This window comes from Megascapheus bottae, chromosome 28, assembly GCF_031878675.1.
Source record: "Megascapheus bottae isolate mThoBot1 chromosome 28, mThoBot2.hap1, whole genome shotgun sequence".
Lineage (NCBI taxonomy): Eukaryota > Metazoa > Chordata > Mammalia > Rodentia > Geomyidae > Megascapheus > Megascapheus bottae.
The window spans coordinates 17591632-17661191 of record NC_143536.1 but is presented as its reverse complement, the minus strand read 5'-3'; the positions used below and the strand labels follow the sequence as shown (position 1 = coordinate 17661191).

At 45.4% G+C, this 69560-nt stretch overlaps 4 protein-coding genes across 5 annotated transcripts; all 4 read left to right on the top strand.

Annotated features, from left to right (window-relative positions):
* The first annotated feature begins 24376 nt into the window (after positions 1-24376).
* LOC150045358 (glutathione S-transferase theta-4-like) lies at positions 24377-33836 on the top strand. Of its 2 annotated transcripts, none has more exons than XM_090320701.1 (5): positions 24377-24583; positions 26229-26316; positions 28565-28715; positions 31589-31765; positions 33629-33836. In XM_090320701.1, exons 1-5 carry the CDS (start codon positions 24478-24480, stop codon positions 33728-33730), a joined length of 624 nt encoding a protein of 207 aa, XP_090176827.1. In that variant the 5' UTR covers positions 24377-24477; the 3' UTR covers positions 33731-33836. The 2 variants fall into 2 exon arrangements, with proteins under 2 accessions (XP_090176827.1, XP_090176825.1); XM_090320699.1 differs by having other exon boundaries at positions 33533-33836.
* Positions 33837-34839: 1003 nt separating this feature from the next.
* On the top strand, positions 34840-47635 carry LOC150045357 (glutathione S-transferase theta-1-like). The gene is made up of 6 exons (XM_090320077.1): positions 34840-34863; positions 35110-35308; positions 36881-36968; positions 37905-38055; positions 46752-46928; positions 47333-47635. Exons 1-6 carry the CDS (start codon positions 34840-34842, stop codon positions 47525-47527), a joined length of 834 nt encoding a protein of 277 aa, XP_090176203.1. The 3' UTR covers positions 47528-47635.
* A 3509-nt stretch (positions 47636-51144) lies between these two features.
* On the top strand, positions 51145-57849 carry LOC150045356 (glutathione S-transferase theta-3). Its single transcript, XM_090320698.1, has 5 exons — positions 51145-51358; positions 53662-53749; positions 55993-56143; positions 56599-56775; positions 57582-57849. Exons 1-5 carry the CDS (start codon positions 51247-51249, stop codon positions 57774-57776), a joined length of 723 nt encoding a protein of 240 aa, XP_090176824.1. The 5' UTR covers positions 51145-51246; the 3' UTR covers positions 57777-57849.
* A 4037-nt stretch (positions 57850-61886) lies between these two features.
* Positions 61887-64795, top strand: Ddt (D-dopachrome tautomerase). The gene is made up of 3 exons (XM_090320217.1): positions 61887-62086; positions 62384-62559; positions 64593-64795. The coding sequence occupies exons 1-3, from the start codon at positions 61979-61981 to the stop codon at positions 64663-64665; spliced, it is 357 nt and encodes a 118-aa protein (XP_090176343.1). The 5' UTR covers positions 61887-61978; the 3' UTR covers positions 64666-64795.
* Positions 64796-69560: the final 4765 nt, after the last annotated feature.

The window sequence follows — 69560 nt, the reverse complement described above, 5'->3', positions numbered from 1 at the left end:
ATGGGGGCATGATGGGAACATTATACAGACTCAGAGGCATAACTATTCTGTGGGACCCTGGGGAGACAGCAGGGGGCCTGTGCCTGTACTCAGGTCTTGATAAATTGTGAAATCTCTCACTCCTTCTTTGGCGAGCTCTGCTTTTTCCTGCTTTGCCAGCCTTGATGTGCCAGCCCAGAGTTGAGGAGCTATGGCATGGCATCTTCTTAGATGGCTCTACAAGGAGCAGGAAGGAACTGGGTGGGAGGCTGGGGAGAGAGGAGGCTGGAGGAGGCATATGTTCCCTGTGGGAATGTGATTCACATGTATTCATTGTGGTCTGCCACCCCCACGCATGCTGAAGTGTCCATCACTCAGGAACTGGCAGTTCAGGTAACCCACTGCCTTTAAAGAAGTAAACATAGAGTAGGGCTGACCCTCTTGATCTAAACAGTGTTCCAGTAGTCTGGGAGAGGTTAATTGATCCCAATAGCTTGTGTGTTTTCCAGTTCCTACATCACTGGTATCTTCTTGAACTCCTCACCCCAGTGAGGAGCTAAGTATCAGCCTCTTTACATGGTGTAAAGCTGCTAACACATAAAATTCTGCCCTCTGTTCCCATTGCTTCCCCAGAAAGCAGAGGCAAAAGCCAGGTCCCAAGCCTACAAACTGTTAGGCATGAATTCTAGAATGAGAATGGGGCACAACACAAACCTCATCTACCATTTGCATAGGTTGCTTTCACGTTTAAAGACAAGTCCACTTTGCCTCTGTCCCTTCAGTCCTAGAGTTGGAGTCTCCATCATTTGATGACCATGGAGTCTGAACTCCTAGCCCTTACAACGGCTCAGACAGGATTCCAAATGGGAAAGCTACCAAGGAAGTCTTATCCCTGTATCTCCCAGTGACCTACTCTTGCATACTTAATTCTCCTATATTAATAGGTGATATATTTATCTGGCTTAAATTCAAAGCAGGGCAAGGGACCTCAGAGAAAAAACTCCCTGGTACCACCTCCCTCCACAGGGTGACCCCCTCCCAATCCCTTCCAAGGTATTTCATGCAAACACAAGCAATATTTATGCTTTCTCGGTCTCAGATCACACCTTCCACCATCCAATAGCAGTATATTCTACATATGTCTTGCCCTTTGTTCTTTTTACTTAAAAAGTCTCCCTTGGTAGCTAAAGATTTTCTAATCTTCTCACTTAGGAGAGGCCATGATTTCATTTAACCAACTCCAGGCCATGGATATATTTCAGCTGTTTTCTGCCTTCTGTTCTGTACTCTTTTGAGTTCCACTGCAGAAAATTTCCAAAGGTAGGACTATTTGCTCAAAATAGAGCTAGATCCTTCTCTTAAGAGGTAGGGGTCTATGGCATGACCCCACTAGACAAGACATAGGAAACCCTCGACGCCCCCATTTTAGTCATTTAGCTGTCTGATGGGGAAATGCTTTTTCTCTCAGGCAAAAAGGCTTTCCATTTGCCTTCCTCCTGTGAAGTGCAGGACTTTTTCATATGATCCTGACATGACACTCAAAGCAGTCTTCATGATTTGTGCCATGTAGCCCTTTCCCACATTACAATAACCAGAGTCTCCTCTACCATTTGTTCTAGGACTTAGGTAATGTTGCTTTTGCCGTCTACATTTTTCTTCTACCTGGTATTCTTGTCAGATAGAAAATATAGTTCTGTTATTTAGTGTAGGCAGATGCTACCCACATCCCTTGGCATCTGTTAAATCATACACAGAAAAAAAAATACCACTTTTATCTCAAATTCATCTTCCTTTTGTACTTGGGTCTACTTTGAGCTCTTGACTCTTATTTCCTTGATAAGTCTCCTGTGGTATCACTTGTAATAGGGGGAGGACTGTTCTTTCCTCTTGGTGCCACAGTGGACATGAGAAACTGGGTGAGTTTTCCCAGTGCCCTTGTTGAAAGCCTTCCTTCTCAGACTTCACCCTCATCACAATTCTCACTCTCCCCCCCCACCCCCGCCCCCCATTGCTTTCTGCTGCCCTCAGTTTCACCTTTGGCCTACTTCCCTGCCTGCCATATGTGCACAGTCTGGTTCCATTTTCCTAGGAGGACTTGGTCAACTGTGTTCGCCAGTCAACCTGTGAGGGCACAGGGGTATCACATGATTTTCCTCAACACATTGATGCCAATGGCAAGGAAAAAGAAAAAGGAGCTGTGACACATTCCAACCATTTTAGCTACCAGAGAAGCTGCCATCTGCAGTTGCTCTTTCATGGTCCCAGATTATCTTCAAGCCCGCTTTAAACTTCAAGAGCTCTTAAGACTTCTGGATGGTAAGCCAGGCCATCCAAAAATAATCATAATAAAAAATTTTAAAGCCAATGTGAAGTCAGCCATCACCTTGAAGAGACATGCATTGAATTCTGTTGGAGCGTTCTAGTATTTCTCCATGAGAATCCAACAATGGCTTTTTAAAAAAATTTCCTTCTTGTTCAGAGAAGCTAAAGACTTGGAGTTTTATTCCTTTCAACTACTCTCCCACTTTTACTGCAAATACAGATTAACTCCAACATTAGATATGGAGGAAAAGGGGCAGAAAGTGTTAGCAGAGGAGCCTGAAAGGCAAGATGCAGATGGACTCTCCCATTCAGTACCTTGAGGCCCATGATAAGGCTAGTGTTCTAACAAATCTCACAAGTTATTTTCCAGAATGATGCCTTACAAGTTACAGGGAGGAACATGCATCAAAGACTGAGAGGTGAACTGTGCTTTCAAATCTCCACCCAGAAAAGAGCTAAAGCCTCATTTCCATAACGTGGGAAGTATGAAGAAACATGTCATATTAGGCCTGGGCAAAAGCATCTCTACCTGATTATGATTTTTTCCCCCTGCTAAATATGTATTCTCTGCCCCGACTTCAGGAGTTGTAGCTTTGGAAGTGACTCTCGGTAGACTATTTCACTCTTTGTGACAACTATTATTGGCGTTCTATTATGATTGATTTCTACTAAGAGGCAGACCCACTGAATAGTGACTCAAGCAGACTTCTAGCGGGCACACAGCTTTGGAGAAGAATGTGAATGAATCTGCTAGTGTATAGTGTGGGGTTGATGGGGCTCAGGTTATGCCCAGGAGATACTGTTCTCAAGCATAGGGTTATGAGTTCCAGACTGAAGAGAAAAAGCAAATGGAAACAGCCAGTCAAAAGGTAGAAGCAGTTCCCTCTACCCTCTCCTTTTAGACTGTTTACAGATAGAGATCCCCCCCCTCCCCTAACCTGCTCTCCTGCCTTTGTTTTCTCAAGAAGAAACTAAGCACTGATGCTTTGTGGAGTTTCTGAGCCTTTGTCCTCACCCAGCCATAGGGCTCTCCTTTAAACAGAAAAACATGAATGAGAATTATATGCTAAGATAGTCTTAGGGTTAGGCTGGAGGAGTGGCTCAAGAGATAGAGCAGCTGCCTAGCAAGTGTGAAGTTTCCAAGAAAGGAAGAATCCATCATAGTATGATGGAGGTGATTCTTTAGTGAATTTCTGCCAATCAGAACACAAACCACAACCAAGGAAGGGAGAAGAACAGGTACCTTTCAGAATCCATTCATTGCCAATACCAGCACGTTGAATACCATCATCTCTGTGTTGACAAAGAACGCTAGTGAACATGAGTGTGAGCTTATAACAGTGGTACATGGTCAAACACGTGTAGAAGAACCAGAAGCAAGACAAAGTACATGTAAATACTTGCATCGAGTATCAATGCAGAAGTAGACATTTCTCAGAGTAAAATATGTACTGAAACTATACAAACTATAACTTCATGCATATAAAGTGAATATATGGGTAAGTAAAGGAACTCAATGTAGAACCTAGATTTCCCTGTACCTAGAAATAAATCCAAGATGTATAAAACTCTACAGAGGTCATTGAAGAACTACATAATGAAGAAAGCAGTTATACCATGTGTCAGAGGCAACATTGTGATAATGATAGTTCCCTTCAGTCTGGTTTAGGATTCAACACAGCCCCAATCAAAATCCCAAAACATTTTTTCATGGAACTTGAATAACCCAGTTCTTATAGTTATATGAGGCTCCAATGACCGAGATGTATTATAAAGCCATACAACTGAAGCAAAGTAGAATTGGCACAAGGGTGGAAACAGACCAATAGAAAGAAAGGCCCAGAAACAGCTCTTGCCTTATACATATAGACACAATAAATGATTTGGGACAATGTTGAAATCTATGTGAAAAGAAACATCACTCAAGTAAGGAGACTGGACAGCTGGCTGCCATAGGGAAGAGAAATTGAACTGGACTTCTATGCCATGCCCACACAAAATTACTTCCACGTGGATTTAAGCCATATAGAAAAAAAAGCTGCTAGAAAGATCATACAGGGGAATACGATCCTGATGATTTCTTAGATATCAAGGAAAGTTGACGCATTTGCCCTTTTCTAAGACTCCATAGGAAAGAAAAGACCTGCTACAGATTTTACAACTCATATTATTGACAAACAGTCCACATCCAGAACATGTAAACTCCAACAATAGGTAACTGTGATGGTTTGGATTTTAAATGTCCCCCAAAAGTTGTGTGCTGAAGTCTTGATTACCAGCCTGTGAAAGGTGAGCAGTGGTAGACCAAAAATTCAGGAAGTCATGCCCTTGCTGAGTATATTGGAAACACTTTTCTTTCCTCCTTTTTTTCCTTCTCTTTCACAATGATGTCCTGCCTTGCCACAGCTCAAAACAATAGAACCGAGTGACCATGGGCTGAAACCTCTGAAACTGTGAGTCAAAATAAACCTTTCCTCATAATAAGTTGATTATCTTAGGTATTTTGTCACAGCAACAGAAAGCTGACTAGCAGATACTCTAATTAAAAATATCCAAAAAGCTTTAGAAGTCACTTTACAAAACAACATACACATGGAAAATTTTTCAGTCTCAGTAGAAATCCGGACCCTATAATGAAAACCACCACAAAATATATCATAACCACCTATTATATTGGCTATGATGAATGCCCACTCCCTTAATTCTAGAAGAACTTGCTTCAGGAAGCAATCCAAATATTTGCCAAGAACCGGATGGACAAATAAGTTGTAGTATATCCACCCATTCATGGTCCGCAACACAGTAATGAAAAGAATAAACTATTGGAACAAATATCACCATAGTAAATGTCACAAGCATAATACTTAAGCCCCAAGGCATAGGGAGATAATATGAGCTCAGGGGCTGGTATTGTGGCTTAGTTATAAAGTGCTTGCCTACCACACAGGAAGCCCTGGATTCAATTCCTCAGTAACACATACACAGAAAAATCCAGAAGTGACGCTGTAGTTCAAGTGGTAGAGGGCTAGCCTTGAGAAAGCTCAAGGACAGTGCCCAGGCCCTGACTTCAAGCCCCAAGACTGGCAAAAATAAAAACATTAAATAAATTGAAAGAAAAATGATCCTAGTTATTTAAACTTCAGAAACAGGCAACTCCAAACTACAATGGTGAGATCTATGCATAGGTGATAAAGCTGCCAAAAGCCAGGAAATGATCTCCCTTCATGGTCGGCACACTTTGCCATTGCCAAAGGGAAAGGCTATGATGGAGACTGGCACCTGGGAGCTCACAGGAAACTGTACCATTGTTCTCTTCTTCTTCTTCTTCTTCTTCTTCTTCTTCTTCTTCTTCTTCTTCTTCTTCTTCTTCTTCTTCCTCCTCCTCCTCCTCCTCCTCCTCTTCCCTCCTCCTCCTCCTTCTCCTCTTCCTCCCCACTCCTCTTCCTCCTCCTTTTCCATCTCTTCTCTTCCTCCTCCTCCTCCTCTTCCTCCCTCCCTCCCTCCCTCCCTCCTCCTCCTCCTCCTTCTTCTTCTTCTTCCTTCTCCTCCTCCTCCTCTTCCTCCTTCTTCACTTCCTCCTCCATTCTTTCAAGTGTTTGTTTTGTATTTGTTAAATTGTATGCATTTTTGTGTGCCTTCTGTTTCACAATACAGAAGGCATGCACCAACAAAGCAAAAGGGGAACTGCCATCATTAGGCAACCCATTTCAAGTTACAACCATCTCCCTCATGCCTCTAAGACTTTGCCTGACTTGAAAATGGCTGTTCTTGCTTCCCTGCCCTTTCCCAAGGCTACCCTCAGATCCCTGAGGTTTCTGACACAGTGTTGCTATGGAGTCTTTCTAGAGAAGCCCTTAAAAGATCTCTTTGTAGCCAGACCTGGTTCAGCCTTGCTGACATCTTTGTGGTTTGCCTCCTCCTACTGACATGTGCTATGAACCTACAACTTTGGAAAGAGACCCAAAATTGAAATCGAAAAAGGGGAACACCAGTGAATAAGATATTGAAGTAGCTCAATATCTTATTCACTGGTGTTGAACACTGAGCCCAGATGAGTAGTCCAGGGGAAGTCTGAAGCTTGGGGGATGTCATGTAAGTACATGGGAGTCTCATGAAGACCATGCTGGCCTGGCCAGAGCAGTTCTTCACAGAATCTACATGGGAGGCTGAGCTCAAGGTACAAGCTCAGAGGCAGTTCTTTAACAGTTAAGGCTTTTAAGTAATTCCAGAATGCTAAGATTTGACGAGAAGCAAGAGCCTTGATCCCAAAGGGACAGCACAGAGGACAAAAGAGAAGACTACAGGCTGGGAGAAGATGGACAGGCTAGGCTTGCTGCTTTCTTGTTCTCAACCAAGTCTGACATCAGCACTTTCTAGGCCAAAGACAGGAGGCTAGAACACACGATGGGGCTGCTGAATCTTGTGCTACCAAAGGGAGGTGGTGATGGAGGAACTGTCCCCAAAGCCTCCTGCCAGTCGAGGGGCTGTGGAGATCTCTCCAGATCCCTCAAAGAACATTCTCAGTTTGACCCTCAGAGTTGATCTCCTGCCTGTGAAGCAGATCTACTGTAGGTGTGTGAGTTTCCTAAACTCTGACTGTGGAGCCCGGAGATTAAAAGCCATGGTATTGCCAGCAGAAGGGCAATTGCTTGTCAATGGACAGCAGCATTAAAAGGAATCGGGGCTCTTCAGAGAATGTGCTATTTTCTTGAATTGAGATAAAGAAACAACTCAATGATATCAATGCACACCATCATGCTAGCAGGGCCTTCAAGGGCTTGTCCCGGGAACCATATGAGCCAGGAAATCCAAAAGGAACTGGAATAGTTTGGGAAACTATTCTGAGAGTCTACTTTCAGGAGAGAAGTAGTGGGAAATGAGGAAAAGAGGCTAGTCATGGAAGAGATATCCTTAAGGAAAAAAATATGAGGTTGCAGGTGGCAAGCTGGGCCTCTGAATAGGTCAGAGGGGCCCCATGCCAATTCAGGAGACTGGAAAGCTCCCTGATGTGAGGAGAGGCAAAGGTTTGAGGGGAGAAGCAAGTCATCTCCTAGTGAGCCAGGTGACCCAGAACACTCTTGAACTGGTGGCCACTCGACAGTCAGCGAAAAATCAGAAACCATCCCGTGAGCCTGAGGGCTCTTAAGACTATGGAGAAATCTGAGCAAATCCGAAGACGGAAGAGAACACCAAATGCCAGGAACACTTGCAGTGTGTTTTTAGAACAGCAGTTACAGGGACCCTACTGGCACATTTTTTTAAAAAATGTATTTATTGTGTCTCTCAGAAAAAGGGGCCAGAGGAATCTTCCTTCAGGACAACTGAATGTGTCAGGAAACAGGAGCTAGCAACTGGGAGTAGCTTATGACTATAACCAGAACTGGATGGTTTTACTTTTGGTTACCTTCAGACAACCCCAAGACCAAAATGTAGAGGAATCTGTCAGAAAAAGCCAACGTTTGGGCCAACAAACAACGAGAAGGTGAAAAAAGACACTGGAAGCAAAAACATGGCTATAGCTGGCCCTCCTTGAGGTAAAGAAAAGGGATTTGATCCATGACCAGAGCCAGAAGGCAAGCTAGAGTCAGACCAATCATTCTGGATTCTGGAGACACTGCTGGAGTCAAAGCAATATGAGGAAGTCCCAGTGGAGACATTTCCTCAACTACTGAGAATTATGTTGCAGAAACAATGCTACCAAAAGCTGAGAACATCCCGAGATGAGACCATCCAGAGCCCGGAGAACCACCCACGTTAGAGTTCCTGCTCCCTGGCCCATGCCTTGGGAATCTAGACTGGAGGCTCAAGCAAGCCAATGAACATCATGGGCTGAAGAATTTCTCAAGACTGAAGAAAATCTGGGGCACTGGGTGTGCAGAGGGAAATGGAAAGTATGAGATTCCAAACGTACTAGAAGGAGGTGGCACAAATGGGTCCCATCTCCGAGATGGCAGGAGTGGCAGAGAGTCCTCAGAGAGGACAAGGAATACAGTGGGAGTTGTCCTGGCCTCTCTTCACCCTACATGGCTGAAGGACTAATACTAAGCCTCCACTGAGCCAACATGATGTGTGGGGAGGTCTGAGTGATGATTCTCTCCATCATCAGCTGAGCTGTCACACATTCCTGCGGGGGTTTTGAGGTAGCAGATAAAGGTATAGCATGGGGCTGAGAACTGGATATAGGAGCATCCAGCAGCTGTGGGCTATCTGGGGGATTTCCCTGTGGTCCATGTCTGGGATACGAGTATTTCATCTAGCTCATCCAGGTGATTCTGGATCTTTTAAAGGGGAGCGTGAGACTTGGCTCATTAAAATGCTGCCGTGTTAGACAGGGAGCATTTTTGGACATACAGGGAAACACAAAGCCTCGGTGAAGAAGTTAACACTGTCCTTTGCCAGATCTCCTGGATCCTTTTGAATATTTGGGGTTTTAATTCTTCAATCTTAAAAACTTTCATTTTCATATGTAGAATCTAGATTTCTTTGTAAGACATGAAATTGAGAAGGGAAACATCCGGGAAGAGGATGGGGACTAGTGGGAGAGAGGGGAGGGGATGAACATGAGCAAAGTATATGTACGAAAATGCCACAGTGAAACCCACTATTTTGTACAATTAATATACGCTAATAAAGAAGGAGACATATCATAGTAGGGTTCCTTTTTGTACTGGAACCTAAAAGGGCAATGGAATTTAATTTTCTGAATTCAGTTTTATACTAGAAAATTCATTACGAGGGAAGACATTTTTCTAAGTTGACTATTTTGGGTTATTTTTGTCAATTTATATCCTTGTGCAGGTATAAGCCAAATTTGGACCTTGAAGTTGGATGGAATACAAAGTGGGAAGAGAATTCTTAGCTGGGAAATTTTTGCAATCCTGTGATAAGGAGAAATCTAAACGGCTCACAGGGTTCTCAAATGAGGGGTACTGTAGACAGAAATAGTAGGAATAGGATGGATACCTTAGTTAGTATGGGTGTCTGAGAAATGGTTAATCCTGCCCCAGGAACCTTTTCACTTCCCTTCCTCGCCAAAACCCTTTAATACTGCTCAACAAATCAGTACAATATGGCTGACTCGAGTTCGAGAGAAGTGTGCAGGTTCAACTCAACCACTTTGTGTCTTGTCTTGGGGATCTGGCCTTGTGATGTGTCTAGTGGTGTGCTTTCTCCAGTTAGAGAAAAACAGAAAAGGAGGCCAGCTTGCAAAGGTCTCTTTCCATCACCCTAGGTCCCTGTTGAATTCCTAGCAAGCTGCTATTCAGCAGCTGTCAGGAGCCATGAGGTCATGTGACTTGCCTGGTTTTCTCCTTGGCCCATGTGGCTCCATTCCCCTTGTCATCCTTTGGGCTGCAATCAGCTGGAGTTTTACTCCCCACCCCTGACTTCTGTAGGCCTGTCCCTAGAATCTACCCTGACACCCATTTTTCCTTCTGGATACAAGCCCTAAACTATCATCCAGACACCACTAACGAGCTCACTCTACACTGAGACAGAATGTGTTCTGATAGTGAAGGCAATGGGGGGCAGAGGAGAACAGAAGAGTGAGCGCCATCCATAGGGTTTTCTCCTAGCAGGCTGTCTGTGGGCCTAGAGATTCAACTTTGGCTTTGTAGTCCCCTGCCCAATCAGACTCTTTGTTGACTCCAGCTTGGTCCAAGCCCCGTCACTTTCTCTGCTGACTGTTTGCCTTGGGACCAAAAGGGTCAACTAAGGTCACTAAAGTGACCTTTCCCAATTTCCCAAGCAATGTCCCTAGACATTTACCTTGTGTTATCTTCACAACAATTCTGTGAGGTAGGAATTAGCAGCCTTGCTTTAAAGCAGAAACTGAGGTTAGAGAGATAAAGTATAAAGGCCATGTGTATAAGAAGTGAAGGACAGACCCAGTGTCCAGCACAGCAGCAGGCAGAGGGTAAAAATGGAAGAGTGAGGGGCTACCCCTGAGCCAGGGAGCTTAAGCCCTTTCCCCCTACTTCTTTTTCTTCTAGTTCTTTTACATTTTTCATCTTCCATTTTTCCTTTTCTGTTGATAGATCCTTTTTTTTTTCACTCTTAGAGGTCTTAAGCACAAGTTTCAACAGGTCCCTGAAGTAATCCTTTGTAGCAGACAGCACAGGGATGAGCAGACAAAGGGTGCTTGAGAGCTCATCTGGGTTACCAAGGCATGGCTAGGATTCAAATTTCTCTTTCTGGTTCCCATCCCTTTTGCCCCTTAAAAACTGCACTTGTGGTTTAAAGTTCAGCTTAACCAATACCACATCTACATGAAGGCTGGTCATGCTTGGGCAGGAGAGAATGCTGCCAAGATGTTCATCTTGTTTACAGGAGGGGTTTTTTTTGGACACAAATCCTAGAACCTTCCTGCTTCATGTTGGGAGTTAAGGTAGAGTGGGTCTGGAGAGAGTTTATGAGTCAATAGTAAGTAAACCAAAATTTAAGAGTAAATTAGCTCACTGGAGTTGTTCAAAAGCTTTTACCACCTTCCCTTGAACTCTACTGTGGCTACTCCTATGTCCTGTACAGCCCCAACAATCCAAAGCATTAGTGGATTTACAGCAAAGATAAAATTAGGGTCCATTTTTGCTTCAGGGTCTATGTTTGTCTTGGGAAGAGTTTTAGCAATGCTTTCACCATGTGCTTCTGGGAAAATTGCAGATGTTAAGGTTTACAAGTTGGTTGAGGCCTCTTGTCTCTTTCCATTGCAAAGTCCCTGTGTCACTTATTTCCTGTCCCGTTATGGGTACTCTGTCTAAAGGAGAAGGGAAAACTAGGGGATGATTTTTGTGCAGATTTAGTGGATCATTTATGGGCTTTGATGTTACTTGCTTTTAAATTATTTTAGCTTTCTTGTTGTATAAAAAGGCTTCAGGGACTTGCCTACTGCCAAGGAAAAGACCAAATTATCTTTCTATTCTCTACAGGAAATAATGAAAAAAAACAAACTGGCACAACAAAAAGTAATCAGAGGGTCTACAGCTCAAAAACACAAGACTATTTTAAAGGTGAATGCATGTTTGGCAGTTTATTTAAATGTCACAATTTGTTCCTTAGAGTTTGTTGTCTCTCAGCTTTTTAATACTTAAGATTTGTAGATCTAAATAAAAATTCCTTATTATTGACAATGCTCTGATTTTCTGCTCAGCTTTGTTTTTCAACCAACTTATCACTCAAGATTCAAAGTCAATCAAGGGGTTATTAGCCTCATTATTAGCTCCTGGTAGAGTTTCCAGTTATCTCTATGGCTCTGTTCTTGCACCGTGCCATTTGTTGTTTTCCACAACTGAATACTCCTTTTATTGCACTTAAACTGTTAACATGGCGTAATTAATAACTTTTGTTTCCTGTACTTACTAATGCCAATAGAAATCATTCATCCTCAAGTCATATATGAGGAAACTGAGGGCAAGGCCAATACTAAAGCTGAAGGATGATGGCAGTGTTGAAGATGACATAAGGGATGAGATCCAAACAACTGCCTGCTTTGTTCCAAGGCCATTCCAGTTTGTGACAAAATAACTGCCTTGGATTCCTGGCTTCCTTCCCTGTCCCCCGCAGCAGGTCCTTTTCCCTGGAAAATGCCTTGGTTTTTATGTTTTCGTTCAGACATTATCAACTCTCCTTATGCTAAATGACTTGCCCAAGATCACTCAGCTAGTAAGTGACAGACCCAGCTTCCAAATCCACATCTTGGACATAAGGTAAGAGCAGAGAGAATAAGGGAAAACAGACTGGTAAGTCCATCAAGCCAACAATGTTCTCCTATCCCACAGTGAGGAGAATGGGGCAGCAGCAAGCTGTGGCCACAAGCTACCTCCAGCCCCTTCTCTTTTCACTCCCCCACCTTTGGTTCCCAAAGCCACATGGACTGGCCTTTTCTTTGAATGTAGGAAGCAAGACACTTTCAGTATCTCAATAGATCTTCGAACCTAACCACCCAGGAAGGGAAAGAACAGCAACTTTACAGATAAATGAAGAAGACTTAGGAAACATTGGTGTGTTCCTGACAGGAGGGATTCACCTAATGTCATGGCTGGTTCTGTAGAGAGAAAAACCTCTCTACAGGCTTAAACCCTGAAGTCCTCTGGTGAAGGAAGAATAAAGCATGAACATAAAGATGTCAGGGGTGTGTGTCTCAAATCCAAGAAGTAGATTCCTGTTAGCAAGGATTAAGGGTGAGATCCTACAGAGCCCTTAATTCTTGCATTTAGTGTATCAAACGCAGAATTCCTAACGTGGGATTGTGGTGTTTCTTAGTCAAGGACACAGACTTCTCTTAAAATCGCTCTCTAGTTTTAGTCTGGGTTCCCACCTTCCACGGGCCATCTGTTTCCTTTCCTTCCTCAACTCAAGGCTAAGTTTCTCCCAAAGGTAAGGGGTAATTTTTGGCGGGTACCAGAAAAGCTCTGCTCTGCTCAAACTTAACAAGCACCAGAGAAAACAAACCTCTCCAGATCCTCCCTGCTGCAGGGCCAAGGCCTCGGATTCGGGTCTAAGCAGCTTTTGTTTCTTTTCCTACTCTCTGTCCTGCCTTCATTTTTCTGTTCTTTCCCCGCCCCGTTTTGTACATGAAAGAAAACGTACATGAACTTTTCAACTCTAAGAGAGATCATTATGGTTGGTTTGCACAGGGCTGCAGAACGGGGCTGCAGACCCAGGTTGGCGGGGAGGCCTTTGCCCCTCCGGTGCTTTCTCTTCCCTTTGCCCTTCCTCCACTTTTCTTGAGTCCATCCTTCCCATTAGGCGGGGTCCGCTGTGCCCTCCACCAGGCACGGGTCATCCAGACTCTGGCTCCCCACTTCACACGCGGGAGTCTCCTTCTCCAGCTTTCGTCTACCTTCCATCCTCTCCCCTTCCCGGTCGTTTTCTCAAACCACCCTTCAAGCCCCCAGAAGCAGCCTGGCAATGATGGCGCAATGTGCGCAAGGGCAGCTGCTCACCACCCGCGTAACCGACCGGCGCGCGCCGATTCGCACGCCACCGGTTGCCAGGGCAACGGGCCCACGAATCGCCCCCAGCATGCTTTGCGCGCGCGGCCGGAGGGCAGCCCAGAGGCCCCGGGGTCAGCGGATCCCCAGCGGATCCCCAGCGGATCCCCAGCGGATCCCCAGCAGATCTGTGCTCCAGACCAAACTCCAGCCACAGATAAAGAGGGCGGAGGGCTGGGAATACGGCTTAGTGGCGGTGCTTGCTTAGAATCGGGGTGGGGGAGGGGGAAGAAGGGGGGAGGGGGGCCTGCAGGGCGGGGCCTGTGGGAGCTGGGAAAGGGGCCCTGCAGGACTGCTAAAATGCTATGCAGCCTAGGGCCTGGGCAAGAGGCAAACGTTAAGGGGTGCATTTGACCAAAGCAAATTATATGTATATGTGAAACATTACAGTGGAACTCGTTTGTATATTTCTTTCTTTTTTGGCCAGTCCTGGGGCTTGAGCTCAGGGCCTGCGCATTGTCCTTGGGCTTTCTCAAGGCTAGAGCTCCACCACTTGAGCCACAGCTCCGGCTTTTTTTCTATGTATGTGGTATTGAGGAATCGAACCTGGATCTTTGTGCATGCTAGGCAAGCACTCTACCCCTAGGCCAAACTCCCAGTCCCCTTTGTACCTTTCATATGTACGCTATGACCTTTGTTAGCATAATGTAATCAGTGTATAATTATATATGGTAAAAGTACAATACACTGTACAGTGTGTTACACACTGAAGAATACACACTGGTGTATCTCCCATTTGGGCTGAAAGAAATGAGATCTTCAGGAACCTGTACCTCAGGGTCTGCTGAGAAAAAAAAAAGCACCTAGGACTCTTGAGTGTGTAGGGCTAGGGGAATGGCTCAAGTGTCGGAATGTCTGCCCAGCAAGTTTGAGGCACTAAATTCAACCCCCCAAATTAATAAATACTAAAAGTGCATTTACATTTCTTCATGGTTTGTGCTCCCACAGCTCTCTGAGATACTTCTATGCAAATACTTAATTCACTTGAACTCACCCTACATTAGGTAATAGCTTATTGAACAGGCTTTTGATAGACAAGATATTGATGTGTTTGAAATGTAATTTGGGCCATCCCCAAACCCCTAAGAACCAATACCAATTGAGGTCTCCACTTTTCATTAGAGATTTAGAAAATGGCCTTTTATCCTTTTCGCTCAAGGATGGTGCTGTGCTGCCACTTGAGCCACAGCTCCATATCTGGCTCCTCCTCCTCCTCTTCCTCCTCCTCCTTCTTCCCAGCCTAGAGCTCTACCACTTGAACCATAGCACCACTTCCGGCTTTTTCTATGTATGTGGTAGGGAGGAATCAAACCCAGGTCTTTGTGCATGCTAGACCAGCACTCTACCACCAGGCCACACTCCCAGCCCCCCTTCATCTCCTTTCATAGATAAACTTCCTGAACTAAATACCAGCCTCCCCCTATACCAACCAAATTCTCAGTTCACCAGAGTTTGCAGGGATTTTCCTGGGAACTGTGTTGTCAGAATTCTTTTCTACAGCTGGGTGCCAGGTAGCTTATACCTGTAATTCTAGCTACTTAGGAGACTGAGATCTGCCAATCATGGTTCAAAGGTAGCCTGGGAAGGAAAGTCCATGAGACACTTAGCTCCAGTTAATGGCCAAAGAGCCACAAATAACTGTGGATCTATTGGTAAAGTGCCAGCTTTGAGCAAAAGAGCTAAGGATAGCACCTAAGCTCTGAGTTCAAGCCCCAGTACACACACACCACACACACAAATTTTTTTCCACAGAAACTCAGTGGCAACTAGTGTAGCCAAAAGGAGGATTCCCCTTGGGATTCCATTATAGGAGGGAAGAGGTAAGGTGCTGCTGGAGATAAACTACAGACAGAACAAACCTGCTGCATCTTTTCTTTGTCTCAGGTTCTCCTAGCAGACCAGATTGCTCTATGATCTCTGGAGATGTATGCCATTACAGGTTATCCTCAGCTTTCAAGAAGTGCTCTATGTTCCAACTCAAAACTCCCAGGGACTCAGAGTAAGGCATACTAGGAGTCCCAGCTACTCAGGAGGCAACATAAACCTCCAGTCTCAACAATAAAACATTCTTAAGGATTCATTCTAATGCCTGTCATGTCCCTATGGTGCCACAAGAAGAGAGCACCCAGTTCTGGACCACTGTGACTCCTAGTAGAAGGCTAGAGGGGAAGAAAGGCAATCCTTCCTGCTGGTCCCGGCTGCAGTCTCCCTGACCCTGTTCTCATGGATGGAGTGCATCCTCTCCACCACTGGGAGGAGCTCCAGATTTCCCAGGGCAGCTGCAGGACTGCGCAAAGCTCTTTAGGCCAGACACACCTGCAAAAGTGATGTCCCATCCCCCCAATGAAAACTGAGTGCTTGGAGCAGAACATCCCATTCACCTTCCACTTCTCTGCTGCAGAGTCCACAAACAAAACTCTGAAGGTACACTGGGTGGTCTGAACTCTGGGAAATTGCCAGGATGTCAGAGTTGACCATTTGACAAAGGCCATTTTCCAGATAGGGGAAAGGCCTGCACTAGATCTCTGGCAGCAAGGGACTGGACTGGTGAGGGACTGGATGGGGGACCGGAAAAGCAGACCCTCTAGGCTTTGCCCAAAGTCTTGTCTTCCTTCGGAGCTCCTGTCTGGCCCCAGAGGGGAGTGGCTTATCCCACCATTTGTAGGACCTTCTGGGAAATCATCAATATGTCATGGGCCTCATGCTCTATCTGGACCTGTTGTCCCAGCCCTCTCGAGCTGTCTACATCTTCGCCAAGAACAGTTTCCCTGTCCAGAATAGTATGGTAGAGATACTCAAAGGTGAGACTGGCTGAACCCCCATATGTTCACAGACCCAGTACACCCAGCTACTCCTATGCCAGTTTCTCCCCAGTGTCCCCAACACCTGGGCCAGCATTTTCTGAGTGACTTTGGACATGTCAATAGTTATCTGTTTAATCCCTACCCCCTACTCTTCCCTCATTGGTCATGGGGACTGAACTGGGGACATGCGCACTGTCCCTAAGCTTTTGTGTTCAAAGCTATCGTTCTAACACTTGAGCTACAGATCCACTTCTGGCTTTTTTATAGTTAATTGGAGAGGCTCACTGTCTTTTCTGCTGGCACTGCCTTTGAACCAATATCCTTAGTAGCTCAGGCTACAGGCTGAGAGGCTGAGTGCCCCCTCTGCTCCCACCAGGTGATAACACCAGTCATTGGAATCCAGAAACCTGAGGCAAAAGAGGATCTCAACAGAGCCAGTGTGGACCAAGCTTTCCAGCAACTGAATGACAAGTTCTTGGGGGCAAGGCCTTCCTTATTGGCCAGCAGGTGACACTGGCAGATCTCATGTTGCTGGAGTAGCTGACATAGGTGTGAGGTCAGCTGGTGGAGAAGTAGGGTTGGGCAACATCCTTCCTCTGGTCAAACTGGGAGACCAGAGCCTGAATTTCTTGCTTCCCTTTTGGGTTTGGGAATGTATTCCAACTGCTATCAAACCCTGAGGCTGATCACACTGCTCAGGGGTTGCATATGGACTGTGGAAAGGACCCTGTCTCTGGTACCTCTGCTGAACTTTCTGCATTGGGACCTTAGTATCTCCATCCTTGTCTCTATAGCCTGTGGCTCTTGACTGTACCTGTTTGGGAGACAGCCATGACTAGCAATGTGGTGTGGAGAGTGGAGGTTTTCTTGGGAGCAGAGCTGTGCCAAGAGGCCTGTGGCCTTATCTTGAGCGTCCTGGGAGAGCCTAAAAGGCCATCCCAGTCTTCCCCACCAGAGGTCCATGTGTACCAGAGGTACACTTCTTCCTATTGCTAAGATTCCCTCAAGTGGTGTGCTTATCAATAAAAATGCATTTTGTTTCTACCTTCTTATCTTTCCCATTTTGTCGTTAAGCTTTTGTCAATAAGCACAGCTGGGTGCAACTGGCTACTCAGAAGTCTTAAGATCTGAGGATCATAGTTCAAAGCCCACCCAGCATGAAAGTCTGTGAGACTCTTATCTCCAATTAAGTGCCAGAAAACCAGAAGTAGTGCTGTGGCTCAAGTTGTAGAGCACTAACCTTGAACTGAAGAGCTCAGGGACAGCACCCAGGCCCAGAGTTCAAGCCCCACAACTGACCAAAAAGAAATAACTGAAATAAGCGCAGCACAGGTGGACACATCAGGCAATCTTGACAGTGCTCAGGAGAAGCTTACATAACTCAAAGGATATGAAAGTTTACAATAAAGGAGCTCCTAAAAATTAGTAACATAGAAAACAAACCAATTAAAAGTTGTTTTGGAGGGAGGGAAAGTGAGAGAAAAATATGAGAAGGGGTAACAGTGTTCAAGAAATAATGTACTTACTACCTTATGAAATATTTAACATCACCTTGACAATAAAATTCAAAAAAATTAAAATTAAAAAAGTTGTGTTTTAACTATAATGAAGATCTGAAACGCTCAATAAGGAACTGAGATCCATTAGTTTTATTGCATTTATTAGTTTTATTGCATTTTCTGTTATATGATGGAATAAAACTATATCACAGTAAACCTTATAACCCAAAAAGTCTCAAAGGTACATGTAGCATTGTTACCAAGGCAACAAAATATTAGGTAAACAATCAATTAGAATCGCAAGTTATTAAGGGAAGTAAATGTTTTCAGGCACTGGCGAATCACACCTGTAATCCTAGCTATTCAGGAGGCTGACATGCAGCCTTTTGGGGCAAAAAAGTCCTGAAGATTCCTAAAAAAACAAAAACAAAAAAAACAACCTAGCAAAAAAATGTGGCTCAAATCATGGAGTGCCTTGAGTTTAAACCCAGTGGGGTGAGGGGGAAGAAGGGAGGATGGAGGGAAATAGTAACAGTCTTTGAAGTCTAAGAAACTTATAGGATTTCTTTTCTTTATCTTTACCTTCTCTAGTGATTTTTGTCTGAGTCTCACACTTTGTTGAATGAATGAGTGAATGAACAAATGCTTCTCAGCCTTCCTCCTTTATTTGTTTTTCCATCTTCCTTTCCTGTTTCTGTCTTCCCTCTTCTCTTTATTCCTCTTCGCTACAGGGGTTATGGTAAATACAAAATAGCAAGAGGTTATCTGGATGGGATAGGGCTATGAACCAAAGGAAGCAGGCCAAGGATTTTGGTACCTCTAGGCATGCCAGATACAGGCCCAGTCTCCTACTAAAAGCAGGGTTAAGTGAATACTTGCTCTGCTTGGCTCCAGTCCCTGACCTGGGCTTTAAGGAGAGCCAGCTCTGGGACAACTCTGGCGTCTGGGGTTCCCTAGTGTGTGAACAGGAAGGAACTGTGCGAGAAGTGTGACTGTGGGGTTATGTGTTTCTGTGTGAGACCATGGGTGGTGATGGTGATGGTAGTGTGTGTGTGTGTGTGTGTGTGTGTGTGTGTGTGTGTGTGTACATGCGTATGTATCATCAGCTAAGTGAAAGAAAACTTTGAAGACCTGCACTGTGTCCAGAAAAGGGCCTCCCTGCCTGTCATCACTTCCACTCCAAAGATTGTGGGCTGAGATGTGGCCTCTGGGAAGAGTGTTTGTCTCTGGGAAAGGGAAGAGATTAGGTGCCTAGGGACTGTCAATTCCCTGTGGAGGGAGAAGAGGAGCAGATTGAATGGTTCTGCAGTTGGCATAAACAGTGACTACCCCCTAGAGGGTCACAGCTGCTTCCACCTTCACTCCAGAGGACAAGGTGGCAGTGACAGCTTGGAGGTCTTCTCAGCCAATTATGGGGGAAATGGACTTCAGGAAAGGATACAGAACTCTGGCCTCATTTTTAGGGAGCAGACACTGATCCAAAGGGACTGATAAGAGCCCTTCAGAGGCTCATCTGAATGGGAGTCAAGCTAAGGGCAGGTAGAAGATGCAGAGATGGAGGTTGAACAGCTCTTGAACTTGAACTTGTCATGCCCTCTGCATTTTGCCTAGAAAGTGTCCATCCCCTATTGGGATGCATAGGCAGCTGACTGGTAAGCTGGGCTAGCCCTGGCCCTAGGGAGAACTTGTGGCCAGGCCCTGCTCTGAGTCTCCCTTCTTGTCCACTTACCCAGGCTACCCCTGATTGCTGAGTTCCTGAAGTTTCCCTGGGAATGGTGCTTTTCCTCAGAGATAGCAACTTCCTGCTATACTGGTGAGTTAGTCCTGACCCCTGATTAGGGCTGAAGGTTGTAGGATATTAGCAGAGACACTAAAGGAAAAAGCTGACTCCTAGATTGGTAATCTGAGCCTGCTCAGCTCAGAGGCAGAGGCTGAATCTAGGAATCCCTTAGGACTAAGACTGGGGAGGCCAGCACCTAGCTAGCCTGTGTTGGCTGGAGCTGCAGGCCAAGGCTGGATATACAGCACTCAGCTAATCCTGGACAACAATGTCAGCCACTCCCAAAATATCCTTTCAGAATTTTACAGCTGTGCTGACCCAGGGTCAAGCTCCACTTCAAATTCCAGCCATTGTTAGGAAATAGGAACATTCTGTGCTCATGGCAAGATTCACAAGACCTTGTACCTGGATTTTTCCTCTAAACTATTGTGACATTTTCTGGCACTAGTATATGTGTGCTGTGTTAACTTATGTCAGGGTTTGTAGATAACCTTATAAAAATCTAAAAACTTGTAAAACTATTTGTAAAAGTTTTTCCCTTTCAATTATTTATAGTCCCCAAATTTCCAAATTCTTAAAAGGCATTTACATTAAAAAATAAAATGTGGATAATATCACCACTTCCCAGGGACTGCCTAAGGGTGGAAAATAAGAATTAATGCTAGGGGAGCCTGGAGTGTGACTTGGTAGAGTGCTTGCCTAGCATGCATGAAGCCCTGAGTTTGACTCCTTGGTACTGCATGCACAGAAAAAGCTGGAAGTGGTGCTGTGACTCAAGTGGTAGAGTGTTAGCCTTGAGAAAACTCAAGGACCATTTCCCTCAATTCAAGACTGGCAAAAAAGAGATAATGCTAGGAATTCAAGGTCAATCCATTAAGAAGGATCCTTATCTGGGCACCAGTGGCTCATGTCTATAATCCTAGCTACTCAGGAGGCTGAGATTTGAGGATCATGGTTAGAAGCAGTCCAGGTAAGAATTCTGTAAGACTCTTCTCTCCAATTATACAGCAAAAAGCTGGAAGTGGAGCTGTCGCTCAAGTGTTAGAGTGCCAGCATTGAGTGGAAAAAGCTAAGAGGCAGTGCCCTAATTAAAGTCCTAGCATGAGCCCAAAAAGAGAAAAGAAAAAGAAGATTCATATAATGGATATAAGGAAGAAGAAAAAAGAGAGGAAGGAGGAGGAGGAGGAAGAAAAGGAGGACCCTCTCCCAGGTTCCTGGAGACTTTATAGCTAGCCCCACATGCAGTAAAGCAACCTCTATCATGTTCAGTGAAGACCTAGAGAGAAAGGCCTGGATACAGAGTAGGGCTCTAAGTGAAGCATCAGGGAGGAATTAGTGTTCCAGCAGTAAGGACAACATTCCATGGGAGTAGAGTTGGGGGAAACCTAAATTGTCTGAACCTGAGCAAATCAGCTGTCCAGCCCTGGCAGGGTATGTGGAAGATCCCAGGCACCCTCTGTCCTTTTGTATCCAAGCTGTAAATCCTACTGGTACCTTCCCGAGGTGCAGAGCTGCACCAACAGCAGTGGACGCTTAAAGTGGTAGCACATTACTAACAAGCTGCCAGCCACCCATGTCTGCTTGGGCAAGGTAAGCCATTTTGGCTTTGTCATGCAGGTTTGGGTAGGAGCCAGAACTCCTCCCCTCCAAGTGATAGGTATTGGTTGGTACATATACAGTCTATCTTCCATTGCTCTGACCAGATATGGCTAATCTATAACTGTATTCCTTCAGCTTGAGTGAATCTGGAGAGTCCTTCTGAAAAAAAAAAAAAAGGACCCCAGGGAGTATTACTGATTGGTAATGGCAAGGAGGGGAGGCCAATGAAGCTTGGAAGGGCTACAGATGAGCTGCTTTTTTTCTATCATCCTAGTCTCTCCTGTCCTTCTTTTCTGGGCAATCTGAGTGCTAAAGAGCTAGAGCAGTTATTTAGGAGGCTGACACCAGCTCTTCAGCACCTTGAGGTGGTCCTAGCTTCTGAGTCCTTACTAGGTTAGCCAATAAGAACTGCTGTGAGCTATGAGCTGTGACATCTTCTAAGAGAGACTATGGCAAGCGATATGGTGGATCCATGTGGAGGTTACTCCAGGTGCTGAGCTTGTCCAGGGAGGGCTGTAAGCTCACCATCCAGCCTCAGGACCACTGTAAGGCGGGGCAGGATTTCCACCTGATCTGGGGTGGCTGTGTAACGGGGCTGCAACTTGCTTGCAACCATGAATTCTGCTTGCTATAATAAACAAAACCTGTCATCTTGGCTCATCCCCAGCCTCACTCTGTCCCTGGGAAGTGGAATCTGTCTCACTTTTGAGCCAAGGCCTAGAAAGACAGGCAAGATCCCAAAGTGTGGAGCAAGCACTTGGGCCCTTCCCACAGATCTCTAGTTATCTTCTACAGCTGCCTTCACAAGCTGGTCACTGAGATCCTAATCCTGGCCAGAAAGTTTCTAGACTCTTTTGCATGGCAGTCTGGCCAGTCATACCCTAAGTTCCCAATGCGCTCTTCCTAAACAGTGTAACAAAGTACCTAAGATAATTCATCTCTAAAGAAAAAAGGTTTAGCTTGACTCAGTTTTAAAAGTTTCAGTCCATGACTGGATAGACTCATTGATTTGGTTGGGGTGCAGCATAGCAATAGTACAGCACAGCACAGCAAACTGCTCACTTTATGATAAGGGAAGAAAGGAGGAAAAATTAGAAGAGACTAGTAAATCACAATCACCTTCAAAAAAGGGAACTACAGCCACAAAATTAAACCTTAATCTCCTAGAGAATGTCACCCAGCGACCTAACTTCTTTCCACTAAGCCCTACCTCTTAAAGGTCCTGCCATTTCCCAGTAGTGTCATTTCCTATACCTTTAACACATAGGCTTTTGAGAGAGGTTCAAGATGCAAATTATAGCACCCAAATTTATGTCAATCCCTTTCTAGTTACACTTTAGATTAGCTCTACCAGTGGATACCTCTTGTTTCTATTTCTGATCCTGCAGAGTTCGTTCTTGTAGTGGGGTTCAAGGGTGGACAAACTATGAGACCACTCAGAACACGACTGAGATGTTAAAAGTTTATGGAGCAGGGAAGGAGCTGATGCCCCAGGACTACACCCCAAGGTCAGATCTCGGAGTGCCCCCTTGGTCTGCAAAAGCAGGAGGTTTTTTTTTTTCCCCCAGAGCCGGGGCCCAAACCCAGGGCCTTGCGCTTGCCAGGCAAGGGTGCTTCTACTGAGCCAAGCCGTGACCCCCAAAGCAGGAGGTTTTTAAAGAAGGAAACATGCTGGAGTTTCACACCATAAATCTCACAGGGGATTCATCCTATAAATCTCATATTTCTTTATCTATAGTCAAGTTGTGTCTGGCTGTAGGCGCCAGGAGGTCTCAAGATGCAGCCCTGGTTAACAAATGGCAGGAGATAGGGTGTTAATGTCTGGGTAAACAGTGACTGGGAGAAAGGAGGCTAGGCAAAAGGTGTTAGGTCTGGGTAACAATGGCAGAGGGAAGCCAGGGGTTGGGGTGAGTAAACAAGGCAGAGGGGAGCAGGGGAGCAGGTGAGAGGGAAGGGCTCTAAACTGCAGTCCCTAACTTCCACAATTCCATTATAATAATATATCCTCCACATTACAACAAGAATACATTTTTCATTCCCCACATTACATATTACAGTTCTCATTAGTGTAAAATAGGAATAAGGACACCAACTTGAAAGGAACTTGGCAATGAAAGGGACGTCCCCAATTCCTCCCCATCTTACCCCCCTTGGCCTGCCAGGAAACTCCCTCCCTTTCCTTGTCAGAGCAGTGTGCCAGAAGCCCACCGAGATGATAGGCCCCTTCAAACAGCAAAGGTGTCAGTGGTTGCCCCAGCCATCAATCAACTATGTTGAATTCCATTGGCCACCTGTGTGTGGCCAGCCCAGCCACATGGCTGGCGGTCTATAAAGGTAGCCTGTAAGATTAGGCGGGGTCTCTCTCTCACTCACATCTTAGAGACAGTCCTGACCGGTCAGTATGATTCTCGATGCTAGGCGTGGAATAAAACTCTGTTTAACTTAACTTCCAACTTCCGCTTTTGTGTCAGACTCATTCCTTTGATCACAGACCCTAACAGGCAAGGCAAAGTTTACTTCTGTAAAATAATGCATCATTAGCCAAAATTCTGGCAAGCACCCAAGACAGGCAGTCTCTCTCCCTTGGTATCCCTAACCCAGCAGGCCCTGCCCTTTTGCTTCCATTGGCCTAGCTTAGGTTCACAAGCTGTAGAAGGATGTGGCTTAATAAATGGCATATAATTAAAATTCAAGGAACTTGTAACAGGCTGTCCTAATTAAAATGCAGCAGGAAAAGGACATTAACTAAAATATAATTAACAAGGGCCTAGCCACCTGGCCAAAGGCGGTCCTTTTCAGAAAAACAATTCTCCAGGCAGGGAGCATGGCCTAGGGGTAGTGTGCTCGCTTAGCATGAAGTCCTAGGTTCGATTACCCGGAACCACATACACAGAAAAAGTCAGAAATGGCACTGTGGCTCAAGTGGCAGAGTGCTAGCCTTGAGCAAAAAGTGTCCAAGAAAGCCTGGCACGGTGGCTCACGCCTGTAATCCTAGCCACTCAAGAGGCTGAGATCTGCCTGTCAGGTGCTGTTTAAAGTCAGCCTGGACTCTTATCTCCAATTAACCCCTAGAATACAGGAAGTGGGGCTGTGGCTCAAGGGTAGGATGGTAGACTTGAGCTGAAGAGCTCAGGAACAACGCCCAGGCCCAGGGGTAGGGTGGTAGCTCTGCATTGAAGGACTAGCGCTGCAGATGCTCGGGCATGAATCTTCAGACAAATAGTGTCTGGGAGACAACTATGAGCACACACGGGAGCCCCCAATCTACCCCGCCAGCACTTACTCAAAGCCCTTTCCCCTTTCTAGATCTCCTCAGAATCCTTGCTGCTACTGTGAGGATTCCAGGCTTCCTGCCTTCGTGGCAACACCAAGGTAAATAAGAAGTTCTAGAATGTGGGGCTCAGATCAGAAAGGGCAGCTGGGCCAAGGGGGTCCGGCTGGGCACAGGCTCAGGTTTATGACTGGCCGGCTGTGGCAGTGGGGCTGTCGCGAGGGTTGGAATAGGTATGGAGCTGTTCATGGATCTGCTGTCAGCACCCTGCCGCGCCGTCTACATCTTCGCCAAGAAGAACAACATTCCCTTTGACTTCCAGTTTGTAGATCTGCTCAAAGGTCAGTCCGTATTGCTGCCTAGGCAGGAGTGGTCCTGAGAGACAGCCCACAGACCCAGTATGAGCATTTTAGAGAAGCAGAGGTACTAAGGCAAGGGGGAAGAAAGGTACCAAAGGTGTGAAGATTACCTGGCATCACTGTCTCGTCCAACTAACAGCAATCCCTCCACTAGGAAGAAAGCCTCTGTGGGAGTAAAGGGGAAGGTTGCTAGGGGAACCCCAGCCTGGGTCCTTGTGTGTTTTGGGGAATGGTGGTGGTCTTGCATCTCATTATCTGTAGCACCTGACAACCAGGCTGCTAATGGTTGCACTAATATTTGAGTCTAGATACTGTTCAGCCTACAGCCACCTCCTTGACAGAATCAAACCTGCTCCAGTGGTTGGATATGTCCCCTAGCCTGGGGATAGACAGTTTGCCTAGAATATTCGAGACCCTGAGCTCCATCCTCAGTACTGAAAATGAAGTTATATAGAATGCAAACCTGTTATGGATCATACAGACCCTATGTGAGATTGTGGGTTAGGTGCTAGCCCTCTATCTCAAGCACAAAGAAGGCTCTAAAAGCTCAGCATCTAGAGACAGAAGTTTCAAGACTGTAGAAAGGGAGATGTAGAATGTGCAGAAATGAAGTATAAATGGTAGTCACAAAAATGCTTCCATTTAGAAGCAGCTAGTCAGGACTGGAGATGTATCTTAGTGGTAGAGTGCTTGCCTGATATGCATGAAGCCCTGAGTTTGAGTCCTCAGAACCATATAAACAGGAAAGGCCAGAAGTGGTGCTGTGGCTCAAGTGGTAGAGTGCTAGCCTTGAACAAAAATAAGCTCAGGGACAGTGCCCTGGCCCTGAGTTCAAGACCCAAGACTGGGACAGGAGAAGGAGGCGGGGAGAGGAAGAGGAGGAAGAGGAGCTAGGAAGAGTGAGAATTCCTACCCCTTGTAAAGTTCCATATTCCTTCTAGGTGCCTGATTTCATGTGAGGAGCTCCCCCTTTGGATTCCAACTTTATTCTGGACTTACATTTCCTATGTGGCCAGCTTCAGCTATCTTGCTTCCCTTAGAAGGGGATACAGAAGCTTGGCACTTGGTGCCCACACCTATAACTCTAGCGATTTAAGAAGCTGAGATTTAGGAATTGAGGTTCAAGGCCAACCAAGGCAAGGAATTCAATGAAATTCTTACCTCTGATTAACCACCAAAAAGTTGAAGGTGGATTTGTGGCTCAAGGGCCAGCTTTGAGTGAAAAAGCTAAGGGACAGTACTCAGGCCCTGAGTTTAAGCCCCAGTACCAGCACAAAAGAAAGAAAGAAAGAAAGAAAGAAAGAAAGAAAGAAAGAAAGAAAGAAAGAAAGAAAGAAAGAAAGAGGCAGGCAGGGATAGAGTTAGAGTGATGGAGTTGAGAATGGAGACAAAAAGTGCTGGAGAAGGGAGATCAGCAAGTCTGAGGTAGAAGCAGCGTGGGAGGCAGAAATCCTTATTTTGGTCCCTGTTTTGCCACTGGCCTAGGGTATGCCATAGTGTCCTTTGAGGCTTCAGTTTCTTCCCTTCTAGGGTGAAATAGAGAAGAAGCTATTTCTGTCCCTGAGAGTCCCAGGTCTCTCTCTCCCGGAGTTCCCAGCAGCCTCAGAACTTCCTTGATCCTTCTCAGGTCACCACCACAGCAAGGAATATGTCGAGATCAACCCCTTGAGGAAACTGCCCAGCCTCAGAGATGGGAAATTCATTTTATCTGAAAGGTAGGGGTCCTCTCCATCTGCTTCTGCTGCTCCTGAGAAACCCAGTGGGAATTCACCTGCTAGCACTTTTTTGTTTGTTCATTTGATGGTACTTGCATATTCAAAATTGCTAGGCAGACACCTAACCACTTGAACCATGCTTATAGCTCTTTTTATTTATTTATTGTCACTATTAAGGTAATGGGTTACCATGTCATAAGTCAGGTAATGAGTACATTTCGTTTTGATCAATGTCACCATTCTTATTTATTTTCCTTGTAACACTGGAAAATTCCGTACATGCACTAAAAAACAATGAATACTAACCAATAGCATAATTAACTCACATACTCATATCCCAGCTCCAGTAGTTGTCTATTTGGGGTCTATTTATTTATTATTTTTATTTTACTTTTTTTTTTGGTCAGTTGTGGGGCTTAAACTCAGGGCCTGGGCAATGTCCCTGAGCCTCTTTGTATTCAACATTAACCCTATACCACTTTAGCCACAGTGTCACTTCTTGTTTAGCACTTCACAGAGATTGCCTGGGCTGGTTTGGAACTGTGATCCTCAGATTTCAGCCTCCTGAATAGGTAGGATTACAGTCATAAGCCACCAGTGCTAAACTGGGATCTATTTTGTATCACCCTGTTTCATCTCCTTCTGGATACTCCATCCTTTTACTCTGAAGTGTATCTCTAAGAGATATGGACTCTCTAAAAACATATCACTTCAATATCATTATGACATAAACTAAAATTAGCACTTTGTCCTAGATTTCACCAAATATCCATTTTCTATTCAAAATTAACAGACTCATAAGTATTTTGTTGGCAGTTATTTGCTTAAATCGGGGATCCCAGAAGTTCTGAGTATTACAGTTGTTTGATCTGGCTCTTAGGCCTCTCTTTATTTACAGTCTTGTGTTAGCCCCCATACACACACACTTTTTAAATCTCTATAAATAAATACTGTAGCGTGGATAATTTATAAAGAACCAACACTGAACTTAGCTGAAAGTCAAAGAGCTGCTCTGTTTAATATTTAATCTTTCTCTCTGGGTCATGGCATGGCACAGAATATCTTGTGGCAAGACAGATCCAACAATTTAGAAAACTTGTTTTTATAACAAAGCAACTCTAGTGACAAACCATTAATTAATCCAGCAGTCCTCTTATTCATGGATAGATTGATCCATACAGAAGGGGAGAGCCCGGAGGATCCCATCGTTTTTTCCCGTGCCAGTATTTGGTCTTGAATGCAGGGCCTCACCCTTTCAGTACTTGTTTTTTTTTTTTTTTTTTTTGCTTAAGGCTGGTGTTCTACCATTTGAGCCATTCACTCCACCTCCAACTTTTTGCTAGTTAATTAGAGATAAGAGTCCCTTGGATTTGTCTGCTTGGCAGTTTTGCTCATAATTGGTGTTCCAGAGCTGGAGCCATATCTCTAGCTCTAGCTTTATGCTGGTTAGAGGTGTGTGCCACAGACTTGTTTGCCTCTGCTGTCTTTGAACTATTATTCTCAGATCTCAGCCTCCTCAGTAGCTAGAATTACACGTATGAGCCCTCAGCACCCGTCAACCCAGCTACTTTTAATGGTCTCACCTTTTAAAAGTTCACAATGGGGATTAAATTTCAACCTAAGTTTTGGTGTGGACAACCAAACAGCAACACCCTCTTTTCCCCTAGATATTTATTGATACTGATGAAGAGATGGAATCTGTTGTCTTTTGAAGTTTTCTACTTTAGCCATCAATCCGCAAGCCTGGGAGATTCCCTTAAAGCCTGTCTCCAATCTGTCCCTCCCTGCCCTATTCCTGAGACCCCTGTCTTCCCCTATTCCTTCCTATGAGTTGGATTGGCTATCTTGCCCTCACTGTGGTCCATCTACTTTTTCCATCCAGCATTCAGTCTCTTTATCATCACAAGAAGTCTCTCTTCCCTCTTCACCTGCCTTATCCTTTTCCTGGTGATACCTGCTCTCCCATTCTCCAACTTCATCTCTCTGTTACTCTAATATCTTGCTCTGTGTTCCCTGTCTAGACTGCCATTTCTTACACTATTTATTGACTCCTGTTCCCCTCCTGCCTTTTTGTTGACTGTTAGTTTGAGAGAGGTCTTTCCTGGGGTACTCTGGACAACTTCTGGAGGATTGTGGTGTTTACAGCCTGCCTATAGCTGGAGGCCTTAGGGCCCAGGCTGTGATGGGGTGGTTTGTGTCAGGGGCTTTGGAAGGCAAGAGTGGTGGGCCTGACCTGTTCTTTCTGCAGTGTGGCCATCCTCTTCTACCTCTGCCGCAAGTACAGTGCACCCTCCCACTGGTACCCACCGGACCTACACAATCGTGCCCGTGTGGATGAGTTCATGGCCTGGCACCACACAGCCATTCAGCTGCCTATGAGCAAGATACTCTGGTTCAAGGTAAAAAAAGGGCCATGTCTGGAGTTTAGGGACAAAGTAACAAGGGAGTCAGGAACCTGGAGTCTAATCCTGGCCTTCCTGTCCAGTTGTAAGCTCAAGCCAGTCCCTCTCCCACTCAGAGCTTCATTTCTGCTTCCTCTCCTGCCTGCTTTATGGCATTGATGGGAGTGTGAAACAAACCATTGGGTATGAAAGAATTTTATGGCAACAAGAGGAAGGGTACCCCCAAAAGGGCTGATGTGACTCATGACAGAGTTTGGCCTAGTGGTAGAGTGCTTGTCTAGCATGCACGAAGACCTGGGTTCGATTCCTCAGTACCACATACATAGAAAAAAGCTGGAAGTGGTACTGTGGCTCTAGTGGTAGAGCATTGGCCTTGAGAAAGCTGAAGGACAGTGTTCAAGCCCCAGGATTGGAAAAAGTAAAGAAAGAAAGAAAGAAAGAAAGAAAGAAAGAAAGAAAGAAAGAAAGAAAGAAAGAAAGAATTAACTTGATGTCCCATAAGAATTACTTTAAGGCTGTGAGTTTGGTCTAGTAGTAGAGTGCTTGTGTAGCATGCATGAAGACCTGGATTCAATTCCTCAGTATCGTATACATAGAAAAAGCCAGGAGTGCGGTTCCTCAAAAGACTAAACATAGAGCTCCCCTATGACCCAGCAATTCCACTACTTGGCATTTACCCCATCATCCAGAAATAAGGACATACTAAAGCCACTAGTACAATGATGTTCATTGCAGCACTATTTACCATAGCGAAGATATGGAACCAACCCAGACATCCCTCATTAGATGACTGGATCAACAAGATATGGTATTTATGCACAATGGAATTCTATGCTGTCATCAGAAAGAACGACATTGGCCCATTTGTAAGGAAATGGAAAGACTTGGAAAAAATCATATTAAGTGAAGTAAGCCAGACACAAAGGAACATAGGTTCAATGGTTTCCCTCATTTGTAGTAACTAGTACAAACCTTGGACTCTCCTAGCAGAGGATTACAATAGGGCAAAACCTAGATACATAAGGTCATATAGGATGAGGCTAAATGAAAGGACCTCCAGAATATGGAAACAAGAGCCATATAATGGTGATTGTTGTTCTTTATGTACTGTTATTTCTCCTCTCTTTTGTTGTCCCTTGGTTATTCTCATATAGTTACAGTATCTTACCTTGTTATCTGGTATATTGTATATATGTTTATTTGTTTATTTGAAATAGGATGGGGAAGGGGAGAAAACAAGATGAGGAGCGGGGGTGGGGGAGGGAAATGGGGACAAAAGCATGAGAAGGGCTATCAATGTATGAGAAGTAATGCACTTTCTATCTGGAGAATATAACTGTAACCCTTCTATTAATTACAATAAAAATCATTATCAAAAAAATGTACACAACAACAAAAAAGAAGACAAAGACAGAAGTGGTGCTGAGGCTCAAGTGGTAGAGCTCTAGCCTTGAGAAAGTCCAAGGACAGTGCACAGGCTCTGAGCTCAAGTCCGGGACTAGGAAAAAAAATTCTTCTGAAGATAGTGTGCCCAATTGTTGTAAGACGGGGATTTACAGACTTTACAGAACCACTTTTTGCCAGTTCGAATCTTGAAGTCTTTTTTGTTGTTGTTGTTGTTGTTGGTTATGGGACTTGAACTCTGGCCGGGATGCTGTCCTTGAGCTCTTCAGCTCAAGGCTACCACCCTACCACTTGAGCAACAGCACCACTTCTGGTTTTCTAGTGGTTAATTGGAGGTAAGTGTTTCAAGGTCTTTATTGCCCAGCTGGCTTTGAACCGAGATCCTCAGATCTCAGCCTCCTGAGTAGTTAGTATTACAGGCGTGAGCCACAATGCCAGCTTTAAAGTCTATTAAAAGGCAAGTGACTACATGGTGGACTCCTGTCTCAAAGGCCAACAGCCAGAAAACACACTTAACAGTAAGGAAACAGGTCAGAGATGACAGAAACAACAAGTACAATACCAACAAGGCAATTCAGCTCCAATAGAGAACTGAACTGGGGCTCCATGATGATGAAAGAACAGCCAGGAGACCAGACACAGAACTGGAACATGGAGACATGTGGCAATTGCACCCTGGCCCCTAAGCTGGTTCAGACTTAGACTCAGGGCAGGGGGCAGGGTCACAGGAAGTTGGAGTCCCAGGTACTGGACAGATAGGCCTAGTAACCTACCAGCCAAGTGCCCACTCCTGTTTCCAGGGATGCAGGTACCTCCTGTCACCTGTGGGGGGGCATTACCTTCTCCCCACTTGGAGGACAATAGCCAGACCCCAAATCTTCATTTGTAAGGTTTTGTTTTCTCACAAACAGAGCCCTCTGGATCACCTGGAGGCTAGGCATTTGCATTTAATAAAAAGTCTCTTTTCACTACTAGGCTTTTCAGCACTGGGTGGAAAATTCCCTCTCCAGCCAGAGATGCCAGAATGCCTGAGAATCCACCCAGCCCCCACCCCCAGCACCCAGGCAGGGGCTGGCATAGCTGTGACTCAGTTTCCTAACATAAGCTCAGCCACCTTATTTCACAATGACCTCTTATTAGATCTGACTTCTCATATTATCCACTGAATTGGGGGAGAGGGAGGGCTGAGCTTCTAGTCCATGAACACTTGAAGGACACAATCAAACCCCATCTAATCCATAGCCAGCTATTACCGACATCACTAGTTGATCATAGGATTCATTTTTGCAGGGGTCTCCAAATCCTTCTGAACACATAGTGCCAGGAAACTTCCACTAATTAAAATTGCCCAAAAGATGAAAGAATTTACATCCTTGAAACTGTCTGCCATCCATCTAGTTGACTAACAGGATACTGGAGGTCTAGAAGGGCAAATGGGTCTTCTTGTTTCTTCCCTACCTGGCCAGTTGCTGATTCCAACGATTACCGGTGAGGAAGTCCCCGCTGAGAGGACAAATGAGGTACTGGAAGAAGTGAAGAAAAGCCTTACTCTATTCGAGGAGAAGTTTCTGCAGGACAAAATGTTCATCACTGGGGACCACATTTCACTGGCTGATTTGGTGGCCTTGGTGGAGATGATGCAGGTATGAGATAGAGTAATGGATGGTCCAAGCCTGGGCAGAGGGAGATGCTTCAGTAGGAATAACTTAAGGATGGTAGGAAGGAGAGTCAAAAAGTTGGAGTAGGGCTGGAATTTGGCCTAGTGGTAGAGTGTTTGCCTAGCACACATGACGCCTTGGGTTTGATTCCTCAGTTACTATATATACAGAAAATGCTGGAAGTGGTGCTGTGGCTCAAGTGGTAGAGTTGTTAGCCTTGAGCAAAAGAAGGTCAAGGACAGCACCCAGGTCCTGAGTTCAAGCCCCAGGACTGGCAAAAAACAAAAACAAAAACAAAAAACATTTATGGGTGCCTGGACTCTATCTTGAGGCAATGGGAATAAAGGCAGAAAGTTTTGAATCAAGGAGACTAGTGATCATCTATCTGTGTGCGTGTGTGTGTGCGCGCGCCTGTGTGTGTGTGTGTGTGTGTGTGTGTGGGTGCACATGTGTTTGCCTGCCTGCCAGTACTGAGACTTGAACTCAAGTGCTCAGTGGTTTCTGGCCTTGCATTTTTTTTTAAACCCCCAGAATTCCAGACAGGGCAGCTGTCTGAGGAGTATTTGCTATGCATTTGGAGACACACCTAGGGATGGAACTTTTACATGGTTTTTTGGTCAGTTATGGGGCTTGAACTATGGGCCTGGACCAGGTCCCTGAGCTCTTCAGCTCAAGGCTAGTACTCAACCTACTTGAGCCACACTTCCACTTTCAACCTTTTTCTAGTTAGTTGGATATAAGGGTCTCAAGGACTTTTCTACCTGGGCTATCTTCATCTTAAGATCTCAGCCTACTAAGTGGCTAGAATTACATATGTGAGTCATCAGTATTGGGTACTTTTTTGTTTTTGGACTGATACCTTAGCCTTTTCTGCTTGAGACTGGTGCTCGAACCACAGTTCCACTTCCAGCTTTTTGGTGATTAACTGGAGATGAGTCTCATGAACTTTGCTGCCCAGCCTGACTTCGAACTGTGATCTTTAGAACTCAGTGTCCTGAGTAGCTAGAATTACAAGTGTGAGCTCCTGGCATCTGGCAAAGACTGTACTACACACACACACACACACACACACACACACACACACACACACACACACACACACAGTTTTTGCCAGTCCTGGGGCTTGAATTCAGGGCCTGGTTACTGTCCCTGAGCTCCTTTTGTTCAAGGCTAGCACTCTACCATTTGAGCCATAGCACCACTTCTGGCTTTTTTCTGTTTATGTGGAACTGAGAAATCAAACCCAGGGCTTCATGCATGCTAGGCAAGCACTCTACCACTAAGCTACATTTTAATGTGACAGCTGAACTATAAGTTAGCCAGCTTGCTGAGTCTCCTTTTTAGCCCCTGTGCTTTATCATAGAAGGAGATTCTATATGTAGATGTGGGCAGGGGGAAGACTTACTTCCTCCCACACATACTCCCTTGAACACAAGGGTCTTCTCTGGAATAAGACAAGGATTCATGGAAAATTTTTCAGGCTGGAAAAATGGCAACTATTTTGGGCCAGCTGTCACCTCAAAGAGGAGTTTGAGAGCCTTTGAATAAGACCAGTGACCATCAACCCTGGAGATGTCTGGGTCTAACACCCAACCCAATCATCTAATTACACATTTGTGACTCCTGGTCAAGCAGATGGCAAACTCTATGGGGTCTTGAGAGGCTATTGGGAAGGTCCCCTGAGGCTACAGTTGCTAACCTGAGTGGGAACAGGTGCCCAGGTTAAGCACATTTTCCTCTGTCTATCCGCAGCCCATGGGAGGAAATTATAATGTCTTCCTCAACAGAAACAAACTGACTGCATGGCGCACGCGTGTAGAGCTGGCTATTGGATCTAACCTTTTCCAGGAGGCTCATGACCGATTGACACAATTGGCAGAATGGGACTGGTCAACATTGGATCCAACAGTCAAGGAGAAGATGTCTGAGTTTCTGCAGAAGTGCAAGTGACTCCAGAGACAGCAGATGCTACAGCCCTTTGAGCCACTTACTTCCCTTAAGAGAGACCTTAAAAAGCAACTCTGTTCCTTGGTCAAATAAAGCAGTGGAACAACCAGCATGGCTGTGAAATCAGGGATGGGTAATATAATCAGAGAGCTAGGTACTTTGGCTCACACCTATAGTCCTAGTTACTCAGGAGACTGAGATCTCAGGATTGTGGTTCAAAGCTAGCCCAGGCAGGAAAATATGTTAGACTCTTATCTCTAATAAACTACTACTAAAAAAGAGGGGGGAGGCGGGAGCATGGCCTAGTGGTAGAGTGCTTGCTTAGCATGCAGAAAGCCCTGGGTTCAATTCCTCAGAACTACATACACAGAAAAGACCGGAAGTGTTATTGTGACTCAAGTGATAGAGCACTAGCCTTGAGGAAGGCCAAAGGACAATGCCTAGGCTCTGAGTTCAAACACCAGGACTGGCAAAAAAAAAAAAAAAAAAAGGCTGGATGACAGTGGCTCACACCTGTAACCCTAAGCTGCTCAGAAGGCTAAGGATCACAGTTTAAAGACAGCATAGGCAGGAAAGTCTTTGAGACTCTTATCTCTAATTAATTACCTGAAAATTGCAAGTGGTGATGTGGCTCAAAGTGGTAGAGCATTAGCCCTGAGCAAGCATGCTCAGGGACTGTGCTCAGACTCTGAGTTCAAGACCCACTATTCCACTAAACACAGCCTCTCTCTCTCTCTCTCTCTCTCTCACACACACACACACACACACACACACACAAAAACCTACACATACACACAAACACACACACACACACATATACACACACACCATAGAGCAAGAAATGGAGCTGTAATTCAAGTGGTAGAGTGCTAGCCTTAAGCAAGCAGAAATTCAGCAACAGAGCCCGGGCCCTGAGATCAAATCCTAGGACCAGCACCACATATATGTGTATACTTGTATGTGTATGCATATGTGTACATGTACACATGTGTGTACTTGTATGTGTACGCATATGTGTACATGTACACACGTGTACTTGTATGTGTACGCATGTGTACATGTACACACATGTGTATACTTGTATGTGTACGCATATGTGTACATGTACACACATGCAGAGTCTGATGTGGGAGCAGGTAGTTGTGAAATGGGGACAGTTGGAAATTCTGACACCCACAGACACAGGAAGACATACGCCTTGAAGACATTGGCAAAATCAGTCAGTCACTGGACCTGGGACCTGGCTCCCTTTGTGTCTCTCTCTCATCCTGCAGAGGCAATCATTTCATTTCCACTTGATTTGCTAGGGCTGAGACTCCAAGAATTCTACCCTTTCCTGGCCAGTAAAAAAACAAACTGTCCCAAAGTCTTGCACTATCCAGAGGGGGTGTGGCCATGCCAAGGTGGATCCCAGCTTTGGTGCCTGCACCCTGAGCTTTCAGTCTGTTGCTCTGGTTTTCTCCCCAACCGTGGGCCTGGAGCTCTATCTGGACCTGCTGTTTCAGCCCTGCCGTGCCATCTATATCTTCGCCAAGAAGAATGGCATATCCTTCCAGCAGCACACGGTGGACCTGCTCAAGGGTGGGTTGGGCCTCTGATTTGGGAGACCCTAGAAGAGGAGGGTCAGAATGGGAAGCAAGAAGATTAGGGGATCTCTTCTAGAGCCACTCACTTTTGGGGCCAGCGCTGATCTGATTTGGAGACCAAATGAGATCAAGATAGATCAAGGTAGATTCAAGATTCAAGATGGTTCCTGAGGTTCCATGGAATGGACAGGTAGGGCTCAGCTGAAGGTAAATGGGAAGGAGAGGCCTGAAAAGAAAATGGAGGAGGGCATGAAAAAAGAGAAGCCTAGATCAGCAGAAATGGGTGTGGCTTGGGCCTAGGGATAAACAATCTCTGGAGAAGAGGTTAGGGGAGAAGAGGAGTTAGATGATCAAGTATCCAGATTGTGACAGCCCAGTTGCTCCTTTGTGGTCTCCTGTGCTGAGATTAGCAGTCCCCCAGAGGAAGCTCCCCCCCCCTCCGCCAAACAACAGCACTAGGGTTTCTAGTCCTGCCCTTCTGCCCTGTGCTAGCTCTGATGAAGATTCTTCCTCCTTTGTTCCTCCTGCTTGCCTCTTACCTCAGTTGTCCTGCTGAGGAGGGCAGCTGCTCCCATGCAGTTTCTAGAAACAGGATCCCTCTGCACCACCGCCCCCCACCCCACCCCAGCAGGGGATTTGGTGAACTCTAGACTCTGAGCCCAGGACCGTTTGTTTCCTTGGCAGACCTCCCAGGTCCTCAGGGACAAAGCTGGAAGGTGGGAGCTAATAGGAGCAGTAGGAGGGAATGGCAGCTGATGGGGGTGGGGGATGGTAGGAGGGGTGGCAGCCAGTTGGCAGCAGAATGCCCATGTTGATGTTGCTGGACAGGAAAATGGACACTACTTAGCTAAACTTTTTACTCAGTGCATCTGCCGTTATGCTGGGCCCTTTCCTCTTTTTGTACTTTTAGCTTCCTGCTTGTTCCTTTATTAAACCTTCATGTCTCCCACCCTGTTTCTGGTGACCACTTTGCTTATACTACATGGGCATTGCCCTTCCTAAGAGAACAGGAGAGGGCCCAGGGCCAAAGGAATATCCAAGTTTATTGCCAAATACAGGGATAGTTCCTAGGGGAAGGAACTTCTCAGGGAGAGTAATGGGAGGGTGCCCAGAGGGCAAGAGAGAAAAGGCAAATTGTTCATGACTTTGAGGAGCTTGCTGCTGACCCAAGGGTACTGGGGAGTCTCTGAGCGATACGGAACAAAGCAGCAATGAGACAAGTATTTTCTGTATGAGACCAGTATTCTCGCTATAGTTGCATCTACAGGAGCAAATAAAATCTATGTGGATAAGCTCAAAGAGAGACCCGAGTCCCAGAGGCCTCTATGTGTCTTGTGGCTCTGAAGGGTGGCAAGTCTCTTAATGAGGCAAAGGATGTGGAAGTTTATTTTGCATCAGATGCCACAGCATCCCACCCCCTTTCTCCCACAGTAACCCCACCAGTCTTTCCCATTGCAGCAACCCAGTGGGAAAAAAGAGTCATGAATTTGGGAAGTGGGAGTGGGTCTGGCTACATGAAAGACTCAGCTATTCTACTCTCACTTTTCTCATGCCGGGCTGTGTGAAGGCCAGCACCTCAGTGATGCCTTTGCCCAGGTGAACCCCTTAAAGAAGGTGCCAGCCATGAAGGATGGGGACTTGATCTTGACTGAGAGGTAATCAGGCCCCTAAGGGTTGCTAACACCATCTGATCCCGTCTGTTACAAAGAAACTAAAATCCTCAGAAGCCAAGGGCCCCTTGGCTCATCCCACAGAAAGTTGGGGCTGGAACTCAGGCCTCTGCCTGTCTGCTGTTGCAATTCACTAGGTAGTGTTGTAACATTAGGCCATCTGAGATTGGTCTGAATGCCAGAGGATAAGAGTTGAGACAGACTGGCAAAGCTCAGCTTTGATGCCATCTCCTTCAGGAAAGCTCTCCTTTGTCCTCTGACCCGAAACTACCTCTTAACCCTTGATAGATCACTCTTACAGAATTTTGTTTGGTCAGTAAAATGAACTTGATTAGAAAGAATATGTGATCTCCATCGTTAAGAATAAATCCTTTTCCCTTTCTTTAAAAGACTGCTTTCTTGGGCCAGAGGTGTGGCCTAGAGGTAGAGTGCTTACCTAACATGCATAAAGCGCTGGTATTAACTCCTTAGTACCACATACACAGAAAAAGTTGGAACTGGTACTGTGACTCAAGTGGTAGAAAGCTCAACAACAGTGCCCAGGCCCTGAGTTCAAGTCTGTCCCCCCACAAAAAAGACTGCTTTCTTTGTTTGGAAAAATGGCTCACTCCTGTAATCCTAGATACTCAGGAAGCTGAGATCTGAGGATTGAGATTCAAAGCCAGTCTGGGTACTAAAGACCTTGAGACTCTTATCTCCAATTAACTACCAGAAAACCAAAGTGGCACTGTGGCTCAAGGGGTAGGGTTAGCCTTGAGCTGAAGGGCCTCAGGGACAACGCTCAGGCCCAGAGTTCAAGCCCCACAACCGGCAGAAAAAAAAAAAAAAAAAAGGAAAAGAAAATGAGGAAATGAGGTTTCTAGGAATATAATGTCCTCATCTGCCCATTATGATATTCTCCCCACCCCAACTCCCACATAGTGTGGCCATCTTGCTCTACCTGGCACAAAAATACAAGGTTTCAGACAACTGGTACCCTCAGGACCTGCAAGCCCGTGCCCGTGTGGATGAGTGCCTGGCATGGCAGCATACAGCCCTGAGGAGAAGCTGCCTCCGGGCACTGTGGCATAAGGTGAGATTGGAAAAGTGGGAGGAATAGTCAGGGGCTCAGGCAACATCAGTTTTTTCCAATCCTCCTCCTCTTCTTTTTTCTCTTTCACCTCCTCCTTCTCCTTGTCCTTTCTCTTCCTCCTCCTCTTCTGTTCTCTTCATATTTCTCCTCTTCCTTTTTTTAATACTGGAGTTTGAATTCAGAGTCTTGCATTTGCCGGGCAGATGCTCTATAACTGAATCATGCCTCCAGTCTTACTATTTTTTTGTCGTCAGTGGGACTTGAACTCTGGGCCTGGGCACTGTCCCTTAGCAATTCAGCTCAAGGCTACTTCCCTACCCCTTGAGCCACAGTGCCACTTCCAGTTTTCTGGTGGTTAATTTGAGAGTTTCACGGACTTTTGTACCTGGGCTAGCTGAGCTACCTAAATCTGGCTTTACAACTTTTTTTTTTTACTTCACCAATCCTTCTGTTGTGTCTTGGTTTCTGTGAAGGCCATCTAATATATACTTCATTTGAGATATATATTTATTTCTAGGAAATCCATTTGATTATTTTTACATAGTTCTATTTCTCTTCTGAGATTTGTCCTGTTTCCATTTTTTCTTTAAAATTATTTTAAAATTTATGATTGGTTAACTAATTTCAACACATGAGTCTTCTGTGGTTATATTTCTATTGAAAGTTTTCCTTATTGGTTATGGATCACATTTTCTTCTTCCTCCTCCTCCTCCTCCTCCTCCTCCTCCTCCTCCTTCTCTTCCTCCTCCTCCTCCTCTTCCTCCTCGTCGTCTTCTTCTTCTTCTTCTTCTTCTTCTTCTTCTTCTTCTTCTTCTTCTTCTTCTTCTTCCTCCTTCTCCTCCTCCCTTTCCTCTTCCTTTTTTCTTTCTTTTTGCTGGTTCTCTGGCATGAACTCAAGGCCTGGCCACTGTCACTAAGCTTTTGTACTCAAGGCTAGTGTTCTACCAGCTTTAGTAATTAGAGACAAGAGTGCCAAGACATTCTTTCCCAGGCTGGCTTCAAACTCTGTTCCTCAGATTTCAACCTCCTAAGTAGCTAGGATTACTGGCATGATCCACCAATATCTGGTTATTTTCCTGCTTCTGTATATGTTTCATAAGTTATTATTGTGTACCAGATATTATATCTAAAAGAAGAGTATGGGCCCTGGAGGGTGGCCTAGTGGTAGAGTGCTTGCTTGGCATGCATGAAGCCCTGGATTTGAGTCCTTGGTACCACATACACAGAAAAAGCCAGAAGTGATGCTGTCGCTCAAATGGTAGAGCACTAGCCTTGAGAAATCCCAAGGACAGTGCCCAGGCTCTGAGTTCAAGCTCCAAGTCTGGCCAAAAGAAAAAAGAAAAAAAAAAAAGAAGAGTAGAAATTGAAATGCTTTGAGCTGGAGGTGTGGCTCCAAAGTAGAGTGTGTACCCAGCAAGCACATGTCCTCCAAATTCCAGTACCACCACAAACAACAACAACGGGAAAACCTGGCTAGTCAAGATCTTCAAATCAAGGTTCAAAGCTGGCCTGGGCTGGAATGTTCGTGATCCTTTTATATGCTACTAACTAGCAAAAAGCTGGAAGTGGAGATGTAGAACAAGTGCTAGAGGGCTAGCCTTGAGCCAAAAAAGTTAAGAAACTGGGTCCAGGCTCTGAGTTTGCCCCAATGCCCACACAAAAAGAAAAGAATGAAAAAAGAAAAACTTTGGGTGCTGGTGGCTCACATTTGTAATCTTCATACTTAGGGTGTGAGCTCTGAGGATCTCAGTTCAAAGCTAGCTAGCCTGGGCAGATAAACTTGAGATATTCTTTTTTGTTTTTTTGCTTAGTTGTAGTGCTTGAACTCTGGGCCTGGACTGTCTCTGAGCTCTTCAGCTGAAGGCTAGTGCTCTACCACTTTGAGCCAAGTGTTCCTAAATTTCACCATTAAGTTACTTTTTTTTTCCCTATTCTATTAGTTATTGGCTATCATATCAGAGTCCTGAGCTAGGACTGTTAGGTATTATACTTCTGCAGACATTGGATAAGTAACAGATACACCATTTTAAAAGGATAATGTAGTGTAATAGTAATTGGACAGGGAGAGTTTGCATGAATTTTGAGGAGCCATAAACCTAGGCATGCATGTAAACAACTGAACTAATGAAATAGCAGCCCACTTTTGGTTTTCTTGTTGTCAATTGGAGGAAAGAGGTTCACAGACTTTTGGGTCCAGGCTAGCTTTGAACCATGATCCTCATATCTCAGCCTCCTGAGTAGTTAAGTAGAGTCCCTTGAGCTGAAAAGCTAAGCAGTAGTGCAAAGATCTGAGTTTAAAAAAAGGTACACAGTATGTAGAAAGCGATCTGTGTATCTTTTTTTTTTTGCCAGTCCTCGGCTTGAGCTCAGGGCCTGAGCACTGTCCTTGGACTTTCTCAAGGCTAGAGCTCTACCACTTGAGCCTCAGCACCACTTCCGGCTTTTTTCTATGTATGTGGTACTGAGGAATCGAACCCGGGTCTTCATGCATGCTAGGCAAGCACTTTAACCACTAGGCCAAACTCCCGGCCCCTGATCTGTGTATCTTATAGGCAAGGATGGGAGGGAGAAACTGGGGGAAAGCAAAGGAAGGCGTGACATTGTTCATCTAAAGAAATGTACTCATTACCTGACTTACGAAATGGTTATCAGGCAGGCACTGTGGCCTAATGGTAAAGTAACTGCCCAGCATGCACAAAGCCATGCGTTCAATTCCTCACAGAAAAAGCCAGAAGTGGTGCTGTGGCTCAAGTGGGAGAGCACTAGCCTTGAGTGCCCAAGCTCTGAGTTCAAGCCCCAGGAATGGAAAAAAAAAAAAAGTTATCTGCGGGGAACTGGTGGTACAAGCCTGTAATCTTAGTTACTCAAGAGGCTGAGAACTAGAAGGCTGAGATCTAAGGACCCCTTCTCCAAGCTACCTTGTAGAAAAGTCCCCATGAGACAATTACTGCCAATTAACAACTCAAAAACCCAGAAGTAGCCAGGCACTGTGGCTCACGCCTGTACACCCAGCTACTCCAGAGACTGAGATCTGAGGATCAAGATTCAAAGCCAGCCGGGGCACAAAAGGACCTGAAACTCTTATCTCCAATTAACTTCTACAAAACTGGAAGTGGGGCCTTGAGCTGAAGAGGTCAGGGACAGTGCCCAGGCCAAGTTCAAACCCCATGACCCACCAAAAAACCCCAAAACAAAAACAAAAAACCAGAAGTAGTGCTGTGGCTCAAGTGGTAGAGCTCTAGTCATGAGAAAGCCTAAGGACAGTGCTCAAGCCCTGAGTTCAAGCCCCAGGACTTGCAAAACAAAACAAAACAAAAAGATAAGGGGCTGGGAGTTTGGCCTAGTGTTAAGAATGCTTGCTTAGCATGTATGAAGAACGGGATTCAATTCCTTGGTACCACATACATAGAAAAAGCTGGTAGTGGTGCTGTGGCTCAAGTGGTAGAGACTTGAGAAAGCCCAAGGACAGTGCTCAGGCCCTGAGTTCAAGCCCTGGAACTGGCAAAAAGCAACAATAGCAAAAAAAAAAAAAAAAAAAAAAAAAAGAAATGTGGGAGAACATTGGAAAGGTATCAGTATTCAAGAAATATGTACCCACTACCTGACGAATGTAATGGTAACCCCTCTATACATTATCCTGACAATAAAATACAATTTAAAAGAAAAAAAAAGAGAGAGACAGAGATCTCAAGACATCTCAACAGAACTACCTTGTTCCACCATTTGTCTAATTGCTTACTTACAGGCCTGTTTCTGGGTCAAAATTCATGTAAATTCTCATTGTCCAATTACTGTTATACCTCATTATCCCTTTAAAAAGTTGTATCTGTTACCTATCCAATGTTTGCAGAAGTATAATACCTAACAGTATAAAGTCCTGGCTCAAAACTTTGATATAAGAGCCAATGCCTAACAGAATAGGAAAAAAAAAATAACAGAATAGGAAAAAAAACTTAATGAAAAAAAAATGAACAGAATAGGAAAAAATAATCTTGTAAAGAGAAAGTTTATTTTGGCTCACAGCCAAGGTGTATTTTGGCTACCAGCACCTGGCTTATTTTTTTTTTCTTTTTTTTTCTTTTCTTTGTCAGTTCTGGGCCTTGAACTCAGGGCCTTAGCACTGTCCTTGGTTTTCTCAAGGATAAATGATGAAAGGAAAAAATGATGAAATCTAGGGCCATTGACATAAAAAGTACTTTTGTCTCTGAATATGGCTAAAATGATTTGTATTGACTCCTTCCTCCAACATGAGACCAAACCAAACTAATCTACCCTGGCATCATGAGACAAACCTGAATTCAAAATAACTTATGAAGGATGTTTCCATAGAAATTTCTGGTTAAAGGAGGAAATAAAAAACTAACTGGTACCAAAGCCAAACTAACAGAACAAAATGGAGTCAAAAGAGGCCATGAAAAAGGAGCACACATATATCCATTTTTACTACAAGACATTCCAACATGTAGACTGATAATAGGAATTCCTGAAAGAAAATTTTCAAACTTGTAGTATGCCTGAGAGACTGCTTGTAATGGTTGCCTGCACCAATAACCTGATACCAACTCCCATAATAAACCTTTGTAACTTTTGCTTTCAAAATACCATACGCAGGCTTTATCTTTCAACTGTTACTCTGTTAATTTGTTGTTGGTTTTGTTTTGTTTTTTGGCCAGTTGTGGGGCTTGAACTCAGGACTGGGGCCCTGTCCCTGAGCCTCTTTGTGCTCAAAGCTAATGATGTTCTACCACTAGAGCCACAGCCCCACTTCCTGGATTTTGAGTGGTTGATTGGAGATAAAGAGTCTCACAGGGACTTTTTGCCCAGGCTGGCTTCCTGCCCTGATTCTCAGATCTCAGCTTCTTAAGTAGCTAGGATTACAGGTGTGAGCCAACTGGCACCTAGCTTGTTTTGTGTGTGTGTGTGTGTGTGTGTGTGTGTGTGTGTGTGTGTGTGCGCTTAATCAATGCAATAAAATACCTGAAAGTTTCTAAAAAGAAACTTTATTTTGACTCACAGCCAAAGTGTATGTTGGTTAACAGCGCCTGGCTTAAAATTTGTGGGGTTTGGGGCCGGGAGTTTGGCCTAGTGGTAGAGTGCTTGCCTAGCATGCATGAAGACCCGGGTTCAATTCCTCGGTACCCCACATACATAGCAAAAAGCTGGAAGTGGTGCTGAGGCTCAAGTGGTAGAGCTCTAGCCTTGAGAAAATCCAAGGACAGTGCTCAGGCCCTGAGCCCAAGCCCAGGACTGGCAAAAAAAAAAAAAAAAAAAAAAAAAAAATTTGTGGTTTTTTTTTTTTATTTTTTTTTTTATTTTGCTAGTCCTGGGCCTTGAACTCAGGACCTGAGCACTATCCTTGGCTTTCTCAAGGCTAGAGTTCTACCACTTGCGCCACAGTACTGCTTCCAGCTTTTTCTACGTATGTAGTACCCAAAGAATCAAACCCTAGCCATCGAACCCCAGCCTTCATGCATGCTAGGCAAGCATTCTACCACTAGGCCAAACTCCCAGCCCAACTGTGTGTGGGTGTTTTTTTTTTTTTTCTGCCAGTCCTGGGCCTTGAATTCAGGGCCTGAACACTGTCCTTGGGCTTTCCTTAAGGCTCGAACACTACCACGTGAGCCACAGCACCACTTCCAGCTTTTTTTTTTCTATATATGTGATACTGAGGAATAGAACCCTGGTCTTTGTGCATGCTAGGTAAGCACTTTACCACTAGACCAAACTACCGCCCCCCTTCTTTTTTTTGTCAATTGTGGGACTTGAACTCTGTTTCTGGGCACTGTCCCTAAGCTCTTCAGCTCAAGGCTACTGCCCTACCCTTTGAGCCACAGTGCCATTTCTGCTTGACTGGAGATAAGAGTCTCAAGGTCTTTAGTGCCCTGGTTGGCTTTGAACTAAGATTCTCAGCTCTTAACCTCCTGGGAAGCTAGAATTACAGGTGTGAACCACCACACCCGGCAAAATTCGTGTTTTAAATTCTTTTCTGCCTCCAAAAAAAAAAATCTCTGTAGTTGCTTATAGTATAAAGGATTCTGATTTAAAATTCAGGAGAAGGAAGCTATCAAATAGACACAGCTACTAAAGTAATAATTTCAGTCAACAATGGCTCACACATGTGATAGAAGTATAAATGAGCTGAAAATTGTGGTTACTTGATTACACTAGGCATTGTAATATCATAGTGCAGTATATTACTCATGTGTTCTATGTATGTGCAACAATATAGCAATGCACCAGGCCCCAGAGGTTGATGCCTGTAATCCTAGCTATTCAGGAGGCTGAGATCTGAGGATCCAAGTTGGAAGCCAGCCGAGGCAGGGAAGTAAATGAGATTCTTGTGGTCAATTAATTAACAAAAAGCTGGAAGTGGAGCTGTCGCCCAAGTAGTAGAGCAATGATCTTGAGCAAAAAAAAAGCTCAGGGGCAGAGTCCAGGCCCTGAGTTCAAGCCCTAGGACCAGCACAAAATAAAAACAAAAAATCCCATCATCACCAACAACAAAACAAACAAACAACAACCCCAAAGTATAATAATGCAACTATGCACAATGCATTGGTTTGAAATGATACCTAATTTTACAGTGAAATCTTTATTTTTTTAAAGGGGGGGTGGGAGTTTGACCTAGTGGTAGAGTGCTTGCCTAGCATGAAGACTGGGGTTCAATTCCTTGGTACCACATACAAAGAAAAAAGCAGGAAGTGGTGCTGAGGTTCAAGTGGTAGAGCTCTAGCCTTAAGAAAGTCCAAGGACAGTGCTCAGGTCCTGAGCTCAAGCCAAGGACTGGAGAAAAAAAAAATTGCTGTAATTGGGCATGGACCAGTATCTCATGCCTGTTATTCTTACTGTGAAATCTTGGGGATCATAGTTTGAAGCTAGCCTAGGATGGAAAGTTTGTGAGACTTTTAACTTCAGTTAACCATCAAAATGCTAGAAGTAGCTGGGTGCTGGGTCTCATGCCTGTAATCATAGCTACTCAGGAGGCTGAGATCTAAGGATCAAGGTTAGAAGCCAGCCAGGGCAGAAAAGTCTGTGAGACTCTCCAATTAATCACAGAAAAAGCCAGAAGTGAATGTGTGTCTCAGGTGGTAGAGTGCTACTATCCTTAAGCAAAATAAGCTCAGGGATAGCACCCAGGCCCAGAGTTCAAGCCCTAGGACTGGCTAAATAAATTATAAATAAGTATAATAAAACTAGGGGCCCGGAGTGTGGCCTAGCATGCATGAAGCTCTGGTTTTGATTCCTCGGTACCACATACAGAGAAAAAGCCAGAAGTGGTGCTATGGCTCAAGTGGTAGTGCACTAGCCTTGAGAAAGCCCAAGGGCAGTGCCCAGGCCCTGGGTTCAAGCCGCAGGACTCGCAAAAAATAAAATAAATATAAAACTAGAAGTAGAGCATGTGGTAGAACACTAGCCTTGAGTGAAAAAGCTAAAGGATAATGCCCAGGCCCCGAGTTCAAGCCTTAGTACCCCCTCAAAAACAAGAGTTTACTGTAGGGCAGGAGTTTGGCCTAGTAGTACAGTACTTGCCTAGCATGCACAAAGACCCTGTTTGATTTCTAGGTACCACACACAGAAAAAGCCAGAAGTAGTGTTGTGGCTCAAGTAGTAGGGTTATAGCCTTGAGAAAACCCAAGGACAGTGATCAGGCCCTGAGCTCAAGCCCAGAACTGGCAATAAGAAAAAGAGGCCGGGAGTTTGGCCTAGTGGTTAAAGTGCTTGCCTAGCATGCATGAAGACCCGGGTTCGATTCCTCGGTACCACATACATAGAAAAAAGCCGGAAGTGGTGCTGAGGCTCAAGTGGTAGAGCTCTAGCCTTGAGAAAGAAAGAAAGAGAAAGAAAGGAAGGAAGGAAGGAAGGAAGGAAGAAAGAAAAAAAAAGAAAGAAAGGAAGGAAAGAAAGAAAGAAAGGAAGAAATAAAGAAAGAAAGAAAGAAAGAAAGAAAGGACAGAAAAGAAAAGCCAGAAGTGATGCTGGGACTAAAGAGGAAGAGCTCTAGCCTTGAGACAATGTCCAGCCCAAGGACAATGCTGGTAAACAAACAAACAAAAAGAGTTTACTATAAATAGTTTGCTGTGTTCCATGGCTGGCAGCTTCATATACCTTGAGTTTAATGTCTTTGATTGAACAAATGATGAACTAATCTAATTCTCATCATGAAATGACATGATTTTAGATAGTAGGTTAGTTTCCAATTACAAAATATTAGATCCCACTGTTCAGATCCATATTTGAGGTGTGTGTGTGTGTGTGTGTGTGTGTGTGTGTGTGTGTGTGTGTGTTAGTACTTGGGCTGAAACATAAAGCTCAAGGCCTCATGTTCTCATTCAGCTTTTTCCACTCAAGGTTAGTGCTCTACCACTTGAACCACAATTTCAATTCCAGCTTTTTGCTGAGTAACTGGAGATAAAAGTCTCTTGGATTTGTGTGCCTGTGCTGGCTTTCACCCTCCACTCTCAGATTTTCATCCTTTTGAATAGCTAGGATTACTGGTGTGGTTTCAATGAGTCATTCCATCTGAAATCCCGAGGCTTAGGGCAACCAGAGACTGGGGGAGCGGGAATTTTTCTGTGAAAAGTAGTCCCTTGAGAATTGCCTGCCAAGCCATCGAAGAAGTAAAAGGCAGCTACAATTGTGTTAAGGCTGTCCAGAAGTGGACTTCTCATTTCCTACTTGGCCTGCTCTCCCACTAGGTGATGTTACCTATCTTCCTGAGGGAGCAAATAGCTCCAGAGATGCTAGCAGCCACCCTTGCGGAACTGGATATGACTGTGCAGTTATTTGAGGACAAATTCCTCCAGAACAAAGCTTTCCTTGCTGGGAACCACATTTCTCTGGCTGATCTGGTAGCCATAACAGAGCTGATGCATGTGAGTACTTCCGATGGGGTGGGTCTACTAGATAAGAGGTAGCTCTGCCTAAAAACTGAAGTCCTGTTTTTATTTGTTTTGTTTTGTGCCCATCCTGGGGTCTGGCACTCTGCCACTTGAGCCAAAGCTCCATTTTTGGCTCTTAAGTGGTTAACTGGAGTCTCATGGACTTCCCTCCCCAGGCTGGTTGTGAACTGTACTTCAACCTTCTGAGTTGCCAGGATTACTAGCTAGAGCCACCAGTGCCCAGTTTGAAGTCTTGTTCGGTGCTGCCTTTACTCAGCTGTGAATCTGCGGTTCTGTGTAGAAACATCTCCTGGATCCCTGGGGTTCTCAAGCCTGGCAGATTAGGCCTGCCTTTGGCTTCCCTCATCAGACCCTGTTCTATGCCCTTCTTATTACAGCCTGTGGGTGCAGGCTGCCAAGTGTTTGAAGGTCGTCCTAAGTTGGCTGCATGGAGTCAGAGAGTGAAGGCAGCAGTAGGGGAGGAACTTTTCCGGGAGGCTCATGAGGTCATCCTGAATGTAAAGGACTGTCCTCCTGCCAACCTCACCTTAAAGCAGAAGATGATGCCTAAAGTGCTGGCCATGATCCACTGAGCTCCCAAGCCTCGCCTCTGTCCACAGCAGTTCACCAGCTCATTTCATGCCATTGTTCCACAAAAGTGACTTGCTCTGATTGAACTGCACGTTGATCTTCTGGGCCAAGTTTCCATCCCTATCCTCTCTCCAAGGCTGTCTGAATGCCATGATACCAGCTCATATCCAGATCTTAAGTCACTGCACTTCTTTTTAAGTTTGAGTGATAAATCTGGGTTCAGCCCAAACCTCTTGGTGTGTGTCATTTATTCAGCTATCCTCTTCTATGGATTTCTCTGTGTTGGTTTCTATCTGAAAGGCAAGCCCTTTTCCCAGAACTGCGATTGGATTAGCTTCCTCCTAATGATTGCCAACAGGAAAACACACACATAGGGATGAGCACAGGCAGGGATGAGCAAGCAAGCATGCTGTCTAGGCTACAGCATGGTGGTAGATTAAATAATCTCTCAGCATTGCAGAATACGCCATGTCTCTTATGGGGATGGGGGCGGGCTTTCTGCTTGGTAGGTACCCAGCCTTTAAAAAATTTTTGATCTAGCTGTGGCTCATGCCTGTAATCCAAGCTACTCAGGAGACTGAGATCTGAGGATCAAGGTTCAAAGCCAGCCCTGGCACTAAAGGACCTGAGACTCTTATCTCCAATTAACCTCTAGAAAATGGGAAGTGTGGCTTGGCTCAGGGGTAGGGTGGTAACCTTGAGTTGAAGAGCTCAGGGACAATGCCCAGGCCAGGTAAAGCCCCAGGACCGCCCCAAACACACACACAAAAACTATCTATATATGGTCACACAGGATGAGACTAAATGAAATAAACTATAGGATATAGAAATGAGAGATTTATCTTTGGGATTGTTCTTAATGTACTATATACCACCTTTTCTTGATCCATTTTTTCATTGAAGGGAATCTGAGCTGATTCTTTATCTTGGCCATGATAAACAATGATGCAATGAACTTGGCTGTGTTGGTAACTCTAGTCTATTCTTGTTTGTGCTCCGTTGAATAAATGCCCACGAGTGGAACTGCTTGATCAGAGGGTGGCTCTGCTTAGTCATTTGAGGAAACTCCATACTGTTTTCTAGAGTGGTTAAACAAGTTTATATTCCCACCATAGTTCTCTTTCGGTTGCATCCATGCCAGCATTTGTTTTTGTTAATTTCCATGATAATGGCCATTCTACCTAGGGTGAAGTGGGATCTCATTGTTTTGGTTTGCATTTCCTTTATGGCCAGAAATGGTGAATATTCCTTCATGTGTCTACTGGCCATTTTTATTTCTGGAAAGTCCCTCTTTAAGTAATTAGCACATTTTTTGTTTGGGTTTTTATTTATTTAAGGGTCCAATTTTTGAAATATAGACATAATTTATATACAACTGAATCTGGTTAGATTGTGAGGAGATCAATCTTGTATGGGCATATCCCATTAAAATGCATGATTAAAAAATTGACTTAGGGGGGCCGGGAGTTGGCCTAGTGGTTAAAGTGCTTGCCTAGCATGCACGAAGATCCGGGTTCGATTCCTTGGTACCACATACATAGACAAAAAGCCGGAAATGGTGCTGAGGCTCAAGTGGTAGAGTGCTAGCCTTGAGAAAGTCCAAGGACAGTGCTCAGGCCCTGAGCTCAAGCCCAGGACTGGCAAAAAAAAAATTGACTTATACTCATCCTAAGATTGCATTCTTGAATATTTACTCCATAATCATGAAGACATGCCTTCACAGGTGAACTTGTAAATGAATAGTAACACAAACTTTATTTTTAAGAACATGAAGAAACTACTGAAATATCCTTCAGAAAGTAATGGTTAAAAATGGAAAAAACAAACAGAAACCTAAGTTCGAAAGGACACGTACAGCATTGTGCTATGTATGCAACACTTGCAAGGTAGCATAACATTATAACTTAATCAGAGTGGTGGGGCAGTACTTCTGTGATTGTAAAGGAGTAGCGAGATGGAATATTGTAGTTGACAGTACAGTTTGTTGATCTGATTTTCTTTATGGTTCCACAAGTCTACAAATATAATAAAGACTGTATAAAATGATTTTCATATTCATGATCACAAAATTACTCCATGTGTAGCTGTTAAAATCTGAGTACCTTTGGAAATTGTGCCAGTGTCATGTGTTTGGTTCTGATTTTAGATTGCAAATATAAATTATGTGAATACTGAAAGCAATCTGGAAAAGAATCCGTGGGACCTCATTTTACATTTCTTTGCAACATCCTATGAATCCACAATCGTTTCAAAATAGACTCATTTCGACAAGCAAATTCTTAAGAGTAAATTTAGTGTTGCAAAGATCACATCGTGCACTTCCACTTATGTACACCTATTTGTACCTAATCTGGGCTAGAACTCAGAACCTTTGGGCTCTCCCTGATTGTAATTCTCAAGGATAGGGTTCTACCATTTGAGCATACCTCCATTTCTGGCTTCTTGGTGATTCATTGGCTATAAGAGGCTCACAGACTGTAGGTTATCTTCTGAGTAGGTAGGATTACAGGCATGCACAACAATGCTCAGATGGAATGTCAATATATTTGGAGGTACATATGTGCAAGGACACTTATCACTGCTGGGAGTAAGTAGTGAGAGGTACCCTTCGGTTTCCCTATATGACCTATTCTCTTCAAGTTTCCTATTTAGAGAAGAGCCCTTCTCACCAGGGAGGCTCTCTTAGAAAATGAGTGTATGGGAATGTAGCCTAGTGGTAGAGTGCTCACCTAGCATGCAGGAAGCCCTGGGTTGGATTCCTAGGTACCACATACACAGAAAAAGCCAGAAGTGGTGCTGTGGCTCAAGTGGCAGAGCACTAGCCTTGAGCAAAAAGTGTCCAAGGACCATGCCCAGGCCCGCATTCAAGCCCAGGACTGACAAAACAAAACAAAAAAAAAACCCAAGATGTGTCACAGCCATGGGTATCAGAAGCCGCAGAACTGTAACAAAGGGACTTGGCCCTACAAAGGAGGTGGAGAAGCGCTGTCCAATCCCAGGCACCCTTGCAGAACTCTGGAGAAGTGACCTCAGGTTTTGGGATGGGACAGCTGGTTCTTTTGTGGGAGTCTTGATTTGGCCTCTGCAGAGCACATAGCCAAATATCCTCCCCAGCCTGCATCCTGGACGCTGAGCCAGTCACTGGTGGGGGAGGCGGCTGTGTGTCCTTTTGTTCCCAGGAACTTGAGAGCCCTCTCCCAGAGACTGGGGGTAGGTGGAGCTGAAAAACGAGGTCTTTCCATCCTCAGTTCATTGAGGGTCTGTGTTGGAAACGCCCCTCCTTTCCTTCCCCTTCCCCTTCTCCTTCCTCTTCTCCTTTCCTTTCCTTCTTTGCATGCTAGGCAAGCAATCTACCACTAGGCCACTTTCCCAGCCCATAGTGTCCAGCTCTCTTGGACCACACTCCGCATACCCTATTTGATCAAGATGGGAATCGAAGTACTGGGAAGTGCCCTGACCTGACAGTGAGGCTGGGCACAGAGCCCACCACCCTCTCTTGTTTTTCCTGGCCACTTTCTCCCAGAGGGAGGGTGTAAGGGAGGGGCGTCGTTGATTGGCCCGATGGGTCTCCGGAGCCGCCCAATGGGCGAAGAGGGCGTGGTCCAGCTTGACTTTGGGGTCTGTGGCTGTGAGTTCCATCCAGCACCAGCCAGCCGTTCCTGCCCACCGTTCCGAGGCCAGCCCCGCACGACTACCAGCTGCCGCCACCACAGTTCCCACCATGGTCCTAGAACTCTATCTAGATCTGATGTCCCAGCCCTGCCGTGCCGTGTACATCTTCGCCAAGAAGAACGGCATCCCTTTCCAGTTGCGAACAGTGGAGCTGTTCAAAGGTGAGCCAAGCGGGTGAGCTGGGGAGTCTTAGGCCCCCAGGGATTTGCAAATAGACTTCCACCCGTGGGCTTCCCCTTGTGGACCTGCCAGAAGTGCAGCCTCAAGCTGGAGAGTATTGTTTATTGGGTTACCACTCAGGAGGCTTTCCCTCTCCTTTCTCCTGCCTACTCCAGCCTAAGTCCCTTCCACATCGTCCCTTTCCACAGCTGCTTTTTCTTGCTTTTGATTGCTCCTGTGGCTAGGAGGCCCACCCAGCTGAAGGCTGGCACCCTCGCTTGGAGCTGTAATATTGCTAGTCTGACTAGCCTGGAAAAACAGCTGGGGTAGTGTTGGGAGCCCGAGAGTGGAGTCAGACTGACCCTTGAATCTGCACAACTTAGTAAGATAACCACACAAAGAAATGAACTGTCATGTATGACACCATGTCTATGAACTTTGAGCTATACTGTGAACTTCCTGGCTTTATTGATTTATTGCGGTATCTTTCTGCTGAGACTTGATTACCATTTGGTACAAATGTGTTATTGCTTTATCACCTTCTGCTTAATTAATCTGAGACCTGATTACCATTTGGTGCTAATGTAACCCCTGACAGTTTCTTGGTGTTGAGAGTATATTAGATTGGATCTAGAAATAAACAGGGCTACAGACTTAAGCTCACAGCCTTAGGCTGCAGTTTTGGGCTGCTGACTTGAACTGTAGACATGCTGATCCCATCTGTTTGTTTCTTGTCTTCTTCTTTTCCAAGTCTTCACCTCCTAAATCAGGAATCCCGGTTCGCTGCCGGCTGGCCCTGGCAGTGTAGAATCTAATGAAGGAAGCAGGGCCACCACTGGACAGTAGGGTAGGCACAGAATGCAGAGCCCTTTGGACAGGGCAGAAGAACCCTCCTACCGGAAGTCTTTAGTAATCCCAACTTGAGCCACCTGCAGCAGGACGGGAGGAACAGGACACAGGCAGTTTGTGTAGGAAGAATGGGCAGGAGTGACAGTGTCCACTCAGGACAAGGAAAAAGAAGCTTTCTACTTGGCCTTTTGGTCAAGCTGGAGCCTGGCTCAACTGAGGTACTCAGATATCACACACACACACACACACACACAGTATCTAATGTACCAAAACTTGCCTGGGCTTAGGGTTGGGTTATGTGGAGTCAAACCCGGAAACCCCAATTGAGGTGGTGAGAAGCCTAAATTAATTTTGAAGTTCAATCAACTTCAGTAAAAAGTTGTTTTTAAGCATGCCCCACCAGAAGGTCACTCTGAACTAATTCCAAACCAGCAGAGATGGCAGCTTCAAAGAAAATAGTAAATTCCAGACAAATCCCTGTGTAAACGCCACCCCCCAGTGATTAAAGGCTCCAGGATAAGATAACCATTGTGATATCCAGACCAGCTGCCCTGCGGTTCAGCATGGATCCCCTAAGCACAAACCACATGTATCTCCTAGCACAAGCCAATCAATTCATAATATGTCAACCCTTTGAGCTAACCAATCACTTCCAGCCATTTGTCCATGGTGTGTTATGATTTGCTCAAACTTGTGACTATGCTTGGAAAGTTCCCAGAACCCTATAAAAACCCTGTACAACAGCAAGTCGGGACTCTCAACTCAGACCTGCTGTGATGGTATCAGTTGTGAGACCAGGCTTGAGCTTGCAATAAAGACTCTAATGTTCTTACATCGGATTCGGCTCCTTGGTGGTCTTTGTGGACACTGAAATCTAGGCACAACCGTGGGAACTTGGAGGTTTTGAGCTCTCTGAATTTGAGCTCAGAGATGAGACTGGACTGTCTGACCCATGGACAGAAATGGCTGGGGGTAGATTATAGTATGACAGAATCCCTCTCCCTCCAAACCCAAATTAAGTTTCTGTTTGGGCTAGGTTTTGCCACTTGGGGAAACTAGGAAGGGAAATCTCTAATGGGGGTGAGCCTTTGTAATCCACTGGCCAGTACAGTGGCCACTTCTCTGAAGAAAACTGTATCAAAATTTAGAGGTGTTTCATGCCTATAATCCTAGCTATTTAGGAGGCTGAGATTTGAGGATTGAGGTTTGAGGCCAGCCTGGGCAGAAAAGTCTGCAAGACCCTTATATTAACCACAAAAACTCAGAAATGGATCTGTGACTCAAGTGGTAGATCCTGTGCCTTGCCCACAAAAGCTCAGAGATAGTACCCAGCATTCAAATCCTATGACAAAAAAAAAAAACAAAAAAAAACAAAAATAAGTTTAGCAGAAAATCAGGCAAATATCTCAGAAGCCTCTAGGGCTTGTTCCCTGTCTCTCACTGATCTCTCTGACAGGCCAGCACCACACTGATTCCTTTGCCCAGGTGAACCCTCTGAAGAAGGTGCCAGCCTTGAAGGATGGGGACTTCATCTTGGCTGAGAGGTAATGAATTCCTAGCCTTCAGCTGAACTTTGTGGATTCTGTCACTGTTGTTCACAATTGTAGGATGAAGCCAGGGCTTGTATATATTGAGTTTTTTGTTTGTTTGTTTTTGGTTTTGTTTTTTACCAGCCCCAGGGTAGAGAATAAGCTAAAGTTAGCAGGGGAATCCAGGGCTAAGAAGGGTTGTTGAAGTCTTGGTACAGATGAGGAAACAGTCTGGGTGAGGAGAGTTATTTGTGTAAGATGGAGGGCCCAGTTTGCTGCCAGGCTCCATCCCTGTAGCCCAAGCCTCAGAAGGAAGGAGAGTACAAATTGGAGATTAGATGCCAAGCAGAAAACTACTTCTGTCGATCTTTGAGGGTGTGCCGTTTCCCTGGGGAGTTGAACCAGGCCTCAATGAGTTTAGTATCTATCAATACCAGGTACTGGGCACTGGTGCTTCACACCTATAATCCTGGCTACAGGGGAGGCTGAGATCTGAGGAGTGAGGTTTTAAGGCAGCCCAAGGAAAAAACATCCATGAGATTCTTTTCTCCAAATAACCCACCAAAAAGCCAGAAGTGGAGCTGTGACTCAAAAGGCAGAGGGATAGCCTTAAACAAACAAGCAAACAAACAAACAAAAAACCCTAAGAAGGGCCGAGAGTTTGGCCTAGTGGTAGAGTGCTTGCCTAGCATGCACAAAGACCCGGGTTCAATTCCTCGGCACCACATACATAGAAAAAAGCCGGAAGTGGTGCTGAGGCTCAAGTGGTAGAGCTCTAGCCTTGAGAAAGTCCAAGGACAGTGCTCAGACCCTGAGCTCAAGCCCAGGACTGGCAAAAAAACAAAAAACAAACAAACAAAAAAAACCCCTAAGAAACCCTGAGTTCAAGCTCAGTAATGGTTCATGCATGCAAACACACACACAATCACAACACCAGCCCCATCCAGACTCCAGGGCTTGAACTGAGAACATGGCTAAGCCCACATGGTGTTCATGTTGTAGAGGGAGTTGCTGACAATAATCCATAAAAACAGGGGGTAAGGGGCCAGGAGTTTGGCCTAGTGGTTAAAGTGCTTGCCTAGCATGCACAAAGACCTGGGTTTGATTCCTCCATACCACATACATAGAAAAAAGCTGGAAGTGGTGCTGAGGCTCAAGTGGTAGAGTTCTAGCCTTGAGAAAGTCCAAGGACAGTGCTCAGGCCCTGAGCCCAAGCCCAGGACTGTCAAAAAAAACCAGGTGGTAAGTCATGTCGTGATTACTGTGGAGGTATGTGGGCTATCAAGCGGTAACTGAATGGGAGCCTACAAGCTTGATGTAGTGTGGGGGAAGTATGTTCTGATTGGGGGGAGGAGTGAGAGTGAAGATCTCGAGGTGAGCCATGCTGGAGAACAAGCTAAAGAGCAAGAGGGCCAGGGATTGGAGTACATCAAGAAGAAAGAGAACAGAAGGAGCTTGTGGCACAGGGAAGACTTTGATTTTTCTTATGGATGAGTAGAGCCAATGGAGATTTTGAGCAGAGGACAGCAGTGACCATCCCCCATGGCTAAAAGTACTTGTCTGGGGTGGTGTGGAAATCCAAGTACAAAGTACCGAGACCTCAAACCACAGTGGTGCTGATGTAGGATGAGTCAGTGGCTGGCTCTGAGTGCTGTTCAAGGTCAAATGGAAGGGTTTGCAGGATTGGTCATACCTCATAGAGTGCCTCAATGGAAGTGCCAGGTTCACACTAAGGTCCATGTGGCTTCAGATCTTGTAGTCTGAATGGAGTTCAACATGCAGGGAGGCATGAGGAGCTCTGGGTTGAGGCTGCAGATGCAGATGCAGTGGGATATATATATAAGAGTAGGTCAGGAAGAGCTTCCTGTAGGAGATGGCTGAAGGCTTTAAGCAGGTGGAAGGAGATGGGACAGGGTGGCAAGTTGTGTCCCCTTGTCACCTAAAGGATCTCCCAGCTGCAGGAGAGTGTGCGGGGACCTGGACAATGCTCCTGATGCTATCCATCAGCACATATGGTGGGCAGTGGTAGTCCAGTTGCCTGTTCCTCTCGGAAGCCTCTCCCCAACACCTGGTTCCTTCTGAAATGCATGGGATTTCCTTTGCTACCTTTCATTCAGATGAGGCTGTGTGACCTTGGGTTTCCTTAACCTCTCTGAGTCTCTTATTCCTCCTCTGTACCATGCACATAGGGAACCAGTCTCAATAATTGGCGGAAAAGTGACTGGAGCATATTCTCCACCCCTATCTCTTTTGCCTAGTGTGGCCATCCTGCTGTATCTGAGCCGTAAGTACAAGGCCCCCGACCACTGGTACCCCCAGGACCTGCAAGCTAGAGCACGCGTGGATGAGTACCTGTCCTGGCAGCACACAGCCCTGCGGAGTAGCTGCACCAAAGCCATGTGGCAGAAGGTGAGTCACTGAACACAGACACCTCCCAAGATGCTAAATGAATGGCATTTTTTGCGGGGGGCGGGGGAGAGTCAGTTATGGGGCTTGAAATCAGGGTCTGGACACTGACCTAGAACCTCAGAACAGCAAATCCTGGAGTGCTAGAGACTGCCACTTGTGGTCTTTTGGGAACATGCCCTTTTACTACATCCCAGGAGATTCCTACACATGTCCCACATGGAACTTCTCTGGTGCAGAGTGAGGTAGGGAGAGAGTACAAGTGTATAGAATAGCTCCCACACTGAGGAGGGCTTTGTGTCCAGTCGGAGTTGTAAGGAAAGTGAGAATCTGTGTAAGCCTTCATTCAGGAAAAGAACCAAGGGAGATGAGAAGGACTGTGACACACAGGATGGGGGTATGCTAAAGGCTGGGCATTCAGCAGAGTCTGATCCTCTATCTGCTTGCTGCCTCTCCAGATGATGTTCCCTGTGTTCCTGGGCCAAACTGTACCCCCTGAGACACTCACAAACACTTTGGCTGAACTGGACAGGTGCCTGCAGCTACTTGAGGACAAATTTCTGCGGGATCAGCCCTTCCTTACTGGGGCTCATATCTCTGTGGCTGATTTGGTGGCTATTACTGAGCTGATGCAAGTAAGTGCCATGGAGTAGGGGTGATTCTCTCTGTAATAGGGAGTCCTGAGAGGGAGTCTTTGTCCCTGCTGTGGATTCTGTATCAGTCATTTCACCCTCTGAAATGAGCCTTTTTTATATATATATAAAATGTTAACTTCAAACTGGGCACCAGTGGCTTATACCTATAATCATAAACTATTCAGGATAGTGAGGTCTGAGGATTAAGGTTCAAAGCCAGCCCAGGCAAGAAAGTCTGTGAGACTCCTTGGTACCACATACATAGAAAAAAGCCAGAAATGGTGCTGTGGCTCAAGTGGTAGAGCTCTAGCCTTGAGAAAACCCAAGAACAGTACCCAGACTCTGAGTTCAAGGCTCCGGACTGGCAAAAAAAAAGATGACTCTCATGGACTTTCCTGCAAAGGCTGGCTTCGAACCATGATCCTCAGAGCTCAACCTCCTGAGTAGCTAGGGTTTACAGGTGTGAGTCATCAGTGCCTGATTCCAAAAAGACTCATCTCCAATTAATCACCAAAAAGCTAGAACTGGAGATATTACTCAAGTAATGGAGTACGAGCCTTGAGCACACAGACACTGAATTCAAACCCTAGTATCAGCACAATATAAAGGGAGATTTCATAAGTCCTTATAGAGGGATATCAGAGGCCTTCCTGTGGCTTCTCCTAGAAGTAGGATGCATTACCCCTTTTACCCAGCCCATCAGACACATGGTAAAGTTAAATTTCATTGCAGAAACTGTAAGGCAGGTCATGTTGCTTTGTGTTTGGCTGTGCCTAGCCACCCTACCTGGATCCTTTTTTCTACAGCCGGTGAGTGCTGGCTGCACAGTGTTTGAAAGCCGACCCAAGCTTGCTGCATGGCGCCAACGTGTAGAGGCTGCAGTAGGAGAGGACCTGTTCCAGGAGGCCCATGCAGTTGTCTTGAAGGCCAAAGACATGCCTCCATTGGACCCTACATTGAAGGAGATATTGAAGCACTCATTGAAGAGTTTATTGCAGTGAATGGGTGTGTGGGCCTGTGGAGCCATCCAAGAAAACAATGATTTGTCAGAATAAAGAGACACAGTTGCCTGTCTCTCTGGCTGTAACAGGATAAGTCCATGAAGTCTCTGGTAAAGAGTTCCTTCTAGGCATTGTGCCCACTTTCCTTTTATGTACCAATTTTACTCAAACATCTGTTCTCACACATCTGTTCTAACTTGACCTGGGCAGATAGCTTTAGTAAACACTTGACTCCATTCCTCTTGTTTTGAGGAATTTTCTCATGCTCCTTACTTCACAGAGGCAAAAATGCAAATCATTGGTGAAGGACTTTGCCCTATTATTCCAAACTTCCCTGTTTGATTGTGTTCATTTTGCCACCTGAGTCGGGTGAGGGTTTGCCAGAGCCACTGGCAGCAAATTGGGATTCCTGAAATAGGGGGCAGGGACTAGGAAAAAAATAGAAGAGAGACAAACAGATGGGGTTCTGGAGGGCTACAGCCCGAATCAGCAGCCACAGCTTAAGAAGCCTGTAGCCCAAGACTGTATCCCAGTTTATTTCAAGTTTTGACCTTAAATACACTTCTTTAAACTAGGGAACTGCCAGGGGCTACATTCGTACAAACAGTATCAAGTCCCAAACAGGTTAAATGAGAAGCTATCAAGTCCCAAAAGGTTAAATGAGAAGCTATTGACACAGCCCAAAATCATGATAAGAGCTTACTTCCTTGTGTACTCAATTGTGTGGGTCCAAGGTCACTGACCCCACAGTCGGTCCCCAACAAGGGGAAGTTTACATCAAAAGTAGGGACTCTTCCTGAGGGTCCTTGGCTTTGATCACAGAATAAGAGTTTCTGAACATACCATGATGGTAAAAAATAAAACAAAACTTGGCAGAGATTTATTGAGTAAGTAAGCAAGCAGGAAAACCGACAAAAAGTAGACAAACAGACCAGCAAAAAGAAAGGGGCAGACTTTTTTTTTGGGGGGGGGAGTTGGGATAATGTATAGAGGGGATACAGTTACATTTGTCAGGTAGTGGGTATATTACTTTTCACACATTGATACTCCTCATATTTTTGTCCCAATTTCTCTCCCCACACCCCTCCCAAACCTCTTGTTCTCCTTCCCTTCCCTTTCCTATTCAAATAAACGTAGGTACATTATTCCAGGTAACAAAGTCAGATACAGTAACAACATGAGATTAACCATGAAGGCAAAAAATGAGAAGAGAAATAACATAGTACATTAAGAACAACAATCACACAAGATAAAGCTCTTGTTTCCTTATCCTAGAGTTCCTTTCCTTTAGTCTCATTCTGGATAACCTCATGTTCCTAGGTTTTGAGCTATTATAATCCTCTGCTAGGAGATTCCTAGATGTGTGCTAATTATTACAAATGAGGGAAACTGTTGAGCCTGTGTTCTAAGCATGCACACTCTTAACAGAGTGTGCATGCTTTTGAGGAGAAAGAGATACACAGCTCCTTGGCAGTTAGGAATATGAATATGGGTAAAGGCGGGAGGGGGCAGAGTCTTGACTTTAAAGTTCATACAAAGATAGGTGTTTTATCTTTGTTCTAATACACCTCGGGTTAACACTTTCTGAGTTTCTGGGTGTTTGGGACATTTCATCCAGAAAAGTGCATGCTACACTAAAAAAGATATTTATCCTTGAGATAAGGAAGGTGCCCTGTTGTTCTGTTACTTACATTTTTATTTATTTTTTTTTGCCAGTCCTGGGCTTGAGCTCAGGGCCTGAGCACTGTCCTTGGACTTTCTCAAGGCTAGAGCTCTACCACTTGAGCCTCAGCACCACTTCCAGTTTTTTTCTTTTTCTTTTTTTTTTTCAAATAAGTTTTTTTTTAATTTTTTAAAATATTTTTTATTGTAATTAATAAAAGGGTTACATGATATTTGCCAGATAGAAGGTACATTAATTCACATACATTGATATCCTTTCACATGTCTTGGTCCCCATTACCCATCCCCCCACCCCCCTTCCAGTTTTTTTCTATGTATGTGGTACCGAGGAATTGAACCCGGTCTTCGTGCATGCTAGGCAAGCACTCTACCACTGGGCCAAACTCTCGGCCTCTGTTACCTACATTTTGAGGGAGCATTTTTCTCACGAAGTAATACATCCTGCCGAACAAATATTAATTCCTAGGGTCAGAAATGGATCTCTCAGGAAGGAATGCATCCTTCCGTGTTTCTCAATATCATGTTTGGGAGCTGCCTTCCTCAGGCCTCATTTTCTACAATTTTTCCTGCCTCATTTTTTTTCCCTAAAAGACTTTGATCCCTTAGGCTTAAGGGAAGTAGATGGATGAATATCTTCTGTATTTTCTTTTTTTTTTTTTTTTTTTTTTTTTGCCAGTCCTGGGCTTGGGCTCAGGGCTTGAGCACTGTCCTTGGACTTTCTCAAGGCTAGCACTTTACCACTTGAGCTTCAGCACCACTTCCAGCTTTTTGCTATGTATGTGGGGTACCAAGGAATCGAACCCGGGTCTTCATGCATGCTAGACAAGCACTCTACCACTAGACCAAACTCCCGGCCCTATCTTCTGTATTTTCTATTAGCGTACCATACCTCATTCTCCCCTAGTCTTCATGCTTCAATTTCCCCTAAAATGACTTTGTTCCCTTAAAGTTCTCGGCAGCCATTTACCATGCCTCATTTTCCCTAGTCTATCCTGCCTCAACTCCACACCCTTCTCCCCTGGTCACTTTGGCTACTGCTTATACTGAGTGTATCTTACCTTCTTTGCCTGTTGCCTATACTAGTCCTTAGAATTTAGCACTGTGTCACTTCTCTAGAGAGACTTCTCAGACCTCCCCAACCCCAAACCAGGCTAGTTGACTTCACTGGTGCCTCAGCTCCAGTGTTGTCCTCCCGCAGCTCTGGCAGGAATCAGGCTCCATGCCCCTAGTTTGAGCACACTTTACAGATGGAGTAAAGGGGTGTCTGGTCAGGAATGGCCTCTCTCCACCACATCTTTCCTCTTTCTGAGGTGATGTTGTCTCCCCCTGGTGGCTGCTTCATGAACATCCTTGCAGGGAGAGAAGTTCCTAGTTTTTTCTTATTTATCCATCTATTGAGCAGCCTTGTTGTCTTCTCTACACCCAGCTCTGTGTCCCAAACTCACTATCTTCCTGACTCTCACAACCAACCAATCTTTTGTCATAGGATCACCCGCCCTGACTCTCTCTCTCTCTCTCTCTCTCTCTCTCTCTCTCTCTCTCTCTCTCTCTCTCTCTCTCTCTCTCTCTCTCTCTCTCTCTCTCTCTCTCTCTTTCTCTCTCTCTCTCTGTTGCAGATTTTCTAATAAATCAACTCCTAACCAGACAAGAAAGGTTGATGGAGTTTCTTTGCCCACTTGCTTTTCCTTAGAGGTTCTTATAATAACCACCCTTAAATTTTTCTATGTGTAACTGGATAGAGTGCCTTATCAGAAATAATGCGGTGTTGCTTGGTACAGTGACTCATATGTACACAAATGGTGAGTGCCTTGGGGACCAATCAGAGAGGCCTTTGACCTAAGGGCTTGCCAAGCTCCACCTGTGAGCAGATCTCCAGGTAGTTCAAAAGTGCTGACTCAGTGCTCAGTTATACAATGTTTGCCTATAATGCAAGGCTATAATGCTAGTAAGTGGGGGGGGGGGAGCAGCAGGAGAGTCAAAATTTCAGACCAGCCTGAGCTATGTAGAGACTTCAAGGCCAGCTGAGGTTACATAAGGCAATTTTGCTACAGAAAAAGACACAAAAAAGCAAAGGGCACAGCAGATTCCTACATTGAAGTTGCGTGACATTGGAAACGATGACAATTCGTTTTAAACCCATGTGCAACGTGATGTATCAGAGGCGTTTAGGTTCTTATATACATAGTCGAATAGGAAAAGGTGAGCCTGAAAGTGTGAGAAGTCCCGATTGGAGCCGGGTGGGCGCCACCTGCGCTTGGACTCTGTCCTTGTTGGGTGTGGGGTCCCACCTGGCTTTCTGGCAGGGAGGAGTTCAGGAAATGTGCCTCCGGAACACGTGACCTCAGAGTCAGGGGGTGTGGCCTAGCGGCCAATTGGACAGTGAGCAGTCTTGTCAGCCAATGAGCAGCCTGGTTGTCGGGTTCCGCCCCCGGCCCTAGGCCGTCCACCGAGGACCCCGGCACGCCAGTCCGACCCTGCGCGCACCCTCTCGGCTGCAGCGGCCGGCCCTCTCCCCAGACATGCCGTTCGTGGAGCTGGACACGAACTTGCCCGCCGATCGCTTGCCCGCAGGCCTGGAGAAGCGGCTCTGCGCGACCACCGCCGCCATCCTGAACAAACCTGAAGACGTAAGATCCTGGTCCTGGAGACGGGAGGATGGAGGAGGCCCCTGCTGCCCACTTCCACCTCCCCGCAGGACTTGTGCCCTTCCCCGAGGAGCTCCGGGTGGGCCCACTGACCTCCCCCTCCCGTGCTCCGGGACCCCTGGGCCCTCCCTCCCCCGCCACGACCCCGAGGGGACCCCAGCGGGTGTCCGGACCCCTGCGCCTCCGGCCCCCGCGCCTGCCCGTCCACTCTCGGGCTCCCCTGTCCCCGACGCAGACCCTCCGGACCCCGCATCAGTGAAACTTCCGTGTCCTTTGCAGCGCGTGACGGTTGTAGTTCGGCCCGGCCTGAGCATGATGATGGGTGGATCCACAGAGCCCTGTGTCCAACTCATGGTCTCCTCCATCGGTGTAGTGGGTACAGCCGAGGAGAACCGCGGCCATAGCGCCCGCTTCTTCGAGTTCCTCACCAAGGATCTGGGCCTGGCCCAGGACCGGTATGTAGGGGTATCGAGAAAATCTGTTATAATGCATTAGCTGCCAGAGGCAGCCGATCTGCCTCAGGGTTCCCATGTAAGCTTGGGAGAGGACAGGAAAGATGGAGGGAGGGAGGGGGGAAGGAGGAGGGAAAGAGAAGGGGAAGGTAAGAAGGAAAGAAAAGGAGGGAGGGTGGTAGAGGAAGGGGAAGAGGGAAAGAGAGAGGGAGAGGACCGATTTTGAACCAAGCCTGCTGAAGCCTGAGATCGGAGGAGCAGGGTTTCAAACTCAGCTTGGACAGAAAGCTCCATGAGAACTCTTATCTCCAATTAACCACCAAAAAGCTGCAAGGGAAGGTGTGGCGCAACTGGTAGAGTGTGAGCTTTGAGGAAAGAGAAAGCCAACGCCAAGGAATAGCTTTTGGGACTTCACTGGTTTTCCATATGCACACTGGGAATGCCCTTTTTAAAACTTGTCACAGGGGCTCTTGGGATGGCTTGTGTGATACACCTTGCCTTGGTCACTGGCAAGGTGTGTATGTATGTACTTACGTATGTATGTATTAATTGCCAGTACTGGGTCTTGAACTCAGGGCCTGGGCACTGTCCTTGGACACTTTTGCTCAAGGCTTACACTCTGCCACTTGAGCCACAGCACCATTTCCAGCCTTTCCTGTATATGTAGTACCAAGGAATCCAACTCAGGGCTTCATGTATGCTAGCTGAGGACTCTACCACTAGACCACACTCCCAGGAGTTGTTGTTGTTGTTGTTGTTGTTCTTCTTCTTATTATTATTATTATGGTCGGTCATGGGTCTTGAACCCTGGGCTTGAGCTCTTCAGCACAAAGTTAGTGCTCGACTACTTTGAGTCACAGTGCCACTTCCGGTTTTCTAGTGGCTAATTGGAGATAAGAGTCTCCTGGATTTTTTGCCCTGGTTGGTTGGCTGTGAAACTTGATCCTCAGATCTCAGACTCCTGAGTAGCTAGGATTATTGGTGTGAGCCACAAGCACCTGGTAGAGGACATTTATTATTATTGTCCTGAAGAAGGATTTAAGAAGAACTCTTTTATTCTGGTCAGAAGAAAATCTAGGTATGCCCTGAAGATGAGCATTTGGACTAGATGAGGCTAGAGGAAGGGGGTACTGGAAAGCGTATTGACCTGTATATTTAAGCATTTGGATTTTGGGCTCAGCACAGCTAAGTGACTCCAGACAAATCTGCACATGAAACATCTCATTTGCAGCCTCAATGACCTTTCTTTTCTCTCTCACAAGAAAGCCCTTCTCTCCAGACCTGGTCTTCTGTTTCCTCCTGGAGGGAAAAAAATTTCTGAGCCTAGTTTATGTTTGGAGGCAACACTGGGCAATGGACATGAGAAGTGGGGAGCTCTAGTTGGCTCCGGAAGATTGGTGAGGAATGGCTTTTCCTGTTAAGTGTTCATACTCTGTCCTCACGCTGGGGAGAGAATTTTAACAAATGCAAAGTCTACTCATATTTCACATGTACTAGGAACATTATTCCCATAATCACATTTGGTCCTTATCAACATTGTTCGTGGCTAATCTGTGAAGACTTTTCATTCCGAAGAGGTAAACAGCTTCACCATAGTGACTTTACAGCTGGAAAAACTGAACCTGTCAACCCTTCGTGTCATTTCTGGAAGGGACACTTTCATTTGTTCCACAAGCTTTAGTTAGAATCACCCTATACCTGGTCTTGAGTCAGACGGAAGAAACCAGAATGGCAGGGACCCTAGAAAAAGGAACAAGGAGAGCTGTCTCTCCTGTTAGAGTTTGCACAATTAACCACATAACATATCTGCACTGGGTTGTATATGCCTTGGATGAGCCATGCCTATGTACTGCTACCACCTAGAAATCTATTTTGTCTGGGTCAGTCGAAGATCATTAACTGTCATGAGCAGAATAAAAATTGCCTTATGGCCTGATGTGGGCTGGTCTGAGAGGCCCCAGCAGGGATGCCTGGTAGGTATTTTGCAAGATTTGGAGTTACCCAAGGGATTGACAACTTTTTCCTGTTTCTTTTAGGATAGTTATCCGCTTTCTCCCAGTGGATGCCTGGCAGATTGGGAAGAATGGGACAGTCATGACATTTTTGTGATTGGCGACAAGGATCCATGACATCTGCAAGCTGGCAGATGTTAGCAACGTTTCTGCAGATATGTCGGTGGCTTTATCTCAATTTTCCTCTTCACTATCCTCACACAAAATAAAGAATATCATTATTCAAACATGGCTCGTTTTCTTCTTTTTTGGTACAATCCTGGGGCTTGAACCTAGGGCCTGGTTGCTATCTCTGCATTTCTTTTACTCGAGGCTGGCACTCTGCCACCTGTGCTACAGCTCTATTGCTGTTGCTTTTTGGTAGTTTATTGGAGATGAAAATCTTATGGCTTTTCCTGCCTATGCTGACTTCAAACGGATCCTCAAATCTCAGCTCCTGAGTAGCTAGGATTACAGGCATGAGCTACCATCACCTGTCAAATAATGTCCTTGTGTGTTGGGGGGGGAAGGGCAGCCCTGGGGCTTGAACCCAGAGTTTGGGGGCTGTTGCTGAGCTTTTTTTACTCAAATCCAGTGCTCCACCATTTAAGCCATAGCTTCACAGTTGGCTTTTTGGTGGTTATTGGAGATAAAAGGCCTTTCCTGCCTAAGAAAGTCAGTCTTCTGACTAGCTAGGATCACAGGTGTGAGCCAGCAGTCTACCTCAGACATGACTATCTAACCTCTAATTGCTTTCCATGTCATCCAGACTTGTGGACAACGGGGTTTAAGAGGTATACTGAAATGGAGTGCTTCCTGTTTTCAGAGATGCTCTTTGCTACATTTACAGTGCTGAGACTTTGAGTGAAGGGCTAAGCCTGGAGATTCTGCTCTCTACATGTGTTTGTAAGCCAGTGGGGATGAGTGGTACTTAGTCTTGGCCTGGTACTTTCTGCATACTCTGCTGATGTTGTGAATTCTAACCATTATTTTCTATTGACTTCTGTGCTGACCTGCCAAATGGGGATGGCTGCACTTTAGGGACCTTCCCTGGACTTGACTTTGCACATAACTCCTGTTGAGAAGTAACTCAAGTTGTTTGCATTGCAAAAATCCATGCTAAACATGAGAAACTGTCATCATGCTTGGCATGTATGTACAATGTCATTTTCTCTTAGAACTGTTACAACCTTTCTGCCTGTTTTGTATGCCATATTCTTTGATAGCTGATACATAATAATGAACTCATAAGTAGACTAGAAAAATGATTAAGTGGCTTTGCCTCTGACTTCTCATGGGAGCTCCTTTATTTTGTACATTTATATAGAAATTTACATTTGTAATTGAAATTGTATATATACCCCATAAAATTTTAAATTATATTCAAAATTTCCAATTCAAATAACTGCAATATTGATGAGACAAATTATGTTGAAACAACCCACTATTTTCTGTTATTTCAATGAAACTGTTACCCCCTGCTAGAATATGCCTCAATATGCAGTGATCATGAAAGACTCCAAAGGTTGGCTGGAGGTACCAGGAAGAGATGGTATGGGGCCTGAAGGTCCTGTCTGTACCCTCCTACTAGCTCCTGTCAGCAAGGCTCCTATTGTTTAAGAGACGCTCAGGCTAACCCTAGCTGCTCAAGATGCTGAGGCCTGAGGATGGAGGCTGAAAAGTCAGGGCAGACAGGTCTGTCTCCTGTCTCCAATTAACCAGCAAAAGGCCAAAAGTGTAGGTGTGGCACAAGTGCTAGGGTGCCAGCCTTGAGGGGGAACGCCAAGGGAAAATAGGAGGAGGGAGCTGGGTGTGGTCATCCATGCTTGCCATCCTAGCTACTCAAGAGGCTGACATCTGAGGAATACGGTTTAAATCCCAGGCCCTAAAAAGTGCCTTACCTCCAAAAGACTCATCTCTAATTAATCACCAGAGAACTGGAAGTGTTGTGGCAGCTCAAGGGGTAGGGTGGTAGCCTTGAGCTGAAGAGCTCAGGGACAGTGCCCAGGCCCAGACAGAGTTCAAGTCCCATGACTGACAAAAGAAAAAAGAAAAAAAAAATGAAAATGTGAGGAGGAAGCTCTAAGTTCAAGTTCTAGTATGGCTCCTCAAAAGAAAAGCTCAGATTTTTATACTGAGTATAGTTGTTTTGCTTTCCCTCTCCCTCCTTACCTCCTACCTCCTTTTTTTTCCCCTCTCTCCCTCTCCCTCTCTCCTTTTCTCTCTCCCTTCCCCTCCCTCCCTCTATCCCTCCTTTCCCACCCCCTTCTGTCTCTCCTCTCTCTCTTCCTCTGGCCCCTCCTGTCTTCTCTTGTGCTGGCTATGGAGTTTGAGCTAGGGGTCTGGGTACTATTCCTGAGCTTCTTAGCTCAAGACTAGTACTCTACCACTTGAGCCCCAGCTCCACTTCTGGCTCTTTTGGGGTGATTAATTACAGATAAGAGTCTCATGGACTTTCCTATCCAAGCTGATTTGAAGTATGAACCTCAGATCTCAGTCTCCTGAGTAGCCAAGATAACATGCATGAATCACCAGGACTCAACTTCATTTCATTATTTTTAAACTTCTGTGACATGGAATTATATTCCAATTTAGGAAACACCTGTGTGTGTGTGTGTGTGTGTGTGTGTGTGTGTGTGTGTGTGTGTGTGGTGTTAAGATTATTACATTTTTCTGTGTATGTGAAATTAAAATTACTACCCTTGGAGCTGGGGGAGTGCTTGCCTGTGGTAGAGTGCTTGCCTAGCATGTGCAGAAATCAGGGTTAGATTCCTCAATACCTCATACACAGAAAAATCCCAGTGTTGTGCTGTGGCTCAAGTGGTAGAGTGTTAGCCTTGACAATGCCCAACGACAGTGCTCAGGCCCTGAGTTCAAGCCCCAGGACTGGCAAAAAAAAATTACTTCCCGTGTGTGTGTGTGTGTGTGTGTGTGTGTGTGATATTAAGATTACTACCTGTGTGGAGATTAAGAATACTACCTAGCCAGAAGCAGTAGTTCATGCCTGTAATCCTAGCTACTCAGGCTGAGATCTGAGGATCAAGGTTCAAAGCTAGCCCAGGCACAAAAGGATCTGAGATTCTTATCTCCAATTAACCTCTAGAAGTGGGGCTTGGCTCAAGGGTAGGGCAGTAGCCTTGAGCTTATGAGCTCAGGACAGCACCCAGGGTGAGTTCAAGCCCTTGACCCACAAAAAAAAAAAGACTACTACCTAAAACGGGGCACGATGGCTCATAACTGTAATCCTAGCTACATAGGAGGCTGAGATCATAGTTCAAAGCCAGCCTGGGCACTAAAGACCCTGAAACTCTTATCTCCAGTTAACCACTAGAAAACCCGAAGTGACTACTTTCCACCTTAGGGCTGATAGAGAGCGGCCGTGACCTACAGGGGGGCTGAACACCATATGTCACCTTACGATGGCCATAGTCAATAGCCACAAGGATGAATCCATACACAGATGGTTATAACCACTGCCAGGTGACCGATCAGATTAAGCATTTTTACAAAAACAAAAACAATGCGGCAGCTAAGTCTGCCAGGTTATCATTACAAGAATAATGTAAGACTTGGTAATGTCCTAGCTACACAGGAGTCTGAGATCTGCAGGTTACAATGCCAAACCAGCGGTGGCAAGAAAATTGGTGAGACTCTTATCTCCAACAAACTACTGAAAAATAAAAATCAGAAGTAGTGCTCTGGCCCAAATGATAGAGCACTAGCCTTGGAATCTCAGGGACAGCACCTGGTCCCCAAAATCAATCCCTAGAATCAGCATACACAACAATCGCATAAAAGATCTCTCCTATGCAATTTGTGGGCAGGGACAGGAAGGGAGAAAATAAAGAAGGGAGTGATATTGTCCAAAAAAGAACAGTTCTCATTCCCTGACTTATGGAATGATAACCCCTCTGAAGAACACCTTAATAATTATAAAATTAAATATTTTTAAAAGCCCTGAAGTGGGGACACAGACACGGAGGGACAAATGGTGAACAAATGCAGCAGTGGTACTCACTAGAAACTGTGGAAAACAAACTATACAACTTGTGGGTAGGGACTGGAGGGAACTGAGTGAGAGGACGAGTGACATCGTCCAAAAGAAATGTACTCATTACCTGACATGTAACTGTAACCACTCTGTACATCACCTTCATAGTAACTCTGTGTGTGTGTGTGTGTGTGTGTGTGTGTGTGCATACAAAAAGCTCTCTCAGTGTTTTTATTCTGTTTTATTTTCATACTGGGAAAGGCATGGTTTCTGGGATCTGTGTACCCATATAGGCCCTGGTGAGGATATTCTGTCTGTCTCTGTCTGTCTGTCTGTCTGTCTGTCTCTCTGTCTGTCTGTCTGTCTGTCTGTCTGTCTGTCTGTCTCTCTCTCTTTCTCTTTCTCCCTCCCTCTCCTCTCTCATGCTGGCACTGGGGCTTGAACTCAGGCCCTTGGCCTTGGCCCTTTAGTTTTTATTTCCCCTCAAGGATGGGGCTCTACTGTTTGAGCCACAGTATCACCTCTGGTAGTTAATAGAGTGTCACAAACTTCCCTGCCCTGGCTAGCATCAAACCATAATCCTCAGATCTCAGGCCCCATTGGCACATAGATATGCAAGTGTTCAAGTGTTCTCTTTCTCCTCTTCTTTTCCTTCTCCTTCCTCTTCCTCCTCCTCCTCTCCCCCTCCCCCTTTCTCTCTCCCTCTCCCTCCTCCTCTCCTCCTCCTCTTTCCTCTTTTTCCTGGTCCTGGGGCTAAACTCAGGGCCTGGGAGCTTTTTTTGCTCAAGGCTAGCATGCTACATCGTCAGCCACAGATCCACTTCTGGCTTTTTTAGTAATTAATTAGAGATAAGAATCTCACAAACTTTCCTGTCCAGGCTGGCTTCAAACCATGATCTTCAGATCTCAGCCTCCTGAGTAGCTAGGATGATAGCCATGAGCCCCTGGCATCTGTCTGGAAAACATTCTTTTAGTCACTCTCCTGGGGGCCTTGCAAGGGTCATTAGGATGATCTGTGTTCT

Coding starts and splice junctions, on each gene's coding strand:
- LOC150045358 (XM_090320699.1), top strand. CDS start 24,478: ATGGAGCTGTTCATGGATCTGCTGTCAGCACCCTGCCGCGCCGTCTAC. Junction 26,317..28,564: donor AAATTCATTTTATCTGAAAG/GTAGGGGTCCTC, acceptor TTCTTTCTGCAG/TGTGGCCATCCTCTTCTACC. Junction 28,716..31,588: donor GCAAGATACTCTGGTTCAAG/GTAAAAAAAGGG, acceptor CTACCTGGCCAG/TTGCTGATTCCAACGATTAC.
- LOC150045357 (XM_090320077.1), top strand. CDS start 34,840: ATGCAGAGTCTGATGTGGGAGCAG. Junction 34,864..35,109: donor AGAGTCTGATGTGGGAGCAG/GTAGTTGTGAAA, acceptor TGCACTATCCAG/AGGGGGTGTGGCCATGCCAA. Junction 36,969..37,904: donor GACTTGATCTTGACTGAGAG/GTAATCAGGCCC, acceptor ACTCCCACATAG/TGTGGCCATCTTGCTCTACC.
- LOC150045356 (XM_090320698.1), top strand. CDS start 51,247: ATGGTCCTAGAACTCTATCTAGATCTGATGTCCCAGCCCTGCCGTGCC. Junction 51,359..53,661: donor AACAGTGGAGCTGTTCAAAG/GTGAGCCAAGCG, acceptor TCTCTCTGACAG/GCCAGCACCACACTGATTCC. Junction 56,776..57,581: donor CTATTACTGAGCTGATGCAA/GTAAGTGCCATG, acceptor TTTTTTCTACAG/CCGGTGAGTGCTGGCTGCAC.
- Ddt (XM_090320217.1), top strand. CDS start 61,979: ATGCCGTTCGTGGAGCTGGACACGAACTTGCCCGCCGATCGCTTGCCC. Junction 62,087..62,383: donor TCCTGAACAAACCTGAAGAC/GTAAGATCCTGG, acceptor TGTCCTTTGCAG/CGCGTGACGGTTGTAGTTCG. Junction 62,560..64,592: donor CTGGGCCTGGCCCAGGACCG/GTATGTAGGGGT, acceptor TGTTTCTTTTAG/GATAGTTATCCGCTTTCTCC.